This window comes from Aptenodytes patagonicus, chromosome 10, assembly GCF_965638725.1.
Source record: "Aptenodytes patagonicus chromosome 10, bAptPat1.pri.cur, whole genome shotgun sequence".
In the NCBI taxonomy this organism is placed as follows: domain Eukaryota; kingdom Metazoa; phylum Chordata; class Aves; order Sphenisciformes; family Spheniscidae; genus Aptenodytes; species Aptenodytes patagonicus.
The window spans coordinates 2,751,806-2,820,987 of NC_134958.1; the positions used below are offsets into that span (position 1 = coordinate 2,751,806).

The 69,182-nt window shown below is 42.0% G+C and overlaps 1 protein-coding gene and 1 long non-coding RNA gene across 13 annotated transcripts; one reads left to right on the forward strand and one right to left on the reverse strand.

The window, feature by feature from the left end:
- The first annotated feature begins 28,769 nt into the window (after positions 1–28,769).
- On the forward strand, positions 28,770–60,676 carry SEMA6D (semaphorin 6D). 12 transcript variants are annotated; one of them, XM_076347793.1, is made up of 19 exons: positions 28,770–28,803; positions 45,780–45,936; positions 46,306–46,417; positions 47,010–47,070; positions 47,184–47,246; positions 47,337–47,438; positions 47,659–47,749; positions 48,027–48,146; positions 48,606–48,694; positions 49,445–49,662; positions 49,771–49,902; positions 50,080–50,235; positions 50,319–50,492; positions 51,261–51,401; positions 51,503–51,580; positions 52,393–52,484; positions 52,829–52,885; positions 54,733–54,900; positions 56,982–60,676. In XM_076347793.1, exons 2-19 carry the CDS (start codon positions 45,828–45,830, stop codon positions 58,283–58,285), a joined length of 3,267 nt encoding a protein of 1,088 aa, XP_076203908.1. In that variant the 5' UTR covers positions 28,770–28,803; positions 45,780–45,827; the 3' UTR covers positions 58,286–60,676. The 12 variants fall into 12 exon arrangements, with proteins under 12 accessions (XP_076203908.1, XP_076203907.1, XP_076203899.1 ...); XM_076347792.1 differs by having other exon boundaries at positions 28,788–28,808; XM_076347784.1 differs by lacking the exon at positions 28,770–28,803 and adding an exon at positions 29,099–29,151.
- Positions 40,771–43,873, reverse strand: LOC143164816 (uncharacterized). Its single transcript, XR_012996146.1, has 3 exons — positions 43,607–43,873; positions 42,995–43,093; positions 40,771–41,070 (listed from the first exon to the last, which is right to left on the reverse strand). It is a non-coding gene; the product is annotated as an uncharacterized LOC143164816 (long non-coding RNA).
- Positions 60,677–69,182: the final 8,506 nt, after the last annotated feature.

Below are 69,182 nucleotides of genomic sequence, written 5' to 3' on the forward strand. Positions count from 1 at the left end.
GCATGTAATGTGATTTGAAATCAATAAGATAACTCCAGTGCTTCATTTTAAAGATGAAATTTTATGAATTTTAAGCAAATTCTAAGTAAAATGCACTCATGCTGCAAATACTGCATAAATTGTTCCCCAATTATTATCTTGACTGGGTGGCAACTTGTTAGCATCAGTATTTCCCAACACATTTGTTTCATAACCATATGAATGACAGAGGCAAATGATGCTTGTTAAATATATACATTGATATTTTTTACCTTTTGTTGCTACTTGAGGTAATCTTAAAATATATGCCTCACCTTCAAATGTGACAGCTATTTAATTTTGTTTCTTTTTAAGAGCTTCAACCCATATTAGATTAGACAGTCTTTGGTGTTATGCAGAAGCTTTCTGTATTTCAGGCTGCTAAAACAAAGAGTATTCTGTATTTAGCATATTAAAGTCAGCATATTAAAAAATCAAGCACAGTATCATCTTTACAATATAAAACGTGTGAATCATTTATACGGTTTTTGCTGTCAAATGATGTTTGACAATCATCATATGATAATGAATGTATAATTAATAATAAAAATGCCAACATCTGTTAGCTTGCTATTACAGACTGATTCTAAGTGTACTACTTGAATATGTCATCATTAACTTAATTAATATTAAAATCCTTTAAATACAATTTGTTTTCATTAGTTGCTAATTTAGGTAGGTACAAGGCATACAGAGGAGGTTCTATTTTTTCCCTTTGTCAATAACCAAACTTCACAAATGCTTTTAAAACTGTTAAATTAATGTAAATGTCCTATTAGCAGACGAATCCAGTTAGATGAATGCGTTGTGTTCGACTGTGATTGACTCAGCCTTTGCCTTAGCTAGGTTTGCCTGTTCAGGGGAGACCCCCTCTCTGAGGGGGACGCTAGTGTGCCTAGCGTCCTGCCCGCTAACCTCTTCAGTTGTTCTTTCTGCTTTCTTGCTGCCGAAGTAAAACACATTCAGGTGCAATTCATAGCTGCAATATGCAGGCCCTTGAGCTAATTTTATGCAGTCATACCATGCATGTTTATAGCCCTGAGACGCTCTCCTGCTTGTTGAGGAGAAAAGGTTCTGAGGTCAGGCTGCCCTGGAGGCCTGATCAGCAACAGATGCCTTCACTTGAGCGAAAAAAATTTCCCCATGAATTTATACATACATACATATGTATATGTACACTTACATATGTACGTATGTGTGCGTATATTTAGTACATTAACACTTGCCAAGAGAAATATTGGACACTTGGAAAATTGTATGGTGAACAAACAGAGGCTGTTGTAGAGAAGAAATTCCCATTTCTTCTATCATGCCATCTGCAGGGAAGGTCTTACCTATGGGGCAAACTGAAGGACTGCAGAAAAGCAACCTATAAAGCAAGTCTGCCTATCTTTTAACATGCAAATTAAAGTCATCCTTCAGCAGTCTGAAAACGCCCTAGGGATTTGCAGAGGCCATCTGAAAGCTGCTAAGCTTCTCAATAATGGGGGTGAAAACATCTGGCCATGGATGAAGATCTCCAAGAAACATCCCATTCTTCTGGTCGCAGCTGAATTGGGAGGCATTTTGTCATTTTTGTGCTTGGAGTCTCTTGATGGTGTGTGTCCCTATAGTCTTTCTCTGCAAAGTTATTAAGTCTATTGAAAACAGCAGAACCAGCAGCTCAGCACATAGATGCACTTCATTTTGCTTTATGAAACTGTTATCTAAATATTTGTGATAAATTATAATTGTTTTTAAATAATCCGTACATTTTTGCAATGGTGGATGTTGCAAATTTTCATAGGAACAATGCATACAGCAGAGATTGATTACATTCTTCTCATCATGCAATTAAAGCTGTCCACAAAAAATGCCCAGTTCTCCATTTTCCAGGTGGGAAAAGCTTGAGCTGAAATAAGTGAGAAGTCACATTTTTTTCACATCCTTTTTCTCGTCATTAAATTCTCCACCTACCATTCTAAGCAGCTCTGCTTTAGTGAATGCAATAGAAAGCAACTATTGGTGGTTTTGTGGAGTTACAATATAAAATTCACAAGTTAGAATTAACGGATTGTAAAAATACACTAATTATAAAAATGAAGAATAAAAGTGTTTATGCTGACCGCAGAGATAAGACAGCTTTCTTCAGTTCACAGTGTGTTAAGGAAATTAAAATCATCAGTGAGGTTTTTTATGTAATTTAACAAGAAGAGCAATGCCATATTTCAATATGATCTGTAACAGTTCAGTCTCCTATAGTATCTTCTTTTTTGTAGCTTTCTTCCATCTGCAGCAGAAAGAGGCTGATACCTTCTAATGTGAAACTTTTCAAGCTAACCTGGTTCACTTCGGTTGGCATAAATTTGGGGGTGCTCCCAGGCGTAGCTGAGCTGGCCGACCTGATGGAGCAGTTACCTCCAGGAGAGGGAAAGTAACGACCAGTGGTATGGGCTGAGGGCACTCATCTCTTCAGCCAGAAGGACTGGCACCTATATGTCTGTAAAATGCCTTCAACTGAATACATCAGTCCAAATGCCTGTGGCTGAAGTTAGGTGAGATGAATCACATCATTTGCCTTTATCATTCATGTGAAGAGTGACTAATTTCTCCTAACATCACTGGGAGCTGGATGCACGCAGCCAAGAGAAGTTTAAGACCCAACTAATTTGTAACAGCTTTTGTGAACATTAAAACAAAAAAAACCAACATTGAAAACAAACAAAAGAAATGGATGCAACAAGGAGGTTGCTCCTAGGCTTTGTTTTCACATGAACAGCTTCTTTGTTGTATGATTTGTATGTGGCAGTAGGATGGAATAATATTTTCAGGCAGGCTGATGCTGTGTTATTAGCAGCAGGCCAGAGGTTTGGGGTTGGTTCCACTCCAGAAATTTTTAATACTGGATCGTAATTCAGTCCTGGATATAAAGACTGCCTGATTCAATGATTATTGAAGCTATTTACTTTAATGAACTTTGGAATGGATTTTTTATATGAAAAGATGGAGAAAGATTTTTTTTTTTTTTTTTTTTTTGCATTTAGTTTGGTTTTTTCCATCCTGATTCTTAAAAAATCACAGTTCTGGGCAGACATTCTTTACTGCCTCCAGCGGTTTGTTACAGCCTGCCTGCAAGAAGTTACTGTTCGCTCCAGGCTGCCAGTTGAACTGCTGTGGCAATGCCTCCCTCCTTCCTTTCAGCCAAAGTAAATCCTCGCTGTGCAAAATGTGCAGCCTTGAAGGGTTAGAGGTGGGAGGTGACTGCTGAAGAAGTTCAGCTAGCCGGTCAGAGTAAGCTGTTACCTCCTGAACCAGAAATGGAAGCATGTCCACGCCTAAGTGAACAGACCAGAGACATGCTGAGGATATGCGATTCTCCCTGTGCCAAACCCGGTTAGTCCCTTTTCCCTCCGTCTCCTCCCTTCCATCACTTTATTCGAGTGGGAGCGACTCGGTATGCAGCAGTTGATGTTGGGATTCCTACTGTTCCAGTATATGTGTGCGTTTAAAAAAAATGGAAAAACTAAGACTAAAATTTGTAAAATCTCTGGTATTGCTAAATACACTTTTGGCATATTTGATATATTACCCTTCAAACAGTTTAGCCAATAAAACATGCTCATTTCTAATGGAGATGAGCACCCTTTAGCTGACCACATACTTTATGCAGAGAAGATCAATAGTATTTACTGAATTGCAAAAACTGGATAAATACAGTATTCTACAGGCAGATTGTGCTGGGACTGCACCCTGATACCACTGAAGTCAAAATCAGAATATACTGATTTTAATGGGAACAGGTTCTGACCCTTGAGAAATAGAAGTAAGGACAAAGCCAAATCTTTTAGGTATTCTTCAAAGAGTAAGTATTATAAAATGTGACACTTAACTGTAAAAGAAAAAAAAGTAGTAATATTCCTGCCACAACTGTATTATATTCTATAGCAAGTGGAATATACTAATGCAAATACAGTATTTCCATTGGCCCATGTATCCACTTTATCTCAGACATACTAGAACTGCATATGCCTAATAATCTGTGCTTTCTTAGTATGAGAGAAACTGTGTATGGTCTGGCTTCTTTCTTGCAGAAGAGAATCTGTCCATTGCACTTCTGCCACTACCATTATTACTTGTCTATCAAGTTCCCATCATGAAAAATGCAGGGATTTTTATTTCTACATTCCGTATACGGAACTCTGCATCCTCTACCCTTGCCCTAGTCCAGTTAAGATTGTGATATTAGAAACTATTGTTTAATCAGTGATTGAAATGTAAACAAATCACATTTTCCCTTTGTGCTGTTAATGGTTATAGCACATCTTTGCAGAGAGTTTTAGCATTTGAGAAGCCAATGAATAGTTTCGGTGCAGAAAGTGAAGCACTGCACTTTGGGGATGCGTCATTAGCAGTTTGAGGATATGTTATGAAGTATCCATGAGGTCTGAAGGAGAAAGCCCATCACGTGAGGGACTGTAACCAATATATCAGGTTTCATTTGTGGGTGTTTTGCAAACCACCTCAAATCTCCAGATTGCAGCGTCCTGGCAGTTCCAGAGTCCTTGTATGATTGTTTTATTTTCTTTTCTACCGCCTCATACTGTTCTAAGATTTGTTATTCTCTCTCTATATTCTCATACAACAAAAAAAGTTTGGTGTTCAAATGGAATCAACCAAAAACATGTATTTACTAAGAATTCTCCCTTTTGTCAAAAGTTTTGCAAAGGAGACAGATATTCAGATGAGTAGGGCAAAGTGGACAGCCATGCCATTAAGAAATCCGCATTGCCTATTTAATATCGTATTTGATCAGTGTTTGTAAAATACAAACTTGTAGCTCTATAGCTCAGCTCTTCCCTGAACATACCGCGATTCCCAACCAGTGCTGTAGAATAAAACATACCAATGGACTAGCAGCTAAAATGAGTAATTTTGAGAATAACGTCACCCTGCAGATCCTTCCTGTAAGATTTTCAGATCTGGCTCCCCTGGAGGCAGGTTTGCAGCATGATTGCGGTTCTCCTGCTAGAAACTATGCAATATTAAAATAAAGGGACCCCTAAATGACCCACTCCCACTCTTGGAATGCCCCATCACCCTATCCCCTTCTCTTCCTCCCAAAGTAGATGTAGCTCATATATTTCTAATGCTGAATGTATTCAAATTGAAGACACCAATTTTCTAGGGCTTTTAGGAATTATCTTTGCTCTGAAAGGAGTCAGATCACATGGTTAAGTGGCAAAGGTTCAGCTATTTTGAGAGATGACACCAAGCCCTACAGAGAGGTGGATGTGAACACAGTCAGGCAAAGGATAGGTACATCAGTGAGATACTCTAGTGCCAGGCAGTTTCTGTCTGGCATCAGCAATGTGTGTTGCCCCTCAGTATCTGGACTCAAGGAATGAATATTAATTCACCTGGTAATTGGGAGACCCCCCTCTGATCAAATTTTGAAAACCACAATCCAGTAATAGCTGCGTGGGTAGATGAGAGGTTGGACGTGCATTAAAATAAGATTTTCTGGGTGGTTTGATGTTTCATAACAAAAGCAGCAAGTGTAGCAAACCACATCAAATTTGTACAGCTGAACCAATTAAAAACATCAGCAAGTCATCTGTGCACTAAAGACCCTAATTTAGTGAGGTGAATTATTTCCTCCTGGGCTTTAAGGACCACCACAAGTTGGAGGAAACTGGTCAATCTTCATAAACAGGACACATACTAAGAATATTTTCGGTACGTCGGAGTTGGCATGGCAGCATGGAGCTGAAAGCAGAGGCAGGAATAAGGAGTAAAGAGTGCCAGTATTCATCATTGTGGATTTATTTATTGCTTTGCTAGGCCAATGCACGCCCTTTGCATGAAAGTGGTATTAACTGAGGGAAGTATTCATCATCTCCTTTGTTTGACATAAGATATGAATCTGGTCTAAAGACTGCTTAAAGGAAATTATTTTTGAGGATTAAGTAAAAAAACATCTTGGTTTGGTTTTCATCAAGGCTGCAGTTATGGCCACAAATAGCTAAGTAGAATACCATTTAATTGGGCTGTAACTGACAGCGCATTATATTCCCCTAGCTCCAAAGCTGTGTCTTGGGCTACTCGCTTCTGTTCAGTCACACGCGTCTAGCTTATGATGGCTATTCAAAGATCAGATAAAGCAGTTAGGATTACTGTATTTTTTGAGTCTAAACTTTGTGATTACAGTTTTGCTGAAAGAGTAATATTTTCTATGTAAAGTATACTTTACAATGTATTGGAATTTAACTACAAAGATATACACCTTCATAAGTACAGGCTATTAAACCAATTTACTAGTATGTCAACAAGCACCGATATGTACATAAAACCAGAATAATTTGGTTTGTTTTAATGCACTGAGCCAATCCAGCAGTGTGCCGTCAAGTGCTATTGAGAATCACTTTGCACTAACAGGATGACATGACTGGAATCGCATTCGCCGCACATCTTAGTTCTGTTGAATGATCCAGAGTTGAAATGAATGACTGACACTTTCTGAATAAAAGAATAAAGCGATTGTGCCATTCACACTGCACTGAGGGTGAAAATTTACTTTCATTGTATTGGGTATTAAGATTCACTATATTAGAGTTCATTAAAGTAGGTGGGAGAATGGGACTCTGAATAATTAACAATAAGTCATTTATCAGGGAAATTTAGTTTTTTTTCTGCTTGTAGAAAATCCATAGGAAGATCACAACTGCTTCAGAAGTGTTTGCTATTCAAACCTATTTTAGAAATAGGATTTTTTTTTTTCCCCAATTGTTAGCAATTTGGATTGATTGTAATTTGTCGTTGAGGCTATAAAGTACTTGTTAGTCATGTAGCATTGATTAGCTATAGTTTGTCATATAGGTACATGATGATCTGTCTCCCTCCTAGCTGGATGTGTTTGCCTACTTTTCCAGAGCAAATATCAGCATGTACGCATAGAAATGCAATGGTGCCAAAAAAATGAGGTTCCTTGAATTTCTATGAAATGTAAACAAAAAAATCTGGTGTACAAGTAAATCCATTTGAAATTATGACAATATTTGTAGAGTATTTTTGCAATATTTCATTTTCTTTACTAGGTTGTATCAATGAATATTCAAATTTGAGAGAAATTAGATAGACAAAGAAGCCAAACAGTCAAAAACAATAAGTCTGACATGCAAGATATGCAACAGATAGCAAACATCTGCATTACAGTTTTCAGTGCTTTGCTACAAAAGGCGGATTTTGAATAGAGAGACCATGACAATATTTCTCACAACACTTTTTTGTGTTCATGGCTCCACTGAAGTCATTTTGCCATTAAGTGCAGTGAAATCAGTATGTCACCCAATACAATTGACCATTGTCCTTTGTAACGGCCCAGTGCACAGCGTTCTGCAGGCTTCCTCCTTCAAATGATAGGCTCCCTCATGCCACATATTTAGCTTTCCTCTAGTAGTAAGTGCCGGTATCTGGTTTGAGATCAGTGGATTAAAAGCTTTACAGGAGTGCTGAGAATTATTATTATCTTAGTTATCGCTATTTTTCAGAAGTATTTCCCAGGAGTGCAGAAACTCTGGGCCTCTAGATTGCAGGGTCAAACAATGCTGAGTGCCTGACACCATAATAACAAGAGAATTCATTCAAATAGAAATGGTGGTTGCCTCCTACTAGTTCTGATAGCACTCAGGTAAAGGAAGGATGTCAGAGGATGCCTGTGGGAAGAGATCCATCTTTAATCGAAAGCCATCCAAAAAGTCAATAAAATTAATTTCTCATCCACAGCTGATAGGGCAAAAGGTCCATTTACAGTAAAATAGAGATACTGAATCCCACTAGCAAAACAGCACACACCTTATACTTTAAAATATATAAAGCTCTCTTTGCATGCCTTTTCAGAGCTCATGTTGCCAACGGTTATGCCTTACCTCTTTTATGTGACAAACACGCCTGCACACCTGGCAAGAGGCAAGCTGTGCTCTTAGGCAGAGGTGGATTGGGTTACAAGGAGGGGGCAGTGCCGCGAGAGTCTCAGGAGGGATGTCTGAATTATTTTTTAAGAAGAAAAGCCTCAAATGGAAAGTGTAACCCAATGCTTTCTAAACGTGGAGCCACGCTTAAAGAGCAGTGCTATTTGGTTTCTCTCTACTTTAGAGAAATTTAAATCCTCAGTAAATAAATACTGCTCTTCAAGTACTGAACAAATGAAAATCGCCTGATCAAAATTTAGAGAAGTTCCTGGTGCACTTTCCAAGAGCGGGAGGGATGGGGAAAGAGCCAAACTTGCTAAAGGAGAGCTAAAGCTCAGCCTCTAGCACCAGAGATTACAAGGAGCTAAATTCTGTCCTTGGGTCAAACTCGGTGGAGCCTGGGTGTAAGCTGAGAGCAGAGCCTCACCTTCCTGGAGGAAGATCACAGCCAAAGCGAATGCGCTTTCCCGTCGCAGAAACAGCTACTTTCAGAATAACAGTCTTTCTCACTTTGAAGCCTACACGCATGACGAGCGTAGGCTGAGCAAAAATAGACAAGGGGAGAATGCCGGGAAAACAGAAAACTATTGCAAAAATTTTAAAGCACCTAATGTACGTAGAAAAATTCTTTCATATTCTTGCGCAGTTGTGATCTCTAGGCACAGGTGTGAGCACAAACACATTCCCCCGCAGTGGAGGCTGTCAGCGTGGGAGAGGAAGTAAAACTGTTCATGCTCATGAAATGCTCTTCTAAAACATTGCTGGCTGGGACATGTTCTTACAACATTTTTGCTTCAGTATGATCAGGTCTGTGATCAGAGAGGTAGCAGGGATGTGGTAGGGCTCATGCAGAGCTGGTCAGGCCTCTTTCAACAAACAGTTTGGTTTAGGCTTTCTCTTTTTTTTCTGGAAAATGTCAGTCAAGCAAAAGCAATCCCAGTCCAGCAATTCAGCCATGCCTGTTCGCTCCGAGGAGTCATTGGAGCAGAGACTCAAACCTGCATCAGTGACACTGAAGGTGAATGCTCAAACTTGCCAGACTGTAGAATCCATCTCTCATGAAGTTTTATGAATATTTCATTATTCCTACAAATTGGAACAGCTCAGGAGCGACAGAGAAATCCTCCTGTCAAGTGACCAGTTCCTAGTAGAACACATATGTGTGATCTAAAAGTTCAGCTTTTGAGTCCTTGCTTTGACCCATTCTGGGCAGTCTTGAGACTATGAGGTAGAAGATCCTAACCATGAAGCTTACTGGCTAATTCATTGTTAGGCCTTTTCTCTGCTCTTTTAGGCAAAAAAAAGAAAAAAAAAGGCAGAAGATGTAGTTCCTCCTCATACAGTAGAGGATCATTTGGAATCTGCCAAATATCTGATAGGTAGAAAATCTTTTACACTCCCTTTGTTCTAGGCAGGAGCACAAGTACATATTTATACTAAGCACAAGTTCTTCAGGTGCAGGGTAGCTAGGACAAATGCAAGGTCCCGTCTAGCAAATACTGTACTTAATGTCTGGGATAAACTCAGCCTTGTGTAGAGGGCTCAGAAAATGGCTTTAAAGCCAAACAGGGGTTTAAATTTTTCACAGCAAGATCTTTTCCCCCCATCCCATGCCCCATTTTACCTTCAGTAGCAATTATCTTCATTATTTTATCTGCTATCACTGTTTAAGCCAAAAGTAGTTGGGGATTAAAACGGGGAAAGAAGATGCAGAGGCATGTAACAGTGCTACAAGGCACACACAAACTAAACTTACTCTGCATCCTCTTATGGCCCTTAGAGACTATTGAAAGAGGGCCAAAAGAGGTCCCACAAGAGCGAGGGGCCTTTAGTGTATTCTTCATGTTTCTCCCACAGATAATTTTGAAGAAATACAGTGTACTTTTGTATGCCCCCAAAGTAAAATTACAACCGGCTGATGGAACTATCTCAACAGCAACGACGAGAGTCAACTCAGAAAGGCAGGGTTTGTTGCCAAATAACACAGATTGTTTATAATGAATATAAACAATTACACTGCTGACCAGATTCCCAGTACACTTCCATCCACAGAATGTACAAAATACTGCTCTGGCACTGGTCTCCCAAATATTTGCCATGTATTGAGCATTTTCAATGAATGAAATTCAGTGGAAATGCAACAGAGGGAAATCCATACCGCACTGTTCCCATTCCCCAGCATTTTTTGTTCCACATACTTATTTTTGCCTTTCATATTATAATAAGCAAAATGCTTCTTGATCCACCATGATCTCTCCCTAATTCTTTGATCCCACATTGACTTTTCTTGTCTTCTCATGTAACAAGTTTAACGTTGAGCACAGATAAGAAGACAACGGGACATGTTGTGGGAGTAGATATCATCACATTGCAGCTTCCTCGGCCATACTGATAAGTCTTGCCTCTTTCTCTGTCACATCTCAGTGCAGATCTTGACAACGTGACTCGTCTTCCCAGAGCTGAGACCATATGTAAACTGGTGATAGTACGGAAGAAAGGCCTTCCACTGTAACATCCACCTAAGCAGACTCATCCTGGACACCACCAAGCATTTATCTGAAAGCAGAAACTTAAGAGGTGTCTAGTGCACTGTAAAATTTAAACCCTCCTATGGGACAGTATTGGGGGAACAGAAGTATCCACAACAGACAAGAGAAGAATGTTGCAAAAAGAAAGCTCTTTCTAGTCTAGTCTATAGAAATATATTATGTGTGATGTTAACACAGGTAATTTGCAAGAGAGGTCCATAAATCATCATTTCAATGGGTCATGAACTTCAAACTGTGCATTCAGCTCAGCAATTTCATTAGAGCAGAATAACCTTATTTCCATATGAAGACCAGTCACGGTGCTAATTCTAAAGTAACAAATTGTTCTTTTGTTTCAAATCTTATTAGTGCTATCACTGACAGATGTGGGGGAAAAAACTGGCCTTTCCAATGTTGTCCAGAGGGGAAGTTGAAGAATGATGATGATGGCCCGCTCACTGCAATTTTCTGTTGGCGCCCAAGGAATGTGTTTTGCTGGCAGAAGATAAGTTGCATTAGTTATTACTGGAGTCAAAGGCAAGCTCTGTGTATACCAGTTTGGAGCACAACTTCTATCAACTCCTTACAGATTTCAGTACTGTAGTTCCTGAATCACGTTGAGATGCGGACACTTATCGGTCCGTACTAGTCCGCACAATGTCAACTTGCAAAAATAATATTCCTTGCCCATAAACGCCTCTGACAAAGTTTTATAAATAATAAACAAGCTGATGTTTCCCAGTTGCTCCCTATATAAAATAATCTTAGAATCGCACAGAAAAGCTGAGGTTGGAAGACACCTCTGGACATCATCTAGTCCAACCCCACTGCTCAGAGCTGCCAGAGGACTGTGTCCAGTTGGGTTTTGAGCATCTCCAAGGATGGAGACTCCACAACCTCTCTGGGCAACCTGTTCCAGTGTTTGACCATACTCACAGTAAAAAAAGGTTTTTCCTTACGTTTAAATGGAATTTCTTGTATTTCTATTTGTGCCCATTGCCTCTTTTCCTTGGGCACTGCTGAGAAGAGTCTGGCTCTGTTTTCTTTACATCCCTCCCATCAGGTAATTTATACACATTGGTAAGATCCCCCGGAACCTTTTCTTCTCTGGGCTGAAGAAACCCAGCTCTCTCCTTGTCTGGCAGATGCTCTGAGACCTTAATCATCTTCTTGCTCCCTCACTGGACTCAGCCCAGTATGCCTATGTCTTCCTTGTACTGGGCACCCCAGCACTCCAGATGTGGTCTCATCAGTAAAATACATCTGCTAACTAATGTGTCCTTATACTGTATTCACATATAGTCCCACATATCTTCCTTTTTTTTTGTTAGAAAGCTGCTTTTACCTCCAGGATGTTTTTCCTGTAAGAAGCAAGAATTAGTGTGGCACAATTACGCAAAAGATCTCTTTTCTCTGTGGTTTCCTCAAACCACTCCCACCAACTTTATTACGAGTGTTAGGAAGATATCTGATGGGCGAGTTGTGGATTAAAGCTGCACCTGTCTTTCTAGAAAGCTGTATTTCTGATGCTGCCCCATCATCTCACTGCTACCCCTCTCCTTGCCCATTTCCACCATTGGGGTCAGGCAGTCAGCAACAGGCCCTGAAGTTCTGACCCTCATCTCAGCTAAACTCACTCTTAATATTGAAGAGGTTTGTCAGTTTTCAGTTTTATTGAGTGCAGACCCAGCTGTGCACTTAGCAAAGCTGGTGACATTGACATTGACCTTATCAAAAACAGGACTGGGCCTGTGATGCTGTGGTTGAAGTTTCAGGTGAAGATGCAAGCTCTCTTGAAAACAATGAACTGCCATACAATACTGAGTGCCAACCAATCAGTCAAGTTATTTTCTTGGGTTCCCTGTAAAACACTGTACAGCCTTGGGTATAGCAAATATGAAAACTAATTATAAAGTATGATACATTTGAGTCTGGTCTTGAAAATCTGCAGCTACTGCAGCTGTGGGTGCCTTACACTAACTACATCCTGTTTATAAACAGCCAGCACAAAAATGTCATTTTTCTGATTTGAAGCCATTTGCTGTAGCCAAATAAGTATTTCACGATAACAAAAGTGTCTTAGCCAGTTAGAATTCATTTCTTTCCCCCTGCAAATAAACAGTAATCAGCTTGCCTATTGGTGGCAGTTGCTCAGTTTGGATATGCAGCTCCATCTCCCTCCTGCTATGAATATGCAGATCTCTCCACTCTCATTAGTTTCTGAAGTGTCTCTGCTCACCCTGCTTGCTGTAGCTGGCATTTTTGAGCTGTATGGGTGACAACACCACAGCTTATCACTCTCTGCTGAAGGCAAAGATAACTTTAAAATGTATATAAAAGAAAAAAAACATACCATGCCACAAATCAAATAAAGCTGACTGTTGAATTTTGTGTCTTAGCAATGGATTTTCAATGCTAAGAAAGAGTGGTAAGAAAACACCTCTTGCAGATGGGTGGCTCTTATCTGTAAGGACTGGATCAGGCAGTAACTTTGTCCCATGCCTGGTGGAGCGTGTTTGCAGGGCTGGGTCTTAGTAAGGGACATTCTCAGAAACTAAGTTTGTTCAACATATGTGCACATGCTCTTGCTCTCAATGTAATAGTCTGCCTTCACAGCACTGGCTGATGCTACGCTTTCTATGTTGTTCTGGTTTATTTTTTAATGAAAGATAGTTTAGCAGACTGCATTAAGTTCCAATAAATGTATTTGTGTTATTAAGAAAAACCTGAATCAACAACTCCTTGTACGCTTATATGCAGGCTGCATGAGCAGGATTGTGAAGGGTGTGTACATGCTGATCTTGCAGAGCTTTACATCTGAGTGTAACCTCTCTCTCCTCTAGTAGTCCGAGAGAAGTGGTTGTGAACCACAACATCAGTTAACAAACCATTACTGTGGTTTAAGTATATAATAACTGCTTTACTTTCCCCAGTTACCAGTCCAGCATCAGAAATTTCCCAAATTTATTCAGCAGAATGGTCTCCAAGACTTCTCCTCATTTTTCCTCTAGGCTGTCATGGATTTAAAACTACCTTAGGTTTAAATAGTTTAAGCAGGTGGCTAAGCCAGCTGCCTGATTTTGCCCAGAGAACACGGGGAAGGCGCACGTGATCTATTCTGCCGGCAGAGTCACGGGGCAGCAGTGGTTGGCACAGGGGCAGTAAAAGCAGCTGGGCCTGGTAATGAGCATCAGCACACAAAAGGGGATGCATGTGCTCAGCCTGAGCACCTGGTCCTGCACCAGCACTGGTGCTGGCAGACGCCTCTGCCCAAGCAGAACCCCAGCAGCTGCCTGAGACAGGTTTGGAAGTCCTCTGGCTTATCTCATCACAGGATTGGAAACTCTGGTCTCAATCAGGAAAACTGCTCAGATCATTAATGATTCCAGTCTACGTCAGTGGGCCTTAAATGCATGTTCGAGGCTTAGCCATCTGCAGATGGAAGGGAACATGTCCAGGGAATTTAACTAAGCCACAGGACTTTGCACCAAAGCAGCCACCGAACGCTCACACGGTCTGCTCCATCCACTCCTTGGCGGGACACAGCGTCTGACAAGCAGGTGGTTACAAACAGCTTGAGGAAATTGCTGCATCTGCTTTGTTAAGCGAGCATGTGTCTGAGCCCTGAATCCATCTTTCAATCAAGCTTTTAATAGGAAAATGTAATCCTAAAAATGATATTTCTGAATGGGACCCAGTAAGGAATAGATGGAAACGTAGGCATGGTTTAGAGTGAAATCAAAACAAAAAATCAGTCAAAGTGCTGTAAAAAAGTCACACAGTGCTGAAAGCAATCATAATTGCACCAGTCAATTATGAAACTGTAAGTTGAAGTTTGAAACTGGCCAATCTCCTGTCTAGTTTCACTTGCAAGGTTGAGTCTAGCTTGGACAAAGAAAATCGAACAATGAACCAAAGAAAAATCACGGGGAGACATGGATCCAGTGTTTACATTGCCATCCCTTCCACTGGGCTATGACAAGAGAGAGACTAGAAAAAAACAAATTGTAAACTACAATCTTATCTTGCTATTCCCCTTTCAGGATTGATGAGTAATAAAGGCAATTAGCCAGAAATGTTTTTAAAACTTGTCAAATACATTATTTGACAAATATATCCATAAATCATGTATCTAGTCACAAACTGTGTGAGCTCTGAAAACTACCTCATCATTTTAAAAGAACTTGAAAATCTCATTTCATCCATTGATGAATCACCTGCCCGCATTAGCAATAAACTGGCGCAAGCATTTTTATCTTTCACATCATATGAAGTGCATTTCAGGACACTTAAACTTTGCTGAATTTGAGCAAAGGCAAAAAACGTGTGTGTGTGTTTTGAGACATGGATGCACACACGTAGGTTTGGGGTAATTCTCTACATCTGTGTGAGCTCCCACTCTGGTTTCTCTGCAAGGATTCTCCTCTGCATAGGGAGCTGTGGAGGCCCGTAGGCACAGGGAAAGCTGAATCTCTCCTCTTGAGTGATCCCCAGCCAACCTGCAGTTTCTGAATTGGGAAAAGACCCACTTAGTCCTTTAGGCACCCAGAAAAAGAAATTATTATACGTCAAACTTTACATTCTTATAAACAGCAACTTTAATCTTAAGCGGTCAGGCAGCTCCATGCAGACGGCTCATGCAAAGAACCTGTGTCACCTCCAGTAACCCAAATGCATCTCCTTTAGAAGAGGGCCCTTTCTCCGCCCACCCAGATGGCACTCATTGAGGTTGAGAAGCTCATTGCCCTCTCATTCACCTCCCTCTCTCTTGCTGTAGGCCTTGACAACAGCTGAATTTGATAGAAGTAGGAAGAACTTTAAAATCCGTATTTATTTAACTGTTTGTGTAATTGCAAGAGTGCTTGTCCTGCACAGTTAACTGACAGTGGCTTTCAGACCTGGTGGATGCTTCATCTGGCAACTGTTTTTTGCCTCATATACTGCTCGTGACCATGCACTGTCACTTAATTAGGCTGAAATTAAATAAACGGATCCAATCCAATTCTCCAAGGTTATGGACTCATATCTGTGTGCTGGACTGTAGTAACTGGTTCCTTTGCACTGCCAGGGGATGTAAATTGTGTGCTTGGTTTGGTGCCTACACAGCGTGTACTGAACTCCTGCATGCTCCTCAGGGAGTCCCTAAGCTGTGGCCAAACCCAGCTTCGCCAGGTACTTCTCCAAAAGAAAAGTTAAATTCTCAGTTCCTTGCAGTCTAAAATACAGTCATTTACCATACATCTCTGAATCACAGTCAGTTTATGGTGCTTCTGTTATCCATTATCAGTAAGCTGATTATACTTTCGTGTTTTTTTTTGCCATATACTCAGTCACATTTGCAGATGAACCGTCTGGAAGTATGATGTTCTGGTGAGGGAGAAACAGTTCACAGGTATGCACTGGTTTTCACAAAAATTTCAGCTGGAAAAGATTTGGCTCTAGGAAGAAGTGAAAGAGAAGAAGAAAAAAGAAAAAGAAGTCCTTTATTCAAAATGAAATATCTGAAAGCATTGCTTTTGGTGCAGAGCTGAGTGGGAACTCACTCAGAAGTTGCTGCAAAACAGAAGTATTGCCCGCTGGATCATTTTCTCCATTTCACAGACTGAGAATGTCAGGTCTTAGCTGAAAAAGGAACCCAAGCCTTCCCATCTTGAAGTCAGGGTACACGCTCTCTCTTGCTTTCTCCTGAGCATTGTTCCGGCTCGTCTCTATTAATTCACAAGAAGCCATACCATATATTAATAGACAACTCAGCCTTGGAATTTATTTTGCAGGAGATTTTGTTATTGCCTCATAAACATAGAGCTCCCTTAAATTGTCATCAAAATACATCACCATAAAATTACTGAAGCAATAGAAGAAAAAACCTACAGCACTGCCACACCAAATTCTGCTTCAAGTATTACGCTGCTCTTCTGTGAAATTCACTGTACTTGCAGGGATCTAACAGCTTTGCCATATTCTTTCACTGATATGGGTAGTCCAAAAGAAGCAATCACACTTTCAGCAGAAGCTGATTTAATTTCCATGGGACTGTGGGCTCCAGTCTAGTAGGACCATCTTAACTCTTCTTATGTGCAGCCAGCACTAGCTGCTGTTCTTCACCACTTTGCACCTTAGATAGACATTTATGACTGAGTAAAGTAGCTGTAATTTATATCCGAGTCAAGCAGGGCTCTTGATTTGGAAGCACTTTCCATGGGTGTAAATGACAAGCCCAAGGCAGCAGCAAATCCAGCCCAGGAGATACAGTTAGTCCATTTCAGGGAGGAGGGGAAATGAGACTTTGATTATTGTGATCTCTACGGGGTGGATGTTAAAGGCTGCGTGACACTTTGCAGGAGAAGAAAATGTTGTTTTTGCTGAGCCACGGTGCCTCGTTTCCCACACTTGGTGTGCAACATGCAAGGCAAGCAGGGAGCCCTGCGCCCGCCACAGGTGGAAGCATTTCCACCAGGCTTCCTGCACCTCACTTTGTGAGGGGTTTTGGGAACCTCCCAGATGCGCAGACACAGATGATGTCACTGTAAGCACTGCAATTCTCGGTAAATAAACTGTTGGAAAATGGCAGTACCAAATTAAATGGCAATAAAGCTTTTGTTGTTTCAGTTTTATGCAGGTTTTAAGACAGAATCTGTGATGAACTGCATGGTATATGCTTGCACCAAAATAAAGAGGGTAGCATGGCATATAAATAAGTTCAGCATTAGATCGGTATCTTTTTCAAATTATGACTCACTAACGTAGTTTTACAGAAATTTGATTGCAATTTTACTGCATGGAGGGCTCTTTTGCATCTGTTTCACAGATATCCACCTTTTAAATTTTATTTAATTTGTATTGATTTTTTCTGCACTTTCATAAGCAGGCATCACACATCTGAGCACACACAAAAATGATTACTTAAGTGATGATTTAAAAATAATGGAGGTACATTAGCACATGAATGATTAATTCCTTTTTGTGAGTACAAGCATCCAGGCTATGGCTGAGTAAAATATTGATGGTACAAAGGAAATGAGCTGTTTCTTAATTTAGTTTTGTTCTGGTAATGTGTAACTAATGTTGTTTCCTTCTAGCAGTATGCATTTAGTGACCCTTTTAAATTTTAATACCTAGTGATAGCTAAACTAATAGCTTCATGAGACATGTAAGAGGGGATTTTGAAAAGATGCAGATACAGTTTACATGCATTAATTTGAGACTCTCTGCAACACATTTAATACAAATAGGTACTACAGAAGAACGTAGATGAAGTCTCCACACACAGGCTGGCATTTCACTGGAAAGCTGAGGCTTTTTTTGCACAAGATGCATTGAAAGGTGCAGATTTCATTGTCGTATTAGTCTCATGAGGCTGCGGCATATGAATCCCAGTTCATCAAGGCCTGGTGCTCTTGTGACGCACTCGAGAGTGTGGGGATTTGCAAGACTAGTACAAAATGAGAGCAGGACTGCTCTTACCACCTGATACATGGGCGTATGTTTACACTAAATGTAGGGGGACCTGAGTACTGAGATTAACCCTGTGCTGGACTCCTACAGCCTGAGTCAGAGATACCTACATTGTGGTTTCTCACTGTTCCCACAGCTGTTGAGGTGTTTCTGGAAGTTTCTGCCATGACTACAGCATCCTGAAGTGTTTTCCCACATATTTGCTGGGAAATGCCACAGTGGGGAGAAAGGCACTGAGAGACAAGCACTGCTCACATGGTCCTGCCCACACCTTCATTGCAGGGCATGGCAGGCCAGGCTCACCCATGCAAAACTTAAACCTGGCGCCCGGTCGAGCAGAGCAGTATGGGCTCAAAATCAAATAGAAACGTTTTAAATACTCTGTAGATGTGGCTGGGCAGCAACGCCTGTAAGGACACAGGTTATGGTAGAGCACAGCTACAGGCTTTGATGTTCTCAGATGGGAATACAACCTTGTTACTCAAGGTTGATATACGGACTGAATCACTGGCACTGCCTACCCACTGCCCATCTGTTAGAATGGCACTTTGCCCACCGACGTGGTGACATGCCAGGTTTCATTTGAAGTAGGTGCCTTCTAACAATGGGTTTAGAAAGCAGCCTGTTGAAGACAGCAACTGACACTTCTTTCTTCAATAGGCTATTTTTGGAGTAGGAACACTTGCTGGCAGCAAGTGCAAAGGGCCTAAAACGGCTTCTGTTAGTCAGCTGCAAGAAAATCTCATTTGCTACAGTAACAGAAGGTTTGGGCTAAAAAGTAAAGCGATTGCTTCCATTTGCACTTGCTGGCCTCGCATGGGTATGTTTATTGTGGCTACTTAATCCCACTTTACCAAACTGCATGGCAATTTGCAGGTAAGAAAGGGAAAGAAGGAAGAGGAACAGTGTATTGCTTTTCACACAAGAAAGGGTGCTTTTTTGTTTAATTTTAAACCACGATCCTTTGATATTTTCCACTGCTGCAATGGATATTATATGGTAATCCTGCCAGGACATTTTATATGTGAGGAAAAGTTTGAGGGTTGGTTCCCCAGGATGACATTTGAAAAATATAGTTCACATTTTTTTTCCTTTGGCAGCTGAGAGAAAAGAGGGATCTTCATGCAGTCCCAACAAAAATCAACAGGTTTTTTGTCATCAGGTCTTTTTGAAAGGGTTTTGAAGATCCTAGGGAAAACACAGACTTTGGCTCTGTCAAAAGTCCACGAAGGGGTGTAGATCAGAGAGCAAGTTAACGCATGCAGTTCTCCCTGGTGACATTCTGGATACAGGATGCCTGAAACGTGGGCAGAGTGTAAAACCACACGGCCTTAAGAGCAGCCCAGATGGCCAGCAACCCCAGGAACACATGCACACGTGCTATCCTGATCCTTCTAGGAAGGATTTTGAATCTAAATTGTCAGCCTGACATCAGTGCCATGACATTCCTGATGGGCAGGAGTGATATATGATCCACCTTGCAGAGAGCTACTCGCTTGGGTCTGTAGTAAGGAGTAATATGGCCTAACAACCCTTTTCTGATGTGTCCAAAGCTCACCTAGCTTGAGTCCTGGCAATGTGACATGATGGGAGCCCGAGCTTGACCATGGCTCTGACCTGCTCTCAAAATCACCTGAGCATTGGACAGTCTGCTTTCTCCCCCCTCTGCCTCTACTGTCTTCCCCCGACTCCACTCCTTTTTTCATCGCTCTGCCAGGACAAAGCGCTGTCCTACCTGGCAGTGCGCTCCCAGCCTGGGGCAGTGCAGGGGGACTTGCCAGGTGGCAGGGTGCCAGCTAAGCCTGTGCTTCATGCAGCTGGGTCCCCCGTACCACATATGGCGAGTGCTTCTGTATGGTCTGGCTACACGAGGAAGTGGAGACCTTTCCATCCATCTCTGGTTTAGTGTTGAGCTCTTGGCCTGATACACATATATGGCTAATGATGACAGGGAGAGAAAGGACCAACTAGGCATTCTCTGCCAGCATGCGAAGTACATATGCACAAAATAAACAATCATTGAGATTCTTCTGAACACAGGAAGTTATTCAGGCAGCATCTGAAGTACCGAGATAAAATATCCAACTCTGAAACAGCTTTTGATAGGAAAGCTGAGAATAACCTGTAGTTATCTTTGGCTACTGGACAGCAGAGACTTTATTATAAAATGATTTATTTGCTATAACATGGCTGCTAAAATTCTGGCACCTTGTTATGCAACTAATTAAAAAAAGTCAAATCTATAAAAGGAGCTGGAAAACTTCGGCTGGAGCCACAAATACTGTTTGTTCCATTGCTTCCCACATAGAGAACCACTTTTCGTGCCCTCCTCTTATCCACAAAGACACAGAAAAGAGGAGATCTGTGGCTAACAGCCACAGCAGCTACGACTGCATCACTCCAAGCAGCAGAGGGAATAGAGCGCCTGCAGCAGTCTCTGTGCTTTGCCAAGAATGGAGATGTCATGGCTTACTCTTGGAGCCACGTCAGATAATAGTGTTGGCATTCCTACCTGAGCCTGTTTTTCCAAGTCAAGCACCGTCCAGAGGATTTAGTAATAACTTGATGATGACTGGTTGCTTCTTTGTTGTATATTTTTGCTATGTTAATTCTTCCAGTATGTGCTGCAAATAGGAGATTTTGTGGGATAGAATAGGTGCCACTGCTAATTTATATTGCCTTGCATCCAAAGTGCTTTCTACACTTTTGACCCCACACACCCCCCTCTTCCAGACCAAGCCTCCTCCCTGACAGCTCCTTTGCATGACTGTTTCCTGCATGACTTGTCACAGACAATGGTATTTCCCCAGACTCCGTGGAGCTTTGCATCACTCAAGATTAGTGGGCTGACATGCACAGCCATACAAGCAGCTGGCAGACTGTCATCAGTGAAACAATGTGGGGATGAAATGGGCCACCTATCTCATTGTCACCTACTGTCACCTCAAAGGTGAAAATATGTCATCTTGCACCCACCGAAGAAAAGTAGTAAGACGTGTCCCCAGGATCAGTAATATGAGAGTGGCTCTCGGACACGATGCACCATTTCAAACGTTGATGGGGGGGAAGGAGTAGCAGTAACTCCAAAGGATCAAAGCCACCTGCACTCACTTTCACCTCTTAGTTTTGATAATGTGGTATATAGAGAATAATAATTGTTTGTACTCACTCACCTTCTGTAAGTGCAAATTTCTCTTCTGCACTAGCATGCAAAGCACAGACCAGAGAAAAGCAAACTTTTCATGGACAGTTTTGTTATGGCTATTCAGTAGAAAGGATTTTGCAGCCCACAGCTAGCAGACAAGAAGGAACACTGAGGTACACCAAAGCTAGAAGTCACTTTTTCAAACAAACTATAATATTAGATAAGACTGTAAGTGTTGAAAAAATAATTAAAGGTATCCACCTATGCCTCAAGAACAAAATGTCCTAGGCTAAAGTCAGATACTGAGATGTCAAGGGGCACACGCTAAACAGAAACTCAAGTTAACATGCCAAAGGCAGCAACTCTTGCCATTACTGATTGTGTGTGGGCTATGAACTTTCTGTATGTGTCACAGAGGCAAAGCAAATAGTTTGATCATCTTTCTTCAAACCTAGGATGAGAGTCTACCCTCTTGCTGGATAGGAATGCACTGGAGAAATGTGGTAAGGCTTTATTTCAGAGTTCAAGCAGATACAAATTTACAAGCAGTTTGTTTACCTTTCTATTCTTAGTGATTACTGGTATTAACTATTGTCTAAGCACCCTCCCTACATCAACTGTGAATAATGCCCATCTGATCCTTTACAACTGTTTTACTGTCACCTAAATGAGGCAGGTTTTTGGCTCCCGAGTCAGTGTTAGGCTGGACAGCTGCTTAGCTATGACAGCCCAAGGAGCTACCTCAGGCTTGCCCAAGGGAGATTCAGACTGTACTAAATTACATTCTTAGAGTCTTATTTAAGGCCTTAATCCATGGAGTTATATTTGGTGGGACAGTGAAGGAGCAAGGTTTGTGTGTGTCTGTGGACGTGTCTGTGTGACTCTCTACATGCATGCATGCCCAATTGCTTGTTTTCTGTAACACTAGAACCTCCACGACTACAAAATGTCATCAGCTGGTACCTGTGGACTCACCTTTGTGTAGGATGTGATTGTTGGTATACGAAGTCAAGCTGATTCATGTTGGATTTTATGGACTCTGGAATGAGTAATGTGATACTAATCTATAGATAAACTACTCTGCTGGTATTTATAACCAGTGAGCAATTGCCTCACCCCTTAACTGCGAGTTTTGAGATGTGACAGTTACAGTAGATAGTAGCTTTACTGTAGCTCTGAGCTGTTTGGGAACCTGTATGATTGGCTAAATTTCTAAGGGAATATTTGAATTACCTTAAAGAAAACATCAATCTTGTCTTTGGTCATTCTTACTGATGGGGAGTAATTTTTCGTCTGGTCCGAGACATAAAACACTTTAAAGTCTGAGCCCGGTGAAGTAAATAAAAAGATAAAATTATCGTCTGTTCCCATCCTGCATTATCTTGTAATTTACACATAAATAACAGTGAAATAATAGAATGTTTTCAGGCCTGTTCCTGTTCTGAAGGTCACTGGGTCTCCATAGGACAAGGGGGACTCATCACACAGAATCAATTACAGGATTAGGTAATCCCCTAAAATGGGACTGAAAAGTGATTTTGTGTAACAGAAGTTGCTATATATAATATAAATAGATAACATTAAGTGTCTTGTCATCTTGTGATTATATGCCATGAACATAGATTTGTTCATAGACGTTGTTGAATGTCTTTTTATCTGTCTATGCCTGAAAAAGGCAGCACGTTTTACTACTAGTGAGGAAAAGTGTAGGTAAACACTGCAGATGGTGAATCTGTACTGAGTAGCAGTATGACAAATGAAATTTTGGAAATTAAAATTGTAGGCTGTGAGGAAGATCAGCTATTAATCTTGGAAGTATGCCATTAAATCTAATTACAGTATTTTGTTGATATTACCTTAGATGTTTGAAATTAATTCCCCATCAAATGAAAGGTGATGTAATATACCTAACTGAAAAGCTAATCATTGTACAGAAAATGGAGTTTTCTTGCTTTCAATGATGCCTGTAGACATTTAAAGTGCTGCGGGGAGTTAGCAACACTTACCACTCTACACCTGGCCCCAAAGGGCACCATGGCAATGCCTTCACCTTGGCTTTTCTGTTCCCAGCTCTCTGCCCTGTACAGCTGTCCCTCTCTGGGATTTTTTTTACAAGATTATTCTTTTGCGAGGACCAGGGATTAATCACGTTTTACTATTGCAATGAGCTTTGCCAGAAAGTGCCATGGCCAGAATTGTTGGCCTGAGAGAGTTGTTTTTTCAAAGTTAAGTCTGATGGGGAGTTTGCAAGCAGGAAAGACCAGTTTTACAAGACTGTGCCCGGTTATGTTTATTGTTTGAATCCCTTTTATTAGCTTTGACATACAGCCATCCAGATTTCACTCTAAGCACATTTCAAGTAGTAAAATACACAGGACAACACATCACAAACATTGTGTCTATGTCTTTTCCGTCTTTGCTGATGTGGGGTTCTCTCTGCCAGCCCCACAGCCTCAGCAGAGGAGGAATTTCTGGCCTTCTGCTGCCTCAGGTTCACCTGCCCAGGATCCCACGTGATCCCCGCTGGCTGACCCACGCAGTGTACTGCCAAAGCATAAAAAAAAAAAAATTTGTTTTCCAATAATTTTTATTAATTACTGGCACATCTCCGCTACCTCCCTGGAGGTAGATGGGGGAATTGGGGAGCCAGCATATTGAATTTCAGTCGGACTTTTGCCTAAGTAAGAACTGAGAGCAGCCATTAGATTTATCACTTAAATATTCAATATAGAGATAGTGTTCCGTATGCTTCTCAAGGTAAACTGATGTCAGATGATCGTGGGTGGGCATGGAATAGCAGTGTGGACCCATTTCTTACACCAGCTGGAAAGATAAATGACAAGAGTGGAAGCATATGCACATGCTGATCCTATGCAGAGCCAGGATAAAGTTGCCAAGTTCAGATGCACAGCCCATCAGTGTTAGCAGAAGATTATCACTACACCTTCAAGTGACAGGCATACAACCTGAGATTTCTACACATCCCTCTATATGAGGAGGCAGATTAGAAAGATGTAAAAAAGAGAGAACAATGATGTTAAATTGAAGTTTTGACAGTCAGAAATACTTTAAAAACAACTCTCAACACAGTACCCAAGAAGATGCTAAAAGAAAGCATTGAAACTGTTTTGTGTCTTTCTATATTTTACAAAATGCTGATCACTTAAAAGCACCTCCTGTAATTTTCTGACAACTGACAAGGGTGAAAAGGGGGGTTTCACGTCATTTAGAAAATATGAAAAAATTATCTTCTTTCCTTTAAGCATTATAAAGAACTACACTTCTGTGCTACCTGAATTGGATACTATTTACAGGGATAAAATTACGATGTCTTTTTTTAAACTTACCACTCTTTATACAGTACTTGACTTATAACCAATTATTTGCCTGTATCAACACAGCACAGGCTTGTTATATTAGCAATTTTCTATTTTTAGCCTATTGATGTAAATCATGAGTGACAATGTTCTGAAATGTCTCACTTCTGACTTGCCGTGATACTGCTACAAGCTCAGGACTCAGAGAAGGAAAATGGTTGGCTCAGTTTTATTGCTTTGCCAGCCAAACACCGGGATTTTCACCTGTATTTCCCCAGGCAACAAGGTTTAGGGTGATTGAACAGGGATAGGATCTAAATGGACTCCAGGCAGATTAAAGACCCATCTTCTTGGGATCTAAACCATGGGGTATGGTGGTGAATAAGTGGCTACAAATAGGGCAATAACTACAGTAAGGGTTCACAAAGACTGGATGCTAAAGCCAGGAGCTGTAGGCATCCATCTAACAGAGGTGAGCATTAGAAAACACGTAATTCTGCATTGTGCAGGCTAACAGTGGAATACCATAATGAGCTATCAGTTTCAGCTTATGTGGCTTTCACCCTGTTCTGATGATGAGCTGTGAAGCATTATAGCTTGAGCTTCCTATTTTCTACATTTATGTTCTTAAAAATCCAAAGGAGAGAATTCTTCACCAATCGATAGGGATGAAAAGCCTGTTTTTCTTGGAAATTGTTCTACATTCATTCACATACTATACATGCCTGCCCTGCCCTGTGCAATGGCTCCCCAGATATTGAGAAGGCACAAAGGCACATAAAAGCAGAGCTGTATGAAAATAACTTTTCTAGGTTGTTAATAGAAACTAATATTATCAGGCAGACTAATATTTACTCCTGCTATGGGAGCATTACTCATTGAATAGCATCTTAAATTGTCCAACTAATTTTATGCACTCATAATAAATAAATTCTATTCTCTTTTATTATCAAACTTAATTACAGTCAAGGTAGGTCATAACATCTGCGCTTTGCAACTTACATTTAAGGACAGTGAATACAAAAACTCTGCATGTCTACTTCATCGGAAATTATATATCTGACCCATATTAAATTACCTACCAATTCCTCTATACGATGCCATGCAGCAGGCAGATGTCTGTATGCACTGGTGAAATGTGGTGCTTTTTGGAGGAAAAAAAGAGAAGGGAGGAGGAAAATATTTAGCTAAAATATAATGACTCTTAGGATACATCATCATCACATCCTGGCACTACTGTGATTTGACCATCCTTCTGTAACTGACGTTTGCTGTTTTTATTGGAAATGACACAGCTTAAATGAACATATCCTCAAAATGTAAGTTTCACATTTCATTCAGAAGCCATCATGTCCATGCGTCAGCGTGCTGAGTCACTGATTCAGCTCTGGCTCAGGCAGAGGGAAACCATCAATACCATTTTCCTCAGCACTTGGTATTTCCTAGGGATGCGCCCTTTGAGCAAACTTTCCTGGGCGACCGTGCTCTGAAGGTGGTTTCCCAAACGTGCAACCTGCCCTGCGCTGTGTGCGCTCGCACTTTCTTACCAAATCACTGTGTGGCTGAAGTAGTGATTTTAATGAACGCTTCTGCTTGCTGAAATCAGTTCAGCCTTGGTTATAAACCCAATGGAGGCATTCAAGCAGAACGAAATGTCTGGTTTAAACACATATTAGTTTAGTATTATCTGTATTTTAATGAAGCAAAAACTCAATTTGTTTTTCTAACAGATGGTGGTTCTTTTATCTGTATGTAAATTTTGAATATTTTGCTTACATTTTCAAATTCGCGAACAAGTGTTGCTTAAGTCTGTAAAACACTTACAGGGTGAAAAGTCCTTTAGACAATAGGAATAATCCATGAGCTAACCGATGAGATAGGGTAAGTGCTCTCATTACCATCTCGTACACAGGGGCAGCCTCATCCGAGCCAAAGCTGGTCCTCGGGCATTCCTGGCTCTTGGGCTGACACTCAGTCCATTTTATTGTGCCTGTGTACTTTCAGATTCTGCTGATGTGTTTCTTTTACAAATCAATCATTCTAGGGGTAATTAACATTTAAAAGCCAGGTTTCTTTTAATTCCATTAGTATATTTCTGACAAGAAATGTGTTGGCAGAATCCAAAGGTTAAGAGTTACAATGAAGAACAAGTTTTAGGATAAATGAAAGTTAAGGCCTAAAATAGCCTGACAATACCCCATTAATCTGCACACTATTGACACAATAGTGGTCTGTTGTGTCAATGAGGATTTAAGCAGCTTTGCAGCACGTTACTGATAGTTTATCATATCAATAGGAGCCTGCATATATTTGTGTTTAAAAACCTGTGGCTCTGTAATTCCCTGACTGCACACACATTGTAAGTGCACATACTTTAAATCCTTACATAAAGTGGTTTCTAGCCACGCAGCAAATTTTGAAACTATAACAAACTACCATATTTAAGCATAGACACAAGATATTAGTCTTGGCTATACCAAAATCCTTTAAAACGCTGTACTTCAAACTGAAACCCTTTGCCCTACAGGAATGCGACCCGATTCTCAACATTGTGTCATCTGCCTAATTGAAGCAGAAGGAGACTTAAACCATATTAATCTCTCATCCTGATATACGGAAGCCTTGAGCAGCTTCTGGCTGGGAGGTATGGTGGGGAGGAAAGGTCCCTTCCCACAAGCAGCCCCTCTCAGAGCTGAGGGGAGCGTGCAGCCACAGGCCAAGCAGATGCCATAGGCTGTGCCATGCTTCCCATGCCCCCGCTGTAGGCATAACCGAGCAGCATTGCTGAGTAATTTCTACACGCCAGTCACAAAAAGGATGTATCGAATGAAAATATGGGTGGCTTTTCTAGGACTGCAGTTTTTCTGGCTGGCACCACCATCAGGCATTTAAAAATCCAAGAAGCAAATCCCACATTTGTAATGCCCTGGTGTGGGTAGCTTGCACCTAGGTATCCGTACCCTCTGTGAATCCACGCAACAGCGGGTCTGCTCCGAGTGTTTGACTTCCAGTGAAAAGGCCACAGAGCGATCCTGTGAACCGAATCCTTCTCTTTGAGGCACTCTAAGATTTTTTGTCCTCAGGTTGCAATTTGATTCCTAACCAAGCGAGTAGTCTCTATTGCAGCATTTTCATGCATTGTGCAAATTTTGATGGTTTTCAGATTAGGGCTGAGAAGGAGAAAATAACGTCCTTGCACCTTTAACCAGGCAGCAGCTCCTGGGGTGCAACATAGCCGTGGGGTGGTTGCTGTGAGGAAGCCCATAACGATCCCGCCTTTAGCCTGTCACCACTAGGAAACATCAGAGACAGCCAGCCGAGGGACTGAGTTGCCAAAAACGTCCTATTCCCATGGCTGAGAGATTTTGTTGGCACCATCTCTAAAGAGGATTTACTATGGGCCAAATCCTGGCGCCCTTGCTTAGATGAATCAGTTCTCAAGAGGCAACGCTCCCGCTGCGAGTGGTGCGTGCGTAAAAACCTGCAGGATCAGCCCAAAATACTGCTTGGGAGTATGGAGCGCTTGTCTTCCAGAGGGGCAGGAGCGACCTGCCCAACGACTTGCTGCGGAGGCAGTGCACAGCTGAGGGGCAGGAATTTGGGAATTGCATGTGAATGACAGAGATGTTTCCCCAGCAAAAATCTCTGAATTATTTTTACTCAGAATTTTTCTGATTTCCCATAAAACAAGCACAGATGGTACAGTTTGGCGAGTAATCCTTTCTTTTTCTTGTAGGGGCGTCCAAAATATTTTGTGGCACTTTAAGCCTTAATTAATTTATCTTTCATGTGAAGAAAAATGAATTAGTGACAGCTATTTCCTGGACTTCATTTCTGGGATTAAACCCTTTGTTTCTGGAATATCCGAGGGGATTTTGGACAGGCACTTAAAAAGATGTCATTTCAAGGACATTGTGTCCCCGTCCCCCGTCCCCCCCCCGCACCACACGCGAAGTACTCGGCTGCAACATTGAGTCCCATTAGCCTGCAAAACTGCATTGCTCGCAATGACTTTTTCTTTCGAAGTAGAATGAAAATGTCTGTGTTGGGAAGCGAAGGTAGCGTCGGCGATGAACAACACGCCTGCTTGGTGGCTTGGCCCCGGCTGTTTACCTCCGCGGCTGCGGAGGCGGGACGGGGCACGGGGTTGGAGGCAGGGGGGCAGGTTTACCGAGGCGGTTTGGGAGGGGTAAAACTACAGGCGAAGTTTGCCGGAGCTCCGCGCACACAGCCGGAGCCGGGGCCGCGGCCGCGCCCGGCGCTGCCCGCGGCGGGGGAGGGCGGAGGCGGGGGGCAGCGGCCGGGGCGGTGCCGCCCCCGCCCCGCCATGGCGCGGCTCGCCGCGGAGCTCGGCCGGGGGCCGCGCTGTCGCCTCCTGCGGGCCGCGCTCCCGGGTGCGGTGAGAGCCGCGGCGGGGCCGGGCGGGGGGGGGAGCCGAAAAGTTGGCCGCGATAGCGGCGGGGCGCGGGCCGGGTGCCGCCGCGGGCGCGGTGTTTGCGCGGAGGCGGGGGGGGGGGGCGGAGCGAGGCCGGGCGCGGCGCGGCGAGAGGCGGGCGGGAATAAATACATTAAAGGGAGGGGGGAAAAGGCAGGCGGGAAGGGGTGGGCTCTGCGGGGCGCGCCTCCCCCGCGCTGGCTCGGCACCGAGCGGAGCGCCGGGATGGGGCGCCCGGCGGGGGACAGCGGGCGGAGGAGGCAGCCCCGCCGGCGGGCGGCGGCCGTGGGCAGCGGCGCGGCGGCAGGTACGCGGGGCCGCGGCGGGTGCGCGGCGGCGCTGCCGAGCGGAGCTGCCGAGCGGAGCTGGGCGGCCGCTGTGGGAGCCGGCCGGAGGGGGGGGGGGAGCCGGAGCGGAGCTGTTTGGTTTATGCCCGGCGAAATCGCCCCGGGGCGCTTAGGGTGAGTTCGGGCTGGCGCTGGGTCGGGGCTGAGGCGGCCCGGCCCCGGGGGCTCGGCGCTGCCGGCGGGGCGGCGGCGCGGGCGCCCAGCGAGGCGTGATTTACGGGCTCCCCGGCAGCAGCCGGGCGCTGGGAGGCAGAGGGAGCTGTGTTTCAAGCTCCCCATCAATTATGGATGGAAACAAATACTGGAGTCAGCTCTGAATTATCCCCGTGCAGAGGCAGGGATAGCTCCGCTCCGTCCTCCTGGTGAAAACAATGCTCCGCTCAGGTGTCGAGCGGAGAAACTTTTTTTTTTTTTTTTTTGGAGGGAGGGGGGCGTTTCAGCACCGCAGAAACCGATACAGCAGTTTTCAGGGAGTAATTAGAAAGGGTTTAAAGCCTTCTTTATTATTTATAAGCGCTGGATGGAAATGAAAGGTCACACAGATATTTCTAGGTGGATATTATGCCGGTGTTTTAAAGGGCTGTGGGGTTGTTTTGTTGGGTTTTTTATGATTGTCATTGTGTTTCATCTTGTGAGTTGAAAAATGCAATTAAGTATGCTTTAGGTTGATGTATTGAAAATACTGTAGTTCTGGTGGATATCCCACTTGTTAGCATGAATACAGCTAGTCTTAAATTAGTGGTTTTCTGCCAATCTTTGAGTTGTTTCTTACTTCTGGTCAAGATTATGTCTGTATCCTAGGCTAACGCCTGTGAGTAATTTGAGCAAAATTCAGCCCTCAGTGTATAAAGTCATTTGTGTGTGTGTGTGGCTTAGAATACATTTACTTTTGAGCACAGCAGCAGCAGCAGCAATGATGGTTCATAATGCTCACATATGTGGCACTTGCTGTACAGATGGTATTGTAGCTTGTCCATGTACACACACACACACGCTTCACACATAATGTGTGGGAATTACAGCAAACTTCCTCTACAACACTGTTCAGTGCTCTGTAAATGTGTGGCATTTTTTCCCCTAGTTATTTCCTTTGGGGAGAACCACACATCTTTATTGGGATACCTTTGTGTTCTGAGTTGTTAGCCTTTCCTTAATGATGTTTATTAATTCACTTAAATATTATTTGAAGGAACAGCTTCCTACTGTCTGAGAGGCTTTTACTGCTGGTCTATTGCTCTCACATACAAATACTTTCACAGAGAATTTTCTGAGGTTCTCTCCTTTTTCCAAGTCCAACAGGAAGCTCATTGTAAAGCTTTGCAATCACTTTTGTGGCAGAAGAGAATAGACGTTTTTCCTGCTTTATTCACGCTATAAAATTCTATGCACCTCTAAAGTCTACTTAAGTTACTATTCAGTAAATTAAGCTGTACGTAATCATGTTTAATGTAGTAAGTGACAGGCATATTTTGTTATGTTGGCAGATATTGTATAAACATTTACTCTGGCTTAGATAAATACAAATTGCCAGTTGAGTGCTCTGATTTCTTTTCTACATAATCATGAACTTTAACACTTTTTATATTAACTAATATAAAGCTCAGTTGTTTTAAAAACAGGAAGAAAAAGTTTGTAGTGGGAATTTATTAGCATTCTGAATTATGTAGCACAGATTTGTTTTCAAAAGGACAGCCAAGAAAGTATAACCCAGAGGCTCTAAACTGGTTTATTTAACTGGCTTCTCACTTCCATCTGCACCTTTAGTTACAGTGAACAGCTACCTTCCTCCCTCATATCCTGCAGACTGTCACTACCTGCTCTCATGTATGGTCGAGATGCAACAAAGATAACATCATCTTCTAAACGTGCTTTGTGTGATGCAGGAGTGTGTGCCAGGAATACAGTGATGGCCCTGTCAAAGCTCTACAAACCAGCTGTATGGCTGCGGGTTTTTTCCCCCAGCCTCTCGCGCCCTTTGAGCTGGACCATCTGAATGTTTCTACCTCTTTTGTATGGCTGATCTGAGCCGGCTATTAGAGCAGATACTTTAGCCCTTGGAGCCACCGTGACTTTGATGTAGACTTATGAAGAGCACGCATTCAGATAGAATGCTTAATTATATATGCAATTAATTCTGACTAGATGGGTCTTCGATCTGATCAGTCCTGTTATATGAGATATGCGAAGGTAAAGAAAAGTACGTCATAGAAGCTCACTTCAAAGCATATATTAGGCAATTGTAAGAACATATCTTCTGGTCTTACTACAGTCAGTCACACGCAGATTACAGCTCTTGATTTTTTTTTTTATGGGTTTTAAATTCTTTATTGTACTTAACACATGATTCGGCATCCCTTGAAATTGGGTGAAGCCCAGTTAGCTGGACAGAACCTATATAGAAATGTTGAAATGCTTTGGTTATGCTTTCTTCTGAAAAAAAGAAACTTGAAATAGGAAGTCAAGTGGAGATCATATGTGAATACAGTCAGTTTTCATCAAGTGTCATACAAGTGATATGACAGGGACTGTTTCGGTTCTAGTCTTTCTTTGTAAGACAAAGGAAGGAGTTACATCAACAGCTTACATGCTCATATAAGCTTATGTTGAGCTTACTTACGTTGCAGTCTGATATTTTTCAAGGAATACACTATGTGTTCACTTTGCTTACCGAACAGAGGAGATGGTGGTTGATTACATACTCGTGTGTTAAACATACCTATAACTCCAGTTTGAAAAAATCAGATGTCTTTCCATTGGATAAAGTAATAATTTGCTCCATGAGTAAGTAAGAAAAATGGAAGGCATATTACTTGCATTGGGTAGTACAAGTTATTTTCAGTCTTAGCAGCTCCGTATGTAATTAAAACAGTTCAAATGTTACTTTCGTCAAAACTGCTGTTAGAACAGATGATCTCTTATGCATCAGATAAGCTACTGCAGTTACTGTTAAAATCCATCTAAGCCATTTTATTAAGTTGTTACTTGCTCTGTGAATAGCTGCCAGCCTGGAGTTCAAAAGAAAGTAGGTTCTGATTTGTTCCCATGTCACATGGAAGAGGTGTGCGGTGAAAATCGTATTACTGCCCTTCCGATGCTGTTTTCCGGAGCTGTGTGTGTTGTCCGCCGTAGCCCACTTTCTCTTGTCATGGCTTGACAGTAATTACAGTACAGCTAATATCAGAAGTTGATTCAGTTTATTCAAACACAAAGACTGTTGAATTGTCCCACTTCCAAAGTCAAATGTTTGTGATAACCACAGAGATCAAATCTGTAGCGCACATATGTAACATACGAGTAGTGTTTGTTTCCCTAACTTTTCTATTCCATTCGGCTTTTGTTAACTAACCCAGATTAGCATTTTAACAACCCTGAAGTGAACTCCTGCCATTCTCCTTGCTTGGACAGTGTGTGTAGACCATCCATCATCCTGTCCTTGGCCACAACAGGCTACTGGCTCCATAACCATTTGGAGCTACACAGAAACCATCCGACTGTGAACAGCACAGCTGGCTACAGCAATTTTTTCTTCCACACCACTGGCAGCATTGTCTGGCTATGGTAACTAAAGTTAACATCCAGAACGTGAAGTTTCTTTAGTTTTGGCACCCCTGCCCAGCCCCGCTGCAGCTCAGTGGGCACACCTGCAGACAGGCTACAAAATGGCTGCGAAGAGCGAGGCAACCACTGGACTCTTTCTTTTCAAGGCTCCAGTTTGGAGACAGCAACCTGTTGTTTGGAGTGCGATTACATTAACTCCGTACTTACTCGAGAGGGAGCTTGCTAGCTGAATCCTGCGCTCTTTCAATTTGCAGATCGGGGTGTGCTTTGAAAGCCGCTAGCTAAAGAAACAGAACTTGCCGCTTTAACTTAGCCACGCAAACTGCCAAAGAGCACAGAAAGAAATGGAGAATTTCGGCTGTGTATTTCACACATTCTTGTAGAAGCCTTTTTAGTTCCACAACGGAAACCATGTGATTTCACAGGATCTGTGCCCAGACTCTAATGCTTGCTACAGATGCTTTCCTTGGTTTGTTTTGTAGATCTATGAATGCAATAGGAAAGAAGTCATTACAGGATTTATTGTTTTAATTCTGACGTGCGCTATGAATGGCAGGTAACCAGCAGGTGAATGTACTTGTGGCTCTGTGCTAATTTTACTTGTTGAGATTTTTGCATAATTTAAATAAATTGGCCTAGCATGACTGTCTGTCATGTGTGAGCCACAGCTTTCTTGCTAGAAGAGAACTCTTGCTTTCAAGAGCAAAGGAGGTCAAGAGGTGTTACCAGGCAGGGAGGGGCTGGGTGGAAGTGGAGGAGCAAAGAAGTGGTGGTGGAAGAGGAGGAGCAAGGAGCTCAAGCAAGCGACATTTGTTCTGTCCGGAATGGTTACAAACCTTGTAAATGAAACCAGTCCCTGGACAGCTTTGATTTATATTCTCACACAGCAGATTGGCCTTGGTCTGCCCGACCTTGGTAACATTACAGAGGTTGTATTTGCACACAGATACTCTTCCTGCAAAAAGGTTTGTTGTTGCTGTTATTTTTTGTAACCATTGCATCTAAGAGCCAGATTGCAGCCCAGGTTTCTAATTCGATAGGCACTGGATAAACACAGAATAAAAAGGATGGATCCTGTTCCCCACAGTGGATGGTTTAAGAGAAGAGACGGCAGATGGATACAGTTAGGCAGTGGCCTCTAGAAGCAGGAGAGCCGCATTGGCCTGCATAATCAGCAGCCGTGTTAGCTCACAAGCCGCCTAAACATAGCTGAGCTGCGTGTGTCGGGGAAAGGGGCACACATGCTTGTAGGCATCAGAGGCAAAGGAGAGCTTTGAAGAGGGCTTGGGATGAGAACGAGGAGTTAATTGGCGGATGCGTGCTGGGGGGCTCTTCAAGTGCATGAGGGACAGCGGGGAAGCAAACACAGAGGTGCTTGTCTGGAAAGGTAACAAGTGAGCAGCGGGGACCAGCATCACAGACTGGCTGCCCATCAGAGGTGGGGGTGAAGCCTCAGAAGCGATGAGAGGTGATCAGCTGGTCACTCAGCTCAGCTATTACTGCAATAATAGGCTTTTCTTAATGTCAGCCACATAGTTCATCTCTCTTATGCCAAATGGTCATGACAGCTGGGTCTCTGCTTTCCCGAGCAGTGGTAAGGTACCAGCTCACACCTCCATTGGGTAGGACCTTCCTCAGAGCTTTATTGTGGCATGAAATAAAAGGTATTTCCCTTAGGTGCTGCTGCCGTGCTTCCCAGGTGTGTTTATGGGCCCTGCTGGTGGATAGGGACTGCAGCAGCTACAGCACCAACAGAAAGTGTTGCTGCTCTTTCTGTGTACGTCTGTCACGACAGATGCAGTTTGGGGTCAAAAGAAAATTCTCACGCTTGTATTTCAAGCCCTTGTTTATATATCCCTCCACTTGGGTACCCCCTTCCCATGTTGTGTGAACACTTACGTCTCCTATTGGGCTGTGTAACTATCCTGTTTTGGGAGACTACAGCGAATAAAAATGTGTGTTTAACTTACAGAAGCCTCAGTGTATACTTAAGGCTACAGTATTAAAATTTTGGATGGTGTTTGAATGTAGTCCAGTGTTAGTGAGGGAGCTGTGACTCTGCCTGTTGGTGTAATGGTAGTTAAAAACAAGAAAGGGCTGTATGCAGTCTGCGTGTTCCCCACGTGGTGCAGCTCCTAGGTGTTAAATATCAGAGTACTGCCTGGTGGGTCACAGAGGCTCAGTGCCCTGTGGAAGCAACCTGAACCAACCGAGCTGCAAGGCAGGAGAGGGCCCTCTGGCTTTCCAACAGTTGTCCAAGAGCCAGCGTTGGCACCCCTTGCAAATACAGCTCTTTTTTGTGTATTGCCACCTGGAGACGAGTGCCAAAGAGAAGGGTAAGGATAACAGAGGAAAAGCAGTGGTGTGAAAGCTGTCAACAGTGTGTGAACAATGTCCCCAGGTGTCTCATGAAAGGAGTAATAAGGGGGGAAAAAAAAATCATCTTGCCGAGCTGAATGGTTTCTTTCAATTTGCAAACTTCTGCTCTCTGTGACAGTTTCTTTAACCCAGCACGTGTTTATCAAAGATTAACACTGAAAAGCCAGTAATTTGTTTTTGCACAGTAAATCATATTTTCTTCATAAAGTAAATGCTGTGTGGATATTTTTAGCATTGTGTAGTTTTTTTTCCTTAATGATAACCTCAGACAAAAATAATCAAATCCCATGCTTTGGGGATTAATTTGATTCCCTGCAAGGGTATGGATAGAATTTTTTTTGTCTTGTGTACTACTATACAGGTTTTACTGTGAGAGTGGATTATGGCTTTTCCTCCCCCTAAAGCATCAGGTTTTCATCCTTGCCAAAGACATAACAAGCACTGCTCGTGATTGAACAGTGGTCTTAACGTGGCAAACTATGCCAACACAAACCTAAATGTATTTGGTGCAGCTGTAGAGGAAAAATATGTCTGCAGACATATACAGTGTGTGGGTCAGATATGATTATTTAGTCACATTCTTACACTGGCCCAATATTACCAGTGATAACACAAGGATTTAGGGGAACATTGCAATTGTCTTGGGGATTTTGGGAGGCCGGTATGGAGGGGAGAATGGGACAGGCTGTAATGTAGAGCTTTAAAGCCCTAAGTCTCATTCCCTGATTTCCACAGATTTCCTTGTGACCTTGATTCAAGCACTTGCAGTCCATATGTTACTGATTTGAATTTTTTTTTTTTTACTCTTTAAAGGACTGATCTGTGGCTTCTCTGTGGCTCACCAGTCAAAATGCCAAAGTAGTGTGATGCATATATTTCCCTGCCTTACAGAGGGTGAATGTTATCATGAGGTGATGTAGCCCAAGTAAAAGACAGAGGGGAGGGAGAGCTTGGTGCCCAGCACGGCTGCGTCCCATTCCAAACAACTGCCGAGTGTGGGCTCTGCAGGCTGTGTTTGGCCCATGGAAAGTGGGCAGCTCTGTGAGGCAGAGAATTCCCCAAACTGATGTGATGCTGCACAGGGACATGCCCAAGCTTGGGACCCAGAGCAGGATAGCCATGGCTGCACATTGCACCAATCCTGCCTCCAACCCCAGACTGACAACAGTATGGGTATAATCTACCTGACTGCATTTATATCAGTTTAATAACTTCAGCAGACTGTAGGGCAAGGAATCAGCTGGATCAAATCCTGCACTAATACATCTGATTTTTAAATAAAGAAAAAATAAATTTCTCACCACTGCCCCTCTGTGTTCTTGATAAGCCAGGTGCTCCCAGAAGACCCTCAGCACAGGCACCTCTCAAGACATACCTCTGCCCCGCCGGCTGTCCCCAGGGTCTCACAGCATGAGCACCAATGTTCCCCCCTCTCCCCTGTGAATATGTATAGGCATACATTTACAAATACACACTCGGAGACTACAAAAGCAGCAAATGTAATAATGTGATCCAACTGTTCAGTGCTAGGCTAGAAAGAAGTGTTTTTCTGCCATTATGTGAAAATTTAGCGTGACTGGAACAGAGTCTGCATTTGATTAGGCAATTTAAGAAATGTAAGAGACTTCATACTGTAGGGCAGTGCTGCAGAACAATTGCTCAGAACATGTTCTAAAATTGGTTTGCCTTCACCAGATTTCCATGTGTTTCTGCACGACATCTCAAATGAAAATATGAGTAGTCACGTGGCAAGTGACTACATTTTGATATTATGGTAAATAAAAGCACCAGTTCAAACAATTATTCCAAATTCTGAGTAGCTTTTGAGATAAAAAACCACAAACTCCCCCTCTATTTACTTTCCAGCCTGGGAAAGACATTTCATAACACATCCTTTCACTGGCATAGTTAATCTTTAATGCTTAACAAGATAATAGTAATCGTTAACTTTGAGCTCAGGCTTCCTCCAGGTTTTCATGCCTGCATTTTGTACATGTAATTGTGCCCAGGAAAGTGGCAGAGCACATGCTTTGCATATACAAATAGGTAACTGGGTGGCCAGCTACCAGATTTGTCCATGCAGAAAACTCAAGACTAGTTAAAAACATGTTGTTCCCCAGCTTCTATAGGCAGTATTCCTGTGGGCAAGGCTGGCTGACCGTTCCAACTCCGAGAATGGCATACTGATAATACCAGGGCAGTGCTTGAGATGCTCTGATGTGTTTCTTGCCAGTTGATAGTCGTCTCCTGTCTCTCCCCTCGCATTTTCCAGCAGCCATTTACTTTTTCTTTGAAGTGAGAGCAGTGGCAAGCAGCAGCCCTCTTCCCCAGCAGCAGCAACTCAAAAGCCAGCGAGCCCCATGCTCCAGCAAGGCACAGTGCTGAGATGCTGGAGGGATGTTTATAGCAGGGAAGAGCAGTTGGTGGGAAGAAGTGGTGCTTTCTGGAGTGAGATTGACAGCAACATTGTCTGGGGCATAGCCTGTTGAACAGCAGATGTGCCCTCTCCACAGTGCAAATCCCTTTTTCCTTCAGATGTCCTGCTTGTTGGGGTGTATTCTTTCCCCCAAACCTCCCTTCCATTTCAAAACATCACATTCACTTCATCCTGTAGGCAAACCCTCACCTCCTGGGCTCCAGCCAGGTCTAAAATGGGCAGCGCTTATCTCAGGGATCGGGGCTAGAGCACTGCTCCAGGTGAAGGCTGCTTTCTCCACTGCTGGGAGACAGCAGGGCTCGCAGACAGGAGGCCCAGGGGTGCTGCCAGCAATTCACTGTGGCTGTGGCACCAGCTTGACTTGTGCAAGTTGTGCCTGAGACCTTCATTATGTCCTCACCTGCAAATACTGGTTTATACCTGTCCCAGAGCTGCCTTATCAGATGATGCCTAATCATGCTGAAATGAGTGGCAGTTCTGCTATGTAAATCGCATACTGTGGGCCTGCAGGAAGAATACTTACTTACTTCACCTGTGGCACTCACCCGCATTTGTAGCCAACCCTCCTACAGGGAGGAAAAGGCAATACTTTGGTCTAGGTTTTAGGCTTTTGTTTGGGGCCAAAGGGGGCAGTTTGGTGGTTTCCAAACCTACATCCAAGCCTAGATGTACTACCGTAAGTAATTCTTTGCCATCGCGGTTTAGGAGTTCTCTCTAATTTTCAGGATAAAAGTATTTCAGACTAAAAAACACTATTGAAAAGCACCATTCACCTCTGACACAGCTGTGAGCTGGAGGCACTCAGGAGCTCACCCTGATGAGCCACCACTGCTCCCCCCAGCAGGGTGGCATTGCTTTCCTCGGCTTGGGGTCAGGGCAGGGGTAGGAGCTTGTGCTACCAGTGCTGCCCATGGCCAGGAATTAATGGAGGATCAGTGCTGAGAGTATAGAACAGACCCTGAACATCGCTGTATTGACATTCTCTGCACCAGTCCGTGGACACTTTCACGAATAAATTTAGTATTTCCTAGGACAGTCTCAGTTGGGCACGAGCAGTTTGAATTAATAAAATGCAGGCCTGCTAAAATGGTGAATCCAGAGTACTGCTTAAGTTAAAGTACCTTGCACTTTATCACCGATAGCTCAACCCTGGCAAACTTTAAGGGGAGCATGTCCTGCAGGAGCTTTGTAAAACAACAGATTCAACCATAGATGTGAGCTGAAATCAAAGGTTAGTTTCAGCTGGAGGACTTTTGTATCACCCTGGTAAAGGAAGGTAGTTAACATTCACTCTCAAAAATTAACATAAAATAAACATAATTGAAGCAATCACTTACAGTTTGCTCAGCATTTTATTTCCTTTCCTGCTTGAAACTACCTTGTGTTCAAGGAAATTTTTGATCACAGGAGAATTTAGCCCTCAAAGTGCATCTAATCAACCACTAAACACTTGCATCATTAAAAGTCACCCTATCCATTTTGCAAGCGTTCTGTCAGCTCGTTCTAGAGCAAGAGGGGTGCGCTTTTTGTAACGTTAAAAGCCTGCAAACAACTGAAGCATAACTAGCAATACCATAAGCCAATTAAGATGAAAGCTGTGATACTCAGTGGTAGGGTTTCATCACTTTAATATTAAACTATCTTTTTTTTACTTAGGCATAGATCAAGAGGTGTTAATGCAGAATCCTTGAAAGAAGCCAAATATTATCTTAAAATAACAGACCTGTTATTTGCACTTTCATGCTCAATTAATATCACGGCTCTAAATATCCTAAATTTTTTCTTCAGAGCTGCAGATTTTAAAGTTGTTATAGAAAGTAAGGATGGCTACATACTGCAAGTTTAAATTTGAGTGTACCTTTATAGGACAGAAACAGTTTTTCTTATCTATTTATTCATACAAAATCATGCTGTAAGTTTCTAAAAGGGACTTAAGTATGTTTCTTTTATGATAACCACAAATATTTTCCTATGTTATTTGATAATTAGCTAAAACAATCTGTCACCAAACTCCACAATATGGATTTATCACATCATAGACAATCTCTTGAGATTTGAATGTACAGTAAACCCCTGTGTCAGGCATTGCCTTCAGGAACTTTACTGAAGTTGGCCTTCATTAGAAGAAATACATTTATACTGAAATGCCATTTTAAAAAAAAAATTAAAAAGAAAATCACACTTGCATTGATGCTGGCTGTTGTAGCCTTGTTTTGGGAGGACTTTCACACTATAAAGCAATTGCATCATTGGAAAACCTATGTATAGATATGACTTAAAATGGGAATCTAATCCCCTGCTTCTCATATAATAGATACCGATACAGATTTTTAAGGCAAATGTTACATTCTATGAGGAATACTTTCTGGCTTGTAAGCAAATGACTCATTATACCCATTTCATGCAGTGAGACATAGAAAAAAGGACCAAGACCAAAAAAATAGAGGTAGGACAAAGAATTGTTTGCTCCCTCTCTAGAGCTCAAGCCACCAGACCCTGAGCCATGCTGGTCTTATGTTTTGGCTTGGATGATACAAAAATCCTGCATTTTCATGTTTTGACTACCAAAACACACTTTGACCTGGTTCCCCCAGTGTGTGGCTCTGTTCTAGAGTTATTTTATTCCATGCACAGCAGGGATAAGGTGCTGTTCTGAGGGACTATTCTGGTGCATCCATGGTTGCCAATGCATACATTTCTACAACAGGTCTAGGGCACCACTGAAGGCGGCCTGTACCACATTCATGTATTTTCTTCTGAATGTTTTATCTTCTGAAAAGATCGACCTGCTTGACAAACAAAAATTCAGCAACAACCTACCTTTCTGTACTATGCACTAGTGAAGTGCAGCTCCTGCACCAGCACCTTGCTGACAAGCTGTTCTCTCTGCAGCTGGCTCAAGAAGTTGAACTTCTCCCACCTGGTAGCAGTTACCATCAGCAAGTAAACTCATGTGCGAATCCTTAGCCCCCTAAAGTAGAGTCACTGCCAGCATGCCTTTTAACCTCATGAAGCCCAGAATTTGAACCATACCCTTTTCAACTAGTGTTTTTCAACCTGCAGTTAGTGGACCATAAGTGATTTGTACATCAAAAGATAATCCCTGAGGTCGGAGTAAACAATATTTTTAACCTTTTTACACTAGTCCTTTGCATTTAAAAAAAAAAGAGGGGGAGGGCTGGTGCTAAACACAAGTAAGTTCCCATTCAGAGACTCACATAATTTTTATTTGGTTGCAAGTGAAATCCGTGACTTGCTCTAGCCCGGCCAACAGATCTTTGTTGTTTGAGTGGTCACTGGATAAAGAGCTTCGAAGCACTGACCTGGCCAGCTGCTCAGTGCCCTAAAACCGCTGTCCAAGGATGCACTGGGACCCTCACCAGGGGATTGTCTCAAGAGCTGAGGTGAGTGGAAGTTGTTGAGTGTTGCACAGGATCTGCTTTGCTCTCCGTCAGAAAGAGGAACTGAAGTCTCAGCTGTAGGCCCCAAGAAACTTGTTGAGCATCTGTGAACAAGCAGCAGTAAAAGATTTTTTTGTTTTGTTTTAACTTTTATCTTATTATTAGAGTGGTTTCATGCTCAAAAGTTCAGAAGGTACCATCTCAGAAATGCACTAGTTAGTGCAGTTGCACCAATTAGTGCCCTCAGGGAGCCATTTGCATGCAGGAAGGAACAGAGGACAACAGGGATTTCCGGATCTGTCGAAGCCCAGTCACTTGGGATTGTGTGAAACCACACCACATAAATTGACTAAACTCAGCATATTACTAATCAATTCTGCCTGGCCCCCCTTAACATTATGGTTAATGCATACCTCCAAGCACAGAGGAGATCCTTGATCTTACCTAACAGCCTGATTTTGTCCTGTGTCTGGTGGAGAAGGAAGGCGATGTAGTCATTTAAGCCTTTGCATGTTATGTGCCTTTTTTCAGTTCTTATTATTGCAACCTTTTTCTCCTTTGCCTCGCCAAACTCTCCACAAGTGAACTAACTTTTAGGGTATATCTTTTGTTCTGACCTATCTTGAACTTCAGCCTGGATTTGCCATACCGCACTCCTGTCTGCGCTTAACATTTTGAGAAGCATTTATTGTGTTTAGGAGATTTTTAAGAATTTGGGGGGGGGTTTTGAGTGAATAGAAGATATTGCATCAGTCTGGTTTGAAGCTATTTTATGTGTTGCTTCTCTCCAGCTGGCTGAATGCCCTTTCCCTTCCCCCTCCTTTTTTACGTGGCAACGCACGGAAAGATGATTGATGGAGTGTCACCAGGGCGTTGTCAAAGGATGGAGTAGATTAATGGGCAAGAAACACCAGCCTGTTCCCCTTCATGTGTGATCGTTTGAAGGAGGGCTCATATTTTAACAGAAATGATACCCTGCTTCTCTGGATTCCCCCAGTCAGGAATTGAAGGATGGGATTCGTATCCGAGATTGAAAGGTGCCAGCCACAAAGAGCCAGTTTATTACTTGGGACAGCTGCCTGCCTTCCACTTGACCAACAGCACTCGCCCTGAGGCCTGTTTCAGTCAGGCTGCTGTCCGCTTTACCGGTGTGGATTTGTGCCACCAGTTAACATTTATACCTCTATTTCTTTGTATTTGCAGACACAACTAGTTATGGCGTAGACCAAATAGCCAGAAGATCTCTGATCCGTTACTAGCTTTTCCACCTGGGTGACACTGGCCAATTTGCCTGTGCTGCAAGGAATGACCACTTCTGACCCAGAGCAGCTCAGATCCTTTGCAAAGGCTTTTTTGGTGGTTGGCCTCGGTCACAAATTCAGCCTTGATCTGTGCCTCAATTCCTCAGCTGCAAAACAGGGATAGCAATATGGTAATTTCCAAACATTGCACTTGCCGTGAATTGTTTCCTAGCAGAAATGCTAGGAATGCAATTCATAAGAGAAATTAATCAAAGACTGGTCTGAATCCTGGCTGGGGAAAAACAATCAGAGCCAGAGTATGATTGTTTTCTGCATTTTCTTGAAGGTAGACATTGCCAGCATTTCATAATCGGCTATCCTGGTCCAAACAGATACTTCAGCATTGTTATTTGTAGTCCCCAGTAGTGGTCTCCATTAAAAGACTTGAATGTGGCAAGAATTATGTCTTTCACACCAGCCTATCTGTGTCTACCAGAAGCATGCACCTGACTGCCATAAACCCCTGTTCCAAGGGCTAGATGGAGCCCATTTTTCTGATTATCCAGGGAACAGCTGTTCTTCCAAGTGTATTCTCTTTTCAGTGGTTCTGATCTCAAGCCTGTGTCCAACCAGCTAAAAGGTGTATTTAAATGCCTCTTAAAGCAGGTGCATTTTCTTTTCATACGTAGCTAGAAATCAGAGCTACTGTTCATTTTCCTGTAATATTTTAAGAAGCAAAATAATAAAGAAATCTGTACTTCTTACCTGGCTGGTAAGAAGTGATTACCTGTGGTTTGCTGATCCAGTCCATCTCTCTGTCCGCTTTTCTCTCGTCATGCCAAAGGTCTGTGCTTCATGCAGGTGTAGACGTTTTCTTTGATAGAGACTTGTGACAGGTGATGTTTAGTTAAAAGAGATTGCTGAACATAACTATTCCCGCCTCTTATGTTCTCAGAGTTCATCTCTGGAGTATATTCAGAGGTTTGGGGGGGGGTTGAGGAAGACATAAATGTGAGTTTGTTTCTGCTCTGGATGCAGTCTCTAGGGAGACACATCCTGTGGCTTTACATTTACAAAACTTTGCCTTGTTTTAGGGAGTATGAGGTACCCCCTGAAATTTGAATCTAATTGAGAGAACTGATGCTCTCTTTGTTTACCTGACATTTCAGCCTTTTTGGTTTTGTTTTGGGTCACAATTGTTGTGGCCAATATAGAGCAAATTGCCCTTTTGTTCTCTGCAGCCATTTGCTTGAGTCCAGAAGACAGTATCTACCTTTGTAAGGCAGGTTGCATTTAAGTTTTGCGTTTGTTGCCCCAGTGAATTCTTCCTAGACAGGATACTGGGAGGAAAGAGAGGAAAAAAGAAACTTGCTAATACATGCCCATGCTTGATACTCACAGAACTTGTACAGTTGCTGTGCGCGTTTTGCAGCCAGGCCAGGGTCTCTTTGAGTCATGACGTGTGGGCCATGAACAGCCTCATCTTCTCTGCTAAGTAAAGCCTACGTGGCTGGGAGAGCTTCTTGCTCTTTGGCAATTTGTATTCATTTGTTCTCCAAGAAAACGAGGCTTCAGGGAGGACTTCTACTAAGCACCTTACAGATGTTACTGTGCACTGACTCAATGTACAGTTTATGTGCCTCCCCTTTCTCTTCTTTCACTGGGACAGCAGTGGGTTGGATATTTGGAGCCTGCTTTTCTTGGAAAAAAAAGACCAAAAAGAAGATTGTGTAACCGTTAATGATTTGTTATTGTGTCTGGGAGCCACTGTGCTGCAGGACTTTGCTCTAATGGTGCTTTCACAAGAAAGAACTAATTTGACTAACTTTATTAATTCCAGTTTGTTTTAAGTTTGCTCGTTAGTAATTTAACGCAAGATGCTTCAGCTAAAGAGGCCATGTCAGGACAAGGAAGAGCAGAGGGAAAATGCCAGGAATCATTAGTGTTTATTAACCACTGCACTCATCAATCTTGACTAAGAGCACAGCCCATTCGTTCTGGACTGGTGGACTGAGATACAGAAATATCATTAACAGTGGAAAATGCTTCTTTTCAGGTCAGTCCGTAATGGACAGGCTTTCAGACAACACCCACACCCCCATCACCAAATATTATCAGCCTTTAAGTTGGTCTCCTCACAGTCCAGCCTGAACTGACAGAGCTCAGCAGCCTTGTGGAAGGAAGAAGCCCTGCCCCTAGCCAGCCGTAGTATCAATTAACAAATACAGTATTTTCATCCCCAGTAAACATTACTGAAAGGTTAAGTGTTGTTATGAAGGGGTTTTTTAATTGCTTTTCAAATTATTAAGTGATTAATACTTATATGCTTTGCTGGATCTCGCAGCAATTCTTGAAACGTTAAAATGGAAAGGCTTCTTTTTTTCTGTTTAGACAAAGAGTTCAATAACCAATTTCAGCAACTGCAAGGCATTGAGCTGGTGACTCAAAGCTCTGACCTGTGAATCAGGGCTGAATGAATGCCTCCAAAAGGTTGGAGGAGGGAATAGTACTACATTTGCCAGGTTTCTAATGAGAAATATGACCCCTGCCCAGTCCACTTGTGGTCATTAAGGATTGCATTTCACTTTGAGATGTGTTTTCTTGCATCGTACCCAAATTGCAACTTGAGTAGTTACATTCTGCTCACTAAAATATCCCTGCGGTTTAATTGGAGAAGTTATGTTTCCCTTCCCCTCTTAAAAGCTTTGTTGTATAACGTTGTGGTGCTATCATAGTATGCGCTGTATAATCTGTAGAACACACACACACACCCCCCACCCACCCCACCGTGAAAGTCTCTGAAGTTGCTAGCTTTCTGCAGAAACAAATAGAATTAGGGGGAAAGCGGCATCTTGGGAACCCAGTTCAGCCTTGTGCCCCCGTTTGAGTCTCTTGCCACCCTTGCAAAGCATGTGACAAGCACCGTCACACTGCAGAGGCAGCATTTTTACATTTACTTTGCACATGTGTAAATCACTGCACAAGGCAAAGCGTCAAGTGTCTGGTCCTAGACATAAGGTCTTTCGCAATGAGCATGTTAGGCTTAGTATTATGATGGCACAGCCTGGAAACAAGCAATAATTTTAAAACATGGCATGGATGTTCAGACAGATTGTGTGTGTCATGACTTTCTGTGGATAAGATTTAGGTATTTTATGGGGAAAGGGTTTTATTGGATGACATTCAGTGATAGAGGGGATGGAAAGAGATTGCAGTTTAATTAAAATTCTAATCCCAAGTTTGACAATTTTTCTTGCCAGGTCAGCAGCCCGCATGTTCTGTTTGTGATTCCCGTGAATTAAATGGGCTGACAGTCATCAGCTTCTTCAGAATTGCCTGTAAATCCAGCTAAAAATTAGCAAACATCAATATGTCTCAGAGCAGCTTTGAGTAAGGACATGTCACGGAGCAGTTTTCCATCAACATCCATACAGGAGCCTTCCTTAAGCACCAATGTAGTCCACTGCTGCCAGTGCTCAAATACAAATGAAAAAACCCTTCTTCTGCAGTAGGAAGTCACGTTTACTGTCCTGTGCTGCTGAAAATCTCACTGGCGTGTTCCTGTCTTCCAGGTAGTTAAACAGTGTTGCCACAAAGGTAGTGCTCATCTTTCACCAGCCATGAGGCTTCCTCTGCTTTGTGCCTCCGTGATGCTAATGAGTCTGTCCCAGTGCCGAGCTGTCAGCTTCCCTGAAGATGAGGACCCTATTAACATTGTTGACTACCACTGTAAGTAATCTGCAAATGGTGCTAACCGCTAGGGAAAAAGTTTTAATGTCGGGTTTTTTTTCCTTGGGAAGTTAAAAAAAAAAAAAAAAAAGCCTCGTTTTTTTCAAATTGAAATGTGTTTACTGGCTTTGTATCTTTAATAGAACACTTAATCATTTTCTTAAAAAAGCAATCAGAAATACAGCAATAACTTCAGGAAAAAGAACATTTGCTGACATTAGCCATCTTTTTCTCATTTATATTCAAGACATTACTCAAGGAATTTAGTTTAAACCCTTCTACACCTAGTATATACAGCTAATCAATGCCATATATTGATTCTTTAGCTCTATAATCCTGAGTGATGGTGTAGCCCATTTTTACTTGCAGATTCAAGGCAATATCCAGTATTTAGAGGACGCCCTTCAGGCAATGAATCTCAGCACAGACTGGACTTCCAACTGATGTTGAAAATTCGAGACACACTTTATATCGCTGGCAGGTAATTTTCCTTCACTCAGTTCATTAGATTAAAATTCTTTTCTCTTCTGGTTTTGCATTAATGTGTAAAATTCATTTAGAAAAATCTGCAGAATATGATAAAAATTAGAATTGGGGGAGGACTTCCCAGAGAAGTATACCGTATCTATGGCCAGTGCATGAAAATTGGATTTGAAGGCTGCAGTTACTGTAGTTATGCTAAAACCAATGATCAAATACTCTCTTCCCTCTTTTATATTACTGCCCCAATAAAAACCTCTCCTGATCATTTTAAACTTGGACTGACACATCAGGGATGTAGGAAGTGAGGATAACACACTTGAATATTTACAGTCCGGATTAGTCTTCAACAGAATGGAATTCCAGAGATGGATAGCTGGACGCTGTAGGTGCTATCTAAGGACCACACCAATAAAAATCAAACCCACCCTGTGTTGCCCATGACCAACCTTCTTCCCTTTGTATTAAACACAGAAAATCCATAAGCATTTCATAGAAGTTTCTGGTCTAACAAAACACTCTAAAAATAGATTTAGCTTATCAAAAATAAGGCAAATGAATTAATGAATTTACTTGTGTCTTTTTGCAAACAGGGACCAAGTTTACACTGTAAACTTAAATGAAGTTCCAAAATCGGAAGTTACTCCAAGCAAGGTGGGTAGATACAGGTGCTGGCAAGGGAGAGGTATTTTCTTTGGTTTTAATTTTTTTAAGATTTTTTTTTGTGGAAAGGAAATCCAGTGTTCTTTTCTGGTTTGATTTAACAGAAATTAACATGGAGGTCAAGGCAGCAGGACAGAGAGAACTGTGCTATGAAAGGCAAACATAAAGTAAGTTTAGCACATACATTATAGAAAAACAACACTAATATTTATTATATATGTGAAGTCTGTGATTAATACGTCTTACTGTCTTTTCAGGATGAATGCCATAACTTCATTAAAGTCTTTGTTCCACGAAATGATGAGATGGTGTTTGTCTGTGGAACAAATGCATTTAACCCTATGTGCAGATACTACCAGGTAAGAATATTGAAAATGTCATGAATCTGTTACTGGGTTTCCTTGCACTGATTATGCTGTAGCAAATACATCCAGTGTGACTGGAGAGTGCTTCAAGGTGAAAGAAAAACAGACAGAAGCCAATGTGCTGAATTAAGTTTTCTGGAAAGACAATGTTATGCTTTTGTGCCAGTGTACAAAATAGAAATGACACTGTCACCCGTTTATTTTTCTTCCCTAGCTGAATACCTTAGAGTATGATGGGGAGGAAATTAGTGGTTTGGCAAGATGCCCATTTGATGCCAGACAAACCAATGTCGCCCTCTTTGCTGGTAAGAACTTTTGCCTGTAATGAGTCTAAATGATTAATGACACCAAAGGAGCCAGAGAGCTTTTAAAGCAAGCACAGGAAGGCTAAAGGTGTCATGGTGCCCCTGCTCTTAAATTTTTTAAAGGGCCTCCAAAGGATTAGAAGCTGACCTGTTAATAAGTAGGTTACAGCAACTTGGGGAAGAGTGGCAGTAAAGAAATGGGGAAACGTACAGGCTAGTCAGGATTCTGTAGAATATTAAAGGCCTCTTAATACCACGTTTTTAACTTCCGTTTTAGATGGAAAATTGTATTCGGCAACAGTAGCAGATTTCCTGGCAAGTGATGCTGTTATTTATCGCAGCATGGGGGATGGATCTGCCCTAAGAACAATAAAGTATGATTCCAAATGGATAAAAGGTAATTTGGGGGAGTATTTTCCCATACACATGGCAAATGTAATTTCACTGGCACAGAGGGTCAGGTAATTCGCAGCCAGCGTGCTTTACGCATATGCTACAACGTCAGCATATATGCGGCTTTCAGTACGGTATGATTACAATAAGAAAGCAGTTTAATACAAATAAAGCAGAATTTTTGCTAAATACATCAATGAATGAATCTGCAGTAACAAAATACCTTAGCTGAAATGCAATTCCTCTGAGGCCTTTTTGCAGTCCATTAGCCGACATCGAAGACTTCAAGTTCATTTAAGCTCCAGTGCACCCATATTTGGACATCCTAAAGTATCTGGAAGGCTGGAGCTCGTGTTAGCTGGTATGGACCTGTGGAGAAGCCGCCAAGTCACACAGCGTAGTCAGTGTCGTGTGCCGATCGAGTAGTTCTTTGAAGTAACCTTCTCCTTGCTCTTTCTTACAGAACCGCACTTCCTCCATGCCATAGAATACGGGAACTACGTTTATTTCTTCTTCCGAGAAATTGCTGTAGAGCACAACAATTTAGGCAAGGTAGGTATTGTCACAGCGAGCTGTCAGGTAGCCATGAGTCGTAGCAGAATGAGATCACCCTAAAACAGTATCAGAAACAAGCACAGTCTGCAATATGAAGGAGGGACTAGTACAAAGTTTGCACAGTTTTCCCATCATTATAATTTACGGGGGGGGCGGGAAGAGAAATAGAACAGTGCATTCTTCAACCAAAAAGTTGTTTCTGTTCTTTGAGCCTTGCTGTCAGGCGAGCTCGCTACAGGTATCTTTTAGTATTGCTGTCGCCTTAGTGCTGCTGTTGCCTTAACACTCGTGGCAAGTAATGGAAAATCTGAGGGTTTTTTCATGCTTATTAAAGAAACAAAAGAGAACAACACAAAAGAAGAGTTTCAGAGAAGTTTCTCTAATGTCCCTGGATATTGAATAATTCAGTCATGCCAGTACAGAGTATAATACTCATGCCTCACCATGGAAGGATATTCTATAATAAATTATTAAATCCTTTACACATGGTTAATTAAAGTCTCTAAATCTCACTAACAATATGATTTTGAAGGGAAAAAAGGGTGGGGACAAGCTGCAGAGTTGCATTTGCTTGGTGATACATTAAGATGCCTGTGCACTGCCAGCTAAACACTGTTTGCTCTCATCCTTCCTGTGCAGATAAATGGCAGCTTCCTGTTAACAAAATTATCTTTGGTGTTAACAGCTTTCCTTGCATCTCTCAAGCCTTTCTCCCTTTTCCTTGGGTTTTTTTTTTGCCCGTCACAGGCTGTGTATTCCCGTGTGGCACGCATATGCAAAAATGACATGGGGGGGTCCCAAAGAGTCCTGGAAAAACATTGGACATCCTTTCTGAAAGCTCGGCTCAACTGCTCAGTTCCCGGGGATTCATTCTTCTACTTTGATGTTCTGCAGTCTATCACAGACATAATAGAAATCAATGGAGTCCCCACGGTTGTCGGTGTATTCACCACACAGCTTAACAGGTGAGAGATGAGCAACCTTACATCAAAGGTAGTTCTCTGGTTCTGTCTTACACTGAGATTGGTGCCATTGTAGTCTGAGTTCTTGCAACTATTTTTCTCATTTTACAGCATCCCTGGTTCAGCCGTGTGTGCTTTCAGCATGGATGACATTGAGAAAGTCTTCAAAGGGAGATTTAAAGAACAAAAGACTCCTGACTCTGTTTGGACAGCTGTACCTGAAGACAAAGTACCAAAGCCAAGGTAAAAGGTTCTTACGATGCCATAATATTGTCCTTAAATCAGCTGCACTCTTGAGCGTCTTGTCGGGTAAAAAGCAAAGCAGAGCTTTACTCTTCAGCCATAAGGATGCTCGTTAGCAGGCTGCCTTCTCTCATTAACTAAAATACCAAGACGAAAACAATGTTGTTCTCCTTTCAGACCTGGCTGCTGTGCAAAACACGGCCTAGCAGAGGCTTACAAAACCTCCATTGATTTCCCAGACGAAACACTCTCCTTCATCAAATCTCATCCTTTGATGGATTCAGCTGTTCCCTCAGTCATTGAGGAGCCCTGGTTTACCAAAACACGTGTCAGGTATGACACCGTTCAAAAGTAACGCACGTGAAAAGGAAAACAAGAAAACGCACTGTTAATGGTACGCCTTTTGGTCTTGATAGGTACAGATTGACAGCAATTGCTGTAGACCACGCTGCTGGACCCTACCAGAACTACACGGTCATATTTGTTGGCTCCGAAGCAGGAGTAGTGCTTAAAATCTTGGCAAAGACCAGGCCTTTTTCTTTGAATGACAGCGTATTACTGGAAGAGATCGAAGCATATAATCATGCAAAGTAAGTATTACCAGAACACCTAAGCTCTTCAGCTAGTCCTTGGTACCTAGCTAAAAAAATTTATGGTAACCGAAAACCAACTCATTATCACCAACATCACCACTTGTTTGTCATTTCAGTGTTCCTCATGTTGAATAACCTGAAAATATTTGGTCACTTGCCATTTTGCATGGGTTGAGTGAATAACCTAATTCCACTCCAGTGACGTCAGCGATACAGTCTAATTCTAGTGATACAGTCTAATTCTTCTGCAAATAGATACACTTCTTCCTGAATATGAAACGTCAGAACTGTCTGCTGCTGTTAAAAAGAAATGACGTGAGCTTATCTTGAGGGTTTCTCAAGAGTGACCAATAATGTATAAACTATGTCTAATCGTTTTAAACTTGTTTATTCTGGCGCAAAGAATTTGGGAATGGAAGCATTCCGATTAGACTCTACAGGCGTCCGATACAGGACTCCTGTTCTGCTCTGTCGAGATATTTATGCCGACTGAGAGAACAAAGAAAATGGATTTGGATTTTTTCCCTACGTAGTTCAGCGAAATTGTCACCTAGCTGTAAATAAGAGCCAGAAGCCGGCATTTGATAACCCATAGGTTTGTTTAGAAATCACTCAGCCAAGAGTAGTAAGTTACATTTATATATGTAAGAAGTCTCTTTTCAGTATCTACACAGACAATAAATAAATAAAATGTTTGCAGTGTAAGCACTGCACAAAGTACTACAGTTACTAAAATAATGGCCTCCTGTTATTTTTGCTGAACAGGTGTAATGCTGAGAGCGAGGAGGACAGAAGAGTCATTTCCCTTCAGCTGGACAGAGACCACCATGCTCTGTTTGTGGCATTCTCCAGCTGCGTCATTAGAATTCCTCTGAGTCGGTGTGAGCGTCACGGGTCATGTAAAAAGTACGGCCCCGTTCCTGAACTCCCTCTTAAAGGAAGGGCACCAACATCTCTTGGCAAGGAAGTAAAAAATGCATGATTTCTTGGGGTTTTTCTCTTGCAAGGGCATGTATTGCTTCACGGGACCCATACTGTGGCTGGTTAGACCACGAGGCATGTGGAAGAGTGACACCAGGCATGCTGTAAGTACTGCTTTTCAAATTAGCCCAGCATCTCTACGTACACTTTATAGACCACATGAGCTCATACCCTGTGCCTGTTCCCTTGCACTCAATTAATAAATCTCCGTTTTTGAGGGGATGGTTTTTCGGTGTACTGTCTATGTAAGAGAACAGAATGCTGAAGTCTGACCTAATTCTGCAATCTCTAGGCGAAGACTTGCTTTCAGTGGGAGTTTTACATGTGTGGGGGAGGACGAGCAGGCCTGTAGGAAGAGCAGTTGGAAGCAGGAAGGCAAGAAGTTGCTGCCTGCAAACCTGAGCAGCTCAGAGAGGACAGCACACAGTACCCCCTCCCAGGCGTGCTCACGGCCAGGGCACGGTCAATTGCAAATACGAAAGCACAGGATTCACAGTGGGAAGAGAGTAAGATTTTGCCTCCACGCTGGAGCTGGGGTGATACATATGCATACCAGAGGCATTTTGCACAAATCAAGTCTGTAACTTACAGTGCATTAGCAGCTGTATCTTAAAAAGAGGCCTTTGTAGCAGGCCAGTGGAAACCTTAACTAGTATAATTGGACAGTTGTATCTAAAACCAAGAGTACGCCCAATGTAGACGACATGATGAAGTTGCTGAAAAAAGGGATTTTTTTTCATTTCCTGGCATAAGCACGTCTATAGAATTTTAAAGCCTGGCGGTAACTAACTTGCGCATTTTGTAAAACAATTTTTTGGGCCATACACTAGCTCTTGTCTATGTTTCCATTTGCTGCTTCCAGAAAAAAAAAAAAAAAAATCACCATTTGTTTCCCTACTAATACTGTTAATTGCAGGTTCTCTTTGTTTGTTTCATACAACCACAGCACCGGAGGATATGTGCAAGATGTCGAATACGGCAGCACAGCGCAGCTTGGGGACTGCCATGGTAAGGCATAGTCATTGCTGCTCGTCCGTAATGTCTCAACAGTAGTCTGTGGCCACACCTCACTATGGATGTTAAATTGATGATGAGCTTTTCAGTAACGCGATGACCACATCACCTGGTGTTACTGTGAATGTTCACAAAGCTGAGCTTTTTGGTCCTGGGTGGCAGAGTTTTGTCTTTCCTTCACCGGTTTACAACTATTTGGGGTCTACAGCAAAGTATTGAAGAATTTTTTTTTCGTAACCAGTAATATTTTAGTTTTTATTTTCCATTACTCAGGTTTGAGATCTTTTGCTTTCTTTTTGTTACTTTTTACTGATTACTTGTTCCTTTAATTCTTTTAGAAATTTTGCCTACTACAGCTACACCAGATTACAAAATATTTGGCGACCCAACATCTGGTTAGTTTTTTTTAATTTTTTTGAATTAATGACCTTTACTTTCCTTCAGTTCAGCATTTTCAGCCCTTTTTTCCTTCCTTTTGCACAGTTGGCAATCCTCCATTTTTGTGCTTTTACTCATGTTCCCACTGATGGTAAAGATAGTGAGACTCTTCTCACTCAGCACTTCACCCTGTGTAGCCGCATGTTAACAGCTCATTATTTATTGAGACATCTTTTATTAAAGAGCCTGATTAACATAGATGACATCTTCACTGCACGAAAGTCCACTAAGCTTTACTCTTTATCCCCAGCCATGCATTTGTGAATGCCCCTATTGGTCATCTCTAGTAGATGAATGGCAGAATTTCATCATCTTCCTCCTTACCTCTCCTTTCCTCTTTTCCTTCTTTCCCAGCAAGCTTTTTGCACAAATACACATCTTCTAGAATGTGTATTTCTATATTTTTGAAATGTTTTAAGTAGTTTGTGCTAATGGAAAAAATTTAACATCACAAACTGTGTAGCTGAATGAGGACCTGTGTAGACAAAGGTGGCTTAGAAAAAAACTTTGTGCACTGTTGTCAGATGGACTTTCACATCCTTCTCTCCTTCAGTGATTTTTCTAATAGTGTGTTCACCGTCAGCCCCTGGTGTTCGGGAAGACAGGACCCCGTGTTCCTCTGCTGAACTCAAAAGCAGAACCTGTGTTGACTCCTGACAACAGGAGCGAGACCAAGCCTTTATTTCCCAGTCTTTGCTCCCGGCCCTTGGTCTCTGCTTTCAAACCAAGGGCACATTTCTGATTGACAAATACGAAAATAATCGACTTGTATGTTAAATTTTTAAGAGTGCAACAAGAACATTATTTTGTGTTTTGGTTTCTGATGATATATTTGCACTTCGGTAACTTGACAAGAAGTAATGTTTGAGATGAATATTTTCCAGATATATTTACCCGTAATGTAAGTTAGAGTCTCGCTTAGGAAAGCAAAACAAAACAAAACGGTGTTACATGGAAATGCTACCTTGCTTGCATGAGTCTTTGCTTTATCAACTGAATTTTCAAAGGGCTACGTTAGGACACGGATATGACTGAACCTTATTTTCAAGTCCTGAATGAGTGTGCCTTTGAAGTACATTTCTCAGTCAGATCTCGAGCCATAGACGTTCCTGCCTAAACCTACCGGGACAGTGAACACAAAATACTTGAGTGTGCAAAGCAGACTGGATTGTAAACCCAATTTGATGTGTTTCCTCCTCACGTAGGCTATGGTGGTTCTGCTCAGCAAATGTACTGCAGAGGAGCCAGAATCTATGCAACGCTGTTCCTTAGGAACCATTACAAAATAGAGGTTAAAAACATTCCTTTCACCCCCACCTGTAGAAATGCCTCATTCAGCAGTTCCTGGTATACCATAATAGCACTAATGGAGCTGATCTGGTTTCTCAGGCGTAACCTGTCATGAGTGTGTATCTTTCCAAGTAACTTCTTTTTTTTTGAAGATGTTTAAAAGGCAGCCAAGTATGTTGTCTCCAGTGAAGAATATAGCAATTAAGTGGAATAAGTTGTGCTTTTCACCTCCACCAGTTGCTTACTTTAACTTTTGCACTGCTTTCGTGTTTGACTTCTCTGGCTTTTTGGCTAGCAGCTGTTGATGTTTTAATGTATTTTTTTTGTACCTAAAGTTTTGAACCAATTGATTTTAATCAGCCCCCTGTACTTCTGCAGAGTGTAGGGGTCACATTTTGCTCTGACGTGTAACTCCCATTAAATACTGTCTCCAGCTATAGCTTAGATGCGCCATGAAACAGTGAGGAAAGCCTGACTGTAATACACATTAATAAAAATCTGTTTGCCACCACAGACATGGAGTTCTCCTCAGCTTCCATTACCACAATGGCAAGTATCCCAGTTATATCACCTAAAGTGATTGGTTCCTGGAAACCTAAAGTGACTGGCTCTCGGAAATTTGTAGTTCAAGATGACCCAAACACTTCTGATTATTCTGATCCATTATCAGGTGTCCCAAAGGGTAAGGCCTTACCAGGGAATACATTGCAGCTGAATGGAAACCTGATAGTCTCAGCATTGTCTAAGGCTTAAATGTAACAGCCATGATTGTTGGGCTATATTTTACACCCATTTCCTGTGAATATGCAGACAGTGCAATCATGTTTTTCATACCTACTTATCCGGTGTACAAAGTGCTGCTTAGAGCTTATAATGGCAAGCACAGATAATAAGCTCAGCCTTTTATTCCTGGGGTGCCCCAAAGCTCCCGTTAAAATCAGTGGGAGTTCTGGATGCATTAGAAAAAATTACATTCAAGACTTACCTGCACCTCTGGTGGTTGTTTTCAAACCAGTCTAGTTTGGATACGACTGTTAGTCCTCTTGAATGGTTGCTTACAAGAGCTTAATGTTTTTGGGTTTGTTTTTTTTTTGTTTGGTTGAGGGGGGGGGGGAACAGAAAACAAACATCCATGCGTTAAATGGGGCATATCCCAAACTCTGCCTGCAGCACGTTTCTGAAGAACGTGGGTCAGATCTGAGCAAGGATGAGCTGAATTTTCATTCTCTGGATATGAGCATCAGTTCACAGATGATCTCAGTACATGGAGAGACACACACAGGTTTTAAGCCAAACACAAAAAGAAATGTATTCTGCATGTAATTCATCTTTCTGTAGCCATTCTTTCAGCTAAGTGTACCTTTGATTAGGCTCCTACGGCAACAAAGACTTTAACTCAGTAGGACTATTACAGTCAACCAAAGAACCGAGAAGCTTCCAATCCCATAACCAAGATTTAACACAAGTCTTCATCAGTACACAGAATAGCCAGGTGACAGACATGTTTGCACAATTCTGTATTTACTGAAAATCTCACCAGCCAAAACCCATTTGTGTTTTATTACCATTCACCAAAACATATCAGGTTTCCTATCAGCCATTATGGCAGTGCATTTGTCATTTTAATTTGTTGCAATTATTTTCCGTTTTGCTTTAAGTTTTTGTTATCGTTTGCTCTTGGTTCTGAATCACATTTTGTGTCATAGCTATTAAGTGAATTTTACTCATGTTTTCTTTCTTCTTCTGCACAGTGCCATTAAAACCTATAACCCTGAACATTAACAATGTTCAAAGGCCTTGCCTCTAACAAAAGTCAATCTCTTCCTTCCCTCTTGCTCTTTCATTTTAACATCCCTTGGGATAGTTAACAGAATTACTTTCATTAAAAACTAACATTGTCTTAGCTGCAAGATGTCTGTGGTTGCTTTAAAAATCTCAAAAAACAAAGGGAGCTTGTTAATACGCAAATAAAAAACTAATCCAATATTTAACTTCTTGGTCTAAGCTAAAAGTTTTCTAAATTTTAACATTCTCTAATAACTTAACCTTGCAAGTTGTTTTTTTTAATGTTGTGCAAGTATTTATGTTCATTATTGACTAAAGAAAAGAAAAATTAGTGTTTTAATAGAATGACATAACCTTGAGCTTCAAAAATAGTACACTTGCATAATGCAAGGTGTGCCACTCCAAGGCTTGCAACCGATGGGTGTATGAGTTCACAAGTTTTGCACCATCTTACAGTAACGTAGTTATAACAATGCAGTATGTAAATTATACAGTTTTACACAACCTTTGCATAATCCTGTCTCTCTTTTGATACTGATTTATGAGTTGGGCAGAAAATTGAGAGAGAAATCCATCCATGAGTTATTAATTGCTGTCTGGCCCAGTAGCACCTTCTCACCTCAATTTTCCAGCAGAAATCATTAGTGTTGATAACATACAGGCCCCTATTTGTGAGCCTTAAAGGAAATTTGGGGACAGGCTAAACCGAACGTAGTATGAGAGAGAAGCTTTGACGAGCATTCCCCATTATCAAAGAAAATGGACAGTCTTCATTTAGACTGATCAATGCTCACACAGTCATTTTTATTTATAAAATTACTCGCATTCACCAGTGCTGTGGATTGCAGGATCCAACTGAGTTACACTAGCACTAGACACAGAGCGCTTACAGACACTTGATGAGGGAGGCTACCTTCTTCTGAAATGTAATGGTATGAAGTACATGTAGATTTATGATATACTGCATGTCTTTTGCAGGTGTAAGGTGGGAAGTACAATCAGGAGAGTCCAACCAAATGGTACATATGAATGTCCTAATCACTTGTGTCTTTGCTGCTTTTGTCCTGGGAGCCTTTATTGCGGGAGTGGCCGTTTACTGTTACCGGGATATATTTGTGCGGAAATCCAGAAAAATACACAAAGATGCAGAATCGGCTCAGTCCTGTACTGACTCCAGTGGGAGCTTTGCTAAACTGAATGGGCTGTTTGATAGTCCCGTCAAGGAGTATCAACAAAACATTGATTCACCCAAACTTTACACAAACCTGTTGACTAGCAGAAAGGAGTTGCCACCAAACGGTGATACGAAGTCCATGATGATGGACCACCGGGGCCAGCCTCCGGAATTAGCTGCGCTTCCAACTCCTGAATCTACACCAGTTCTTCAACAAAAGACTCTGCAGGCTATGAAAAGTCAGTCGGACAAAGCGCATAGTAACCTCAACGCTTCACGAAAGGAAACCCCACTAAAAAGCCCTCAGTTTTTTCCTTCCAGTCCTCCGCCCCACTCTCCTCTAAGTCATGGACATATTCCTAGTGCTATCGTTCTTCCCAATGCTACCCATGATTACAATACATCGTTCTCAAATTCTAATGCGCACAAGGCAGACAAAAAGATGCAACATATTGATCATCCACTTACAAAACCATCCAGCAAAAGAGACCACAGGAGATCTGTTGATTCCAGGAACACGCTGAATGATTTTCTGAAACACTTAAATGAAACTACTAGTAATCCCAAAGCAATTATGGGAGATATTCAAGTGGCCCACCAGACTTTAATGCTGGATCCAATGGGAAATATGTCTGAGATCCCACCTAAGGTTCCCAACAGGGAGGCGTCTTTATACTCTCCTCCATCAACTCTTCCGAGAAACAGCCCCACAAAACGAGTGGACGTTCCCACCACTCCCGCAGTACCAATGACCTCTTTGGAAAGGCAGAGAGGTTATCACAAAAATTCTTCACAAAGGCATTCAATATCTGCCCTTCCTAAAAACTTAAACTCACCAAATGGTGTTTTGTTATCCAGACAGCCTAGTATTAATCGTGGGGGGTACATGCCTCCCACGGCAGGCACAAAGATGGACTACATGCAAGGGACGCCTGTCAGCGTTCACCTCCAGCCTTCCTTGTCCAGGCAAAGCAGTTACACGAGCAACGGCACCCTTCCTCGTACAGGAATAAAGAGGACACCCTCCTTAAAACCCGACGTGCCACCAAAACCCTCATTCGTTCCTCAGACAACTTCAGTCAGACCACTGAACAAATACAGTTACTAGGACATGTCTGTGCTAAAAATGAGTGTGGCGTTGACCTGTACAGGTTGTGAGATGATGTTGTGGTAGACACGTAAGACAGAGACTTGCTTGTTATTAAAGAGAACAAAGTGGCCAAAGAAACTGTCTTTTACTTCAGCAACATCTGTGTCTTGCCACGTGTAGCTATAGCAAGACTTCGTGTACTTGCTAAGAGCAAACACAAAAAACAAAGGAAAGTGCTGGTCATTACATTTCTTTTGTTTGGAGCTAAGGAGACATGTAGCACAATGGGGTGGGGGCTACTTTACTGTTCTAGATAGCTAAAAAAAAGTTATTGGGAAAAAGAATCAGTAAGCAAATACTTGAAAAATGGGTTCCATTTTAGACTGCCATTAAGCGTGGTCCTTCCCATTAAATGTGAACATTTTAATATGTATGCATTCACCTTGCCTCTTGCACAAATGTCAGAAAATGGTAATGTCTCAATGAATATCTGGGTTAATAATCAATTTGCTGGAATTCAGTCTCTGGCCCAACTGTAGCATTATTATTTTTTTCTCTCCATATGTGTGGCATTTTGTTTGTGCCACGGATAAAGCTGTGCGTGTGTGTGGATGTGCGTGTGTACTGTACACACTAGGATGTACTTAGATTCCCATTGCATCTTTTATGCTATGGAATTGTTTACATTGAGCATGACTGAACAAACAGATGAGACTGCCTTCTGCAGCCCATGGGGTTCAGTTTGGAGACAGCCAAGGATGAACTGCGCATCTCTGCCAGCCTTCCGAATGGTAACGCCTCGATCAAATAGTCACCCAGTGAACGAGCGCGGATATGTTTAATTCCTCCTAACTCTGTTGTGCTGCTATTGATTCAGAGCTGTGCATTTCAAATCTAGTGTTTTGGGCTGGAACGGGGGAGTTCTACTGTGTTTCCACAGTGCCTCCATCCAGTACCCGGACGCTGTGAACTTGAGCCCCTGTACTTCTCATTGAGGGCAGCTAATGATCAATTCACTTGGCAAAGGCCTGTGTAACTAGAGAAGGTTACGTTTTTGTTGCATTTAATAATGCCCTACACGCTGATAGACTTGTCAATAAAAAAAGAAGAAACATTAATTGGCCTGGCAGAAGCAGTCTGTGAAAACTCAACAGTAGTGCAATCAATTTGTTTTTGTTGTGTAATGTAAGGTTTTTTTCCAAAGTCATGCAGGTAATGACAATATTCTGTAAATATTATGTGTGAGTTTACCTGAATCTGTGCATTTTGTGCCTTATTCATGCAAATGATAAAAGTACTAAAAAAAAAAAAAAAAATCTGTCAAGTGTTCTCACTATAGCACATATCTCCCGAGTGCCAGTTGTAAAACCTCTCAACAGCACCCCAAAAAAAGAAAAAAGATAAAAAGCAAGAATAATTAATGGTAACTAAAGGCAGCCTACAATCCAAGAAGACAGCAGCATTAAATCACCTTACCGTGATAAACATTCCACTCCAGCTCTCTGAAGGATCAAACAGTTATAATGTGAAATCAAATGAGGTTTCTAGGGTAATGCAACACCTGCTAAAGTTGTGTAAGCTATTTAGTGGGGTTTACAGTATCCACTTGCAGCTGACGTTCAACACAGATGGCTATTTTAGCTTGCAAACTGCACACTACCACATTGTTTATTGAACATAACTATAGAAATAACCATGGCAGGGGAATATTCATGAATTAGCGGGACAAATAACTGCAATGGGTTTCAGAGACGGTGGAGATGTATGTGATGTGTTCGAAGGGGAGAAAAGGTTAGTCACTGAAAACTGGATCTCTGTTACAGAACAAAGAATGAAGGATAGAAGTAGTCATTTTTCTCTTGTAAAGCTGTAAGGGACATTTATTTCTTGAGACCTCTGGATCCAAAAATCAATGATCTCTCTTCCTAAACACTTCTGTCTTGCAACTAAAACACTACAGATTAATAACTATTAAAAATGTACTCTGTTGTCAAAAGACACAAACTGATCGGAATTCACTTTACAAATATTAATTAATACAGACTTGTGTGAAACCGAAAGATAAATGTATGTGAACCCTGATAACCTCCTGTAACATTGTGCTGCCTTGTAGATGGTAATGTGAGTTCTCTCAGTATTTATGTTGAAATTTCTAACATTCAACCTAGTCCTTATTCTGTTAATTTAATAATAAAAGATGCTTTATCCATTTGTGCAAAGGTAAACGCAGATTGTATCTTTTTTAATGGTACGGCATAAAAAAAGTAACCCTTAAATGAAGCTGCTCTATACTATAGAGTACTTTAACATGTATAGATATCTTGTAAACTTGTATTGTGGATGTGTAAATAATACGTTCTTTGGGTTTTTAACACCGCATGTAAAGTCAAAATAAAATATTCCAATGTACTGAGTGTCTAATTTCGTTATTAGTGAAGCTAGTTTTAGGTGTATTGTTGCTGGGATTACAATAAAGGAAGAGCTCTGCTTGCCTGTCCTAGCTCTGTGAAGAAGGCACAGGGACATCCTCTCATCAGCCTTACAGGGGACTTGCAGAGGCGGCCGGCGGCGCACGCGGGTGTCCTTCCATTTTCATTGCAGGCCCACGTTGACATGCGTGGTCTTGAGGGAGAGCGGGTGTCTGTAGGTGACTTTCAGCCTCCTGAGTTAAATATAAGACGCCAAAGTAACCGGCACGCGGTGGTAGGGAGCAGTACGGCGTCGGGGCTGCCCATGTGACACACCGAGAAGATGCGCTGAATTTGCAAATACGTGATGTATGCCCGTATGAAGCCTCTATTGGAGCTCGATCCAGGTTTCCAGCTGCGCTCTGGTTCCTGCGACCCTTTCTTGTAAGGTTAGAAAAATACCAATTTTGTGCAAATACAGTACAGCCTTGAAAGAAAAAATGTAGGCTACAAAAAGAGATCATTTCTGGCAAAATTAATTGCAGACCCTACATAGCAGGACATTCCTAAATACTTACTAATGCTTAATAATTGAAATTCACGTTTCAGGCAGACAGTAAAGCCCAACAGAAATATATGTGCCGTATATTTAGTATGTGCCAACATAACACGTAATTTTAAAATAATCAGGGTAATTTAGTATCAGAAAACAAATATAGCGTATTCTTTTAATTAAAAATTGATTTTAGATAATGGATAAAAATGATTTGTTATGAGATTATGCTGTCAAGGTATTAATCATTTGAAATCACCCTGCATGTTACAACAATACAATGGCACCTAGCTGTAGCTTACTAAAAAAAGAAAAAAGGCTTTTAAAGGGAAAAGAAACATGGTGCTAAAGTCCCAAACCTCCGATGGCTCAATATCTATTTTTTCTAGTGCAGAAGCAAATTTAGATTTCTTTTTATTGATGTGGTTTTTTTCATTGGATGTCTTTATATATGAAATAGATACACACACAGCTGTCGTATGCTGCAAGCCTGTGCTGCTTTTCCAGTTTAAAATTAACTATGCCTTTGATATGAAAGTGTCGGCCAGTATGGCTAAAGGTGTTCCCGCTGTGAAGGGGCAGTACCTTTTGAAGCACGCCTACTTGAATAATTTTCAGTCAGGCATTAAGGGTTGTAATGAGAAATTACAAATAGTTATTTTAGTGACATACAAAAGTGCATCTACAACACGGTGGAAAATTTTTGTTCAGAAAACATCTGTATTTATGCTGTCTAAAAGGTGTCAAGTGACCATTTTCCACAGTTACTTGTTTGGTCCGTATTGAACCAGCCTTCGCCTAACCAGAGTGATGTGGTGGCTGGATGGGTCTAGCCAGACAGTCGCCTCTCCCGACGTGCTCTGCCGGGCTACATGGTGGGTGCAACCACCACAGAAGTCTATGAAAACAAATATTCACCGTTTGTTAGACAAATAAGTACAAGAAAAAAAACCTCTCCTTTTACTAACAGAGAGGGAATGTGGCAGCCAAAGGCTAACCGGCCGTAACGGCAGCTTTTAAACTGCTTTGTCTTTAATGATAATACCAAAGCAGCCACCTACAGACTCCCCATTCTGAAAGGGAACTGCAACAATAAGGAAAAGCATAGCAAGAAGAGAAATGGAAGCAATTTCAGTTTTCCTTCTCAGATGCTCTCCTGGGTCAATCGGTTGGTTTTAAGCATCCCGAAGTCTCTCTTGAAGAACATCCCGTAGCTGATGAGCACATGAAGGGTGCTTGATGCTGGCAGGCAGCACAGAGTTGGCCTGAGCGCTCGGGGCTGCGGAGAGGCATGTGCAGTCCTGGTGTGGGCACGTGAAGGCAGAGGAGAGGCTCCCGCCCATCTCCGGCTTGCTTTGGTTTTTGTAGAAAAAAACCACACATAATTTTGAACAGAACACAGACAAGTAAAAAAGACAAAACAAAAAAGGGCTGCAGGCCCATAGTAGTGAGATGATTGCAAGAAAGCCAATTTGTAAAGCCGTGAGTAGTTATCTGTATGACTGCACTGCCAGCACAAACCTATGGCCTTTTAAATTGGGGGCTTAAAGTAATCAGAGTAGTTACAAAAAAAAAAAAAGAAATCAGGATGCCTCTGTCTTAGTGCCGTCTTGCTAATGACTCACTCTGTGACCCTGGGAAGATTATGCAGGGTTTATTCAATATAATGGATCCTCTGAAGGCAGTTGGAGTATGTGCAGTTGGTCTGTTTGTAACGTTTTCCACTTACGAAGGTTTTCTTATTTTTCCTTCTCCCTCTGTGATTCTGAGCACCAGCAAGGACATCTTGCAGGTAAATAAAGGGAAAGAGAACTCCCTTCCCATCTGGGAAAGGTTAGTATTTGCAGGAGCTGGGAGGAGCTGGTATTTCCCCAGGTGCCTACTAATTTCATGGGATGGAAAAATATTTTTTAAAAATTGATCACGACAAAATACCTCATAAACGCAGCATCTGGACTTCAGCTGGGATGTGCAAGCTTTTCATATAAAAAGCAGTACCAGGAGACCAACCTACCAAGACTGCATTTGTTGTTCAAATGTCATCATAGCACAGTATGAAAGAGCAAGAAACCAAAGGATTTGGGAGGAAAAAAACCATTTAATTAGATTCATCTTTGCTCAGAGAACTAGACATTCTCGCCTTTTTATTCAATCATACTAAAGTGCAACTGGTGTGAGTGCAACTCTGGACCAGCCACTGCTGCCGGCCTGCAAACATTTTTGTAGACATATTGCATTGGCCTGACACACATCTGAAATTATAATCTGTCCTGAACACTCGACTGAGAAACCATTTCTCCTCTGCCTGAAATGAAATTTATTGGAAGCTCTGATTTTATTAGCGCATTCTGAATTCATCCGATGACCTGATTTATGGTCTGCTTGCTTGCTTTTTTTCCTACAGTCACCAACTTCTTTTCTGAGCTCTGCTCATTAAAATCATAACTAGATCCAAGTCTGTCTCCTACAGTGAAGGCTGCTGACCAGAGCAGGCATGCCAGAGGGTGACCGTGTTTAGGTAAAGTTTGAGAATTCCTTGGGCTGTCAATGGTGGCACTGCCAGACTGGTGCCTCTGCCCTTCATGTCAGCCAGAAAGAGTGGTGCTCAAGCTCCTGTAATACTTTACGGGTAGGGAAGAAGAAGAAAATCTACCACATGGACAAGCTGTCCTGACCATTTTCAGGAGCGGTCCCCATCTGCCAATAAAAAGGATGTTTACGACAGGAAAACTTGACTGGCCAAAAAAAAAAACCAAACCCAACCCCAAAACCGACCTGCACACATCTTGCTCTCCTTGTTTTGTGAATCACAGGCTGTTTTTCCAGGGCAGCGTCCCACTGATTTGCACAAAAATGAGCAAAGAATAACAGTTCTCAGTAAAGGCCCTTCTGCAGGATCATACCTGGCCGTAATAGCTGTTTTGTAACTTTTTCCAGTAGCTGACCTTAAACATTGGCAAAGGCAGACCATGAGCTAACGGGTTTGCTTCTGTTGCCGTATGACAGCCTTTAACATATGTCTAGTCCTGCACAGAAATGAACGGCTGCCTAGTAAGAGAAGAAAGGTGGCAACTGGCTTTTAATTTGGGTCACTTTAAGCACAGGCTTATTTCTCAAATCTTTGATTTGCAATACTGGCCTCACATGAGGAAAAAAATAATCAAAAGTAGATCAGAGCAGATGAATCATAAAAGCAACGCACAAGCTAGCTGTATCTTCCCTTTCTGTGCAATGAATATCCATCTGATCACTCCGATTTCCTCAGGAATACATGTTGGTCAATTAACAGCTTGAGATTTTTTTTGTTACGGACTAATGGTAAATTTTTATAATCAGGCCGTGCTGTATAACCGTGAATGGCTATTAGTCACAGGTTATTGTGCCTGGCCAACGATTAGGTGAGCGAGAAGCACTCCCAATATTAATGCTGTATGTGAGAATTGATTTCTGTGAAAGCTTGTGCATGCAGCTCTGATGTTCAGTCTCTGTCACTGTTAGTGCGGGTGAAATACTGACTCCATCGAATGAGATGGCAGAGCTGCATGGGGCCAGGCCTTCACCCTCAATCACTCAGACGTTCCCAGAAAGCAAAAGCTAAGGAGGTGTGAGCAAGGCCAAAGCAAAATGGGATGCACATCGGCAGGAAAGCATTTGCTGTAACAGGACGCAGCCCCAACATCATCTCTGGCCACGTTTGTTTGATAAGAAGATAAAGGCTTCAGAGTAAGAAAAAATGCCTCTGCGGGCATGGTCTGCTTTTTCTGGTTTTTGGAGGGTTTTCCAGCAGGTACTGCAATGGGAGTGGAACAGGCTCGCTTAAGCCAGCTGACATTGTGTGTGTGGAATCCTCTTGCCATCCCTGGACCACAGTGTGCATGGTTGTAAGTTTGCCTGGTTTTAAATTCATTAGAAAAGCCCATTACATATTACACTCAACTGGGACATAAGGTGCCAAATGCCAAACTCCCAGGCACAAGAGAAAAGGTAAATAAAGGCACCCACTGAGCACGTTGAGACTATCCTGTAGGGAGCTGCTTGTGCTAACGGAAGCAGAAGAGGGTGTTTTGTGGTGCTTGTTTCACTTCTATTGATAACACTCAAGTTAGGGATATCAAAATATCAAAATCACAGAATCACAGAATGGTTGAGGTTGGAAGGGACCTCTGGAGATCATCTGGTCCAAGCCCCTTGCTCAAGCAGGGCCACCTGGAGCTACTCAAGCATTCAGGAAATCACTGACCTGAATTAGGACCCTGAACTGAAAGGCAGTAAAAATGATTACGCATCCTTAAAATCCTTTCTAGGAGAACTTTCAGATTAAGCAGGTCTTTTTGCATAAAGGTGAAGTTTTTCTTCTACCCAGACAGGTGAGTTTGGATATCCGACTACTATTTTTATTGCAGCACTTATTTCTCTTTGACAAGCATAGAGTGCACATCTCAAACAGTCCTTCACTGTTCAGATCCCAGAGGATATCAGCTGATCCTAACACACAACGTACCACTCTCCATGTGAGTCTTTCATCTGAAGTGACATCATGATCAAAGGCGAGGTTATACGGAGTGCAACACACTGTGAGAAAGTCACGTGGTATTTCAGAGCTGCTTCATTACTGGGATGGATAGTTCAGAAAGCACTTGAAAATGACATTTTCCTATACATGGTATGTTCCATATTACAAGCATTCCTTGCTAGTTCCTGCTGCTTCAGTTAAACTGCAGTACTTGGTAAAAGCCTGGATTTTCTCTTCCACAGGAACAAAATTCCAGGTAGAATTTCTCCCCATACTCTGAGGGAGGGGGTATGCATCAAAAGGCTCTAACTACATAAGATATTCCAAGCCAGGAGGGACAAATTATCACACAGGGCACAAAGCAAGATCAGTTGCCAAAAATATACTTTTTTGTCACATTTCAGACTAAAACCACTTAGAAACCTGTCATCTCAATTTGATGGGCGGAAGGAGAAAATGTTTGCCCTGAAACTGGTTGACAGAATGGACAGCTTTATGACGTTGGCTTCTAACAAAGTCTTGCACAAATGCCGCACAGCTAACAATTCTACCTAAATCCAGTACTGGATTTTTTTATACTCCTCCTTGTGTTCTCTAAAACATAGTTTCACTTGTCCTGCACAGGACAATAACTAACCTGTCTTGAAGCCTCACTTGGGTATTTTAGTGCTCATTTGTTCTTTCATAAAGACCTTCCAATGAAGGCTTCTCCTCTCTTTGGCTGATGCTTCATAGGATATTCTACTTCCCCTCTGCTTCAGATGCAAGGTCAAGTCAGGGCCAGAGGAGCCCAGCTTCAAAAAGTCAGACTGCACCTTTGTTATGCCACCCGATCTCACCTCCAAGCTCGTCACAGCAATAATGACAAGAGAGAACCTTCTCCAGGATGGTCCTCGATTAGCTCTTTCCTATCAAGCATGGGCTCCTCCATCCCAACAATGTAACTTCTGTGTTGACATCTGTACCTCTGAAAATTTCCCCAGATCTTGTCCATAACAGGGTCAGGGAGAGCAGTGGGGAGACGACAGACCCACACCAAACCAGGAATCTCAAAGCAAGACTGGAAAACCAATAGAAACCAGCAGGAGATACATGTCTAAATACCACTCGTGCCTTTGAAAATCCCCTCAGCTGTTAGGCCCATTTAATCCTCGCTCTCTGTTCAGACGTTAACAAAGACGCCAGCTATCACCCTATAGGCACAGGGAAGAACCATGGCATCTCTGGAAAGCATACCAAATCCCCTAATCCCAACCCAAAGAAGGTACAGACACCAACTAGCTAATACCTCATGATGAAGACAGGTTTTCAACCAATAACCACAGGCCTATGAAGTCCCCGATACCTTATTTAAGTATTTCTGAACTATCCAAAGTTGCAGAATGTGTTTTCATTTTGGGGGTTATTTTCCTAGATGGGTTGCTTTGCTGTTATGGCTGTTGTTTTAAAATAAAGCAATTCTGGAATACTAATAAGTCTATGTGGATTTTTTTTCCCCAAGAATATTACAAAAGTTGACATTAAATGTACTAGCCTGAACTCAGTTTCTGTCTGATTTAATAAATCTATGCCAGCCAACCAGCAATATTTTTTTTTTTTAATTAACCCTGGAGGTTAAATGGAAGTTTACTAAAATCAGAATATGTTAAATAAATAATTTCTCTTGGCTTCTTTCAGGAAGTCTCTCTCTCTTACCCCAATAATCAGTTCAGCTGCAAAGAGATCAATAAGGTCTTTCAATTCAATGAGTAGAAGGCATACATTAAAAAGTTTGTAACAAACCTGATGATAGACTGGAGAAGATATTACAGCCTATTATGTGTTCTTTTGACACTAAATCTATCTGCTAAAAATTCTTGAGGAAAGGTTTCTGCCCATACACTAACGTTGCCAAATGGAATAGTCTGTTAGCGTTGCTTGAGAAGATTTCCTGGCATTTATCCACAAACACAAGTCTTGTCTGTTAAATCCTCATTACGGGAGAAACCAGACTTTTAATCCTGAAACCAAAAATAGCTTCAGAAGCCAACCATTGTTGGGTCTTCCCATCCCATAAATGGACAAAGCAGGTTATCATTTCCTAGACTACAATATCCCAGTTAAGAATCCTCCCCTTCCCCATTGAGGAGACTCCCAACCTAACAGCTCACCAGGTACGGTGTGCACAGCCCCAGATACACTGCACACGCTTCTGCGCCACTTTTTTGTTAGGAAGCTGTCTCCACGTAGCAACTGGGTTTTGTTAGCCCCAGGAGTGGTCACTCAAGACAGTTCAGCGCAGGTTACGCTTGTGAGCAAAGACTAAATTCAAGGTGATTTAGTGTCAGTCTCACTGAAGTACATGGAACAGTATAAAACCCTCCAGTTATAGCCTCTTTTGGGCTGTAATTATACTGATAGTTTTAGATCATTAAATATAGCCATCATCGCACTTCTATCAATCTCTTAAGCCAAACGTGCAGACTCACAAGCAAAAGGAGTGTTTTTAAGAGAGTCAACTGCAACAAGAACTCAATGACAGCGTCCACGGCAGCACGCCGGAGCTTAGCTACGCAGCTCCCAGCGGAGCAGCAAGTGTTTTTACATCCGCCGCAGGAGGCAGAGCTAATGTGCTAGAAGAATTTCATGCTGCAGAATCCCCTCCATGGATTTAAACCCTCAGAGAGAAATGTCTTGGCTTATTCCCGTGATATTTCTGTAGAACAGAAACCACCTGACAAATTACTTCTGGTCATGTTTGGCAGGGATTTACCAACAGTGGTTCAGTTCTCATCACAGTCTCAGTTTTCCTCAGTGGCCCCATTTTGTTCTTGTTAAGTAAACAAGACTAGCACTCAGAAAAGTGCTCAAAGTAAAGCACTTTATATTAGGTGCCTGACTGAAATAAGCATTTCAATTAGATTCATTAAAGAAGTTATTACTTGTTAATTGAATAGCAACAGACTGCTAAGGATCACTTATTGAGGGCTAATAAGTATGTAAGAGCAAAATCTACTCTTCATGTAATTCCATCAGCAATAAACTAGTGTAATTAGCTTCTTACTAACAAACTTAAATTGTGGGGAATGTTGAGGCAGATAATTGGCACTTAGGAAGATACCTATAGTAAGTTAGTGCAGTATCAATTAACATACTTACGAAATGTCAGTTTAAACTCTGAACAAATAGTTCATACCAATGGGCTGTGGGTTACTTGGTTAAAGGCTATTTAAATGCTTAAACTTTCATAGTCAGAAAAAATTAAAACAAGTCCTCTCACTGGTCTTTTTAAAAACTATTACAGATGCCTCATTTCCAGGTGTATATCCTATGGATTACCTGCAATAACCATCAGTAAGGACTCTAGGGCGCAGGCTATGCACACCGACACATGTGGGTGATTCAAGGACTTGTTTGCCCAGGCTGCTGTGTGCTCAGGAGACTGCTTGCCTCTGACCGCTC

Coding starts and splice junctions, on each gene's coding strand:
- SEMA6D (XM_076347782.1), top strand. Junction 48,695..49,444: donor AGCACAACAATTTAGGCAAG/GTAGGTATTGTC, acceptor TGCCCGTCACAG/GCTGTGTATTCCCGTGTGGC. Junction 49,903..50,079: donor GACAAAGTACCAAAGCCAAG/GTAAAAGGTTCT, acceptor TTCTCCTTTCAG/ACCTGGCTGCTGTGCAAAAC.